Source organism: Rhipicephalus microplus, chromosome X (assembly GCF_043290135.1).
Source record: "Rhipicephalus microplus isolate Deutch F79 chromosome X, USDA_Rmic, whole genome shotgun sequence".
NCBI lineage: Eukaryota > Metazoa > Arthropoda > Arachnida > Ixodida > Ixodidae > Rhipicephalus > Rhipicephalus microplus.
The window spans coordinates 470,724,429-470,796,517 of NC_134710.1; the positions used below are offsets into that span (position 1 = coordinate 470,724,429).

The window sequence follows — 72,089 nt, forward strand, 5'->3', positions numbered from 1 at the left end:
AACGCCAACGACGTGAACTATACTACCATAGTTAATGAGTTTTGCGAGGAAATTTCCCGCGTACCGGAGGAGCTCCGCGATGGTCTGTGTAGCCCAGTGACGCTGGATGAATTACGCATCGTGCTGCAGCTCATGAACAAAACCGCCGCCGCCGGCGCTGACAGGATACCTTTGAGTTTCTACAAAACCTTCCTTGAAACAATACAAGATCACCTTTTGACAATGCTAAATGGGCTTCTTGCTAACGTAATCAGACCGAATACGTTTCGTGAGAGCAGAGTTATACTCTTGCTTAAAAGCGAGGGAGAGCCATCTGACCCAAGGGCGTGGAGGCCCATTTCCCTACTTAACTCGGATATTGACAGCCATCCTTGCAAACCGCATAACAACCATTCTACCGGAAATAGTAAGCGACATAGAAACATGCTGTGTCCCAGGACATACGGTCTATTCCTCGCTTGCGCTGATTCGCGATTTATTCACGTACACTACAAGAACACAAATATCTGGCATTTTTGTTTCCTTGGATCAGGAAAAAGCTTTTGATTGCGTAGAATGGAACTATCTCTTCGCTGTGCTTGAGTGTTATGGCTTCCCAGCACATTTAACCGACACCCTCCGCTTACTATACACAGACTTAGAAATGTCATTAGTAGTGAATGGCTATACATCTGAACCTATTGCAGTAAGTAGGGGCATTCGACATGGCTGTCCCTTCTCCGCCCTTCTCTTTGTATTACGCATAGATCGATTATTGAAACAAATCCAGAAATGCACTTCGATACGCGGTTTCCCTCTTCCAGGCTTGGGCGAAGTGGAAGTAGCGGCATACGCCGATGACATTTCGTTGTTTATTCGGAGCATAGATAGCTACAGAGCCTTTTTGCGAATATTCCACACGTATAGCAACCTGTCGAGAGCACGTCTTAATCCCGGAAAAAGCAAGGCATTGTGCTTTGGGATGCACAGTGAAGAGTTCCCTGATGGCGTCCAAATCGTCCAAGGCGTTGAAGTCTTAGGTGTAACTTTCCTTTCGACTGGTGAGGTAGCCCGCAGCACATGAAAATAAATCCAACACAAAGTGGATAGACACATTGAAGTCGCCAGAACTTTTCAACTACCTTTTACAGAAAGAGCTTACCTAATTAAATCCAGCATAACAGTGCCACTGCTTTATGTAGCCAGAATTGCCCGACCACCTCGATGGGTTTTGCTGAGAGTGGCTACTGCGTGCGGCTCCTTTTTCTCACGGCCACGCCGAAGCTGTTGCCAGAGCCTTGGTCCGCCTATTAGTAAAATGGGGAGGGCTCAGTGTACCCAACCTTGATGTAATGTGCCGCATGTTGGCTCTCGAAAACACCTGGGCACTCTTAGAGAACTCATCATATCGAGGCAGGCAACTTGTAGTGTGTCTGCTAGGAACCTCTAGAAGACTTTTTGATTTTGCAAACGACACAGGACCAGCTGCTGAACAGCCACCAGCGTATTACACACATGTTATAAATTCTTTGCAACATTGGCGAAATGATCTTCCAGTTCAAGAACTTATGGAAATGTCCCCTACCGACATGAGTGAATTAGTAGCATTTAAAAGACTATCTGAAAAACAACGCCGGAAATGCCGGGCGAAAAGACGTTGGACTTTTACAAATATGTCTCTCCCCTCCGAGGTCTGTGACCTAAACTGGCTTAGGGAATGGGGGGCTTTACCAACGGCCGACCGCCTTGCGGCGTGGGGCGTGGTGCCCTCCGCCACATGCCCGCAATGCGGTCGCGTCGAAACACTGAACCACGTCTTGCATGATTGCATGAATGTATAGTAGCGCGCACCTTTTGGCCCATGGTTACCAGGATGTTCCAAACAAGTTGCAGTGGAAGTCTAGCCACAGGGATAACTTTGTCGTACTCTTAATGGCTATCGGAGCCTTCGTCTTATGGAAACGAAGGGGACTGGCTTGCCTGAGGGGACGCCCGCAGAGAGCCATGTTTCCCCTACTACATCGGCTAAGTAACATAATGCTTATGCATCTTAACGCAGAACTAGTCATGCTGGGAGAGGAGGCTTTCCTCCGACGGTGGTCTACGCGATTTATTATCGTAAAAAAACAACAGAGTGTCCATACCTTTCCTCTCCTATTGAGGAGGTGGGCTAGTGCTTGTACCAATGTGACATTACAGTGTTTATTTTTCTTTTCTTCTTTAGAAACATGTCCTTTTGTGAAATAATGTTCTTGAGCGCGAGAGCAAATTGTCCTCACAGGTGAATGCAAAATATCACGCTACACTGTGAATGACCTCCTCTTGCTGGTTCATATAGCCTTACTGTTTATTTGTGTTTAATCATCTCAATGTCATAAATGTCCTGTCTTTGATGTACAATTTTTGCATTGTACGTCACTGCATACGCTATAAGTTCTTTCGCTGTATATAACAGCTTGCATTGTACATACGCATTGTTCACCATTGTCCATTTTTATGTGTGCACATAAGCTGTGTAAGATATATCCGGAAATAAAATTATCTTAAACGCTATCTGTGCAAGACTGCTACTGTAATCGAACTTTTTGTTTACCAGGCACAGGTTCGCCCAAATAAACAGTTAAATCGCAACATAAAGTCCCCTGTCTTCGGTTACGTCACGACCCCGTGACATCTTCCACAATCGTGCTTTTCTTGAAAGAACATTTTTGTGCTTCAAAACCAGCTTTTCCAAAAGCAAGTAGTGAGTGAAAATGCACACTAGGGCGAGCCTTTTGTATGCGCTCAGTGCTTATGGTTCATGTTTCTAAATAAATAAACTTCATGTACGAAAGACAAAGTCTTCTCAACAGCCACCTGTGTATATAAACTTGTCAGCTAAGTTCTATAAAACGATCCGAAGACACTCACTTCGTCTACGAAGCGCATCACCTCAAACACTTTCAGCTCCTAGCTTCATTAAACCTTGATTCTTTTGGGCTTGTCGATAAGTTTAGGTGCTGAGGGTAAAGAAAGTCTTCAGCAACTGAGAATTTCGCGGCAACCAATACAGTTCTCCTGTCAATGTGAATAAATTTCAGTAACGTACGGAGCCGCTGAACGCTGAAGGGGCAAGCTCTTTATCGGTGGACCTCCTAACCTTTTCAGCGACTTTCGAGGTGAATCATGTGCAGGGTGACAGTGGCTATACTATAGTAGACATTGCTATTATTTGGCGTGTAATTAGGCCGAAATACCGCGTGACAACTGCCCGGCGCAAGTGCTGAGGTAATGGAAATCACGTCACAGAGTCTTTGTTTTATTTGTTTCGGTTTGGTCTTACAATTTGCGACATTTGATATTGCTCTTGCATTTAATAAAGGTAGTATCACACGAGCCTAAATTATAAAATAGTTGGGATAAAATCCTGGCCGAACTGCAGTCAGTTTGCTGAAAGACGTTGACCACAATCGCCAATACATCCCAGATGCAGCTGCATGTGATCCCACAAAAAAAGGAAGACAAGCATTACGAGAGGCTCCAAAGTAAAAAAAAATTATTTTCGAAATGACACTCAAGCTTTTCGCTACTAAATAAAACAATGTAATGGTGTTTTTGACAAAGTGTGTTCAATTTTCATCCGCTTTCTAAATTCAAACGCTATTGTCTTAAAATCAAGTTTTTATTATATATAGGTGCCATTTTTTTCTAATGCATTCCAAGAAAACCATCTGATTTTTTTTTGCGTTCTGCATGATTGTCTGTAGCTACTGAAGCAGAACTAAACTATGCTCTGGATTGTTCTTCTCTTACAAACTTTCATTGTTGCCTGATAACTAAAAATTTAGGTCTTTTATATAGTGGTTAAATGTTTGCGAAAATTCTAATATCAGTCAGATTCTAATAACTTTTTAAGAAGCTGCGCACAGAAGGAAACACAAACACACACACACACACACATAAAGGACGCAAATGGGAGAAGCCCGTTTGGCTAATTAAGTTTCTTATTAGTCTTCTACAATTAAACAAGCGGTAAAGTTTGCCAAAATTATTGTATGGAATATGTGAAGATATAGTCACCGAGAAAATAGTACCTCAAAATGATCAAACATTCATGACACGTATAGGGCCCACTCGGTGCCGATAAGACATAAAACATTATTAAATTGAGGTAACTGAATCGAGCAGTTGTACGCACACTTGGTTTCTTTTCCGGGCGTTCTTTGTAGATTTAGTAAAACTAGATTGATGTGCTCAAGTTTACAATACACCATTTTACGATGGTGCTTGTGCACCTGTTGCACCGCTTTCTTTATTAGAATGATTCCAGTAAACCTTCCTGGTCACATTTCACGCATCATGAGTGAATTTAAATGCGTTGTATGCATACGTCGGCAAACATCGTAAAGCTCACTCACACTAAGTCATGCAATATATTTTGCACTGAGGTAATATTACTCACACTTATGGCTCGATATAAGTATGAGTGCTCATGAGTACGAGTAAGGTCACTCATTAATGAATTTACCGACCTATAGTTGTATAGGTGTGAAAATCAAAAATGAATCATTCGTTCTACACTTCACCAAATAATACGCTTAAATCAAACGTATCAAAACGTGTCGATGCCTCATGTCATTACACTTGGATGGCCAGAACCTGCAGTGCGCTGGCATTGCCTGAAAAGGGTCAGCTTCTCCGCAACGCAGAGAAACGACATATTACCATGTGAATGCGCCCGGCGAATATGGCACTGGAACTCCTGGAGGTGGAGTGAGCGATGCCCGGAAAACAGCGGCGCAACTCTGCTACCTTAAAGTAGAATGTACTCTCCATTCGCAATTCACCTCTGCGGTGGCACATCTGTTGCTCCTGATGCCCCTTGCTAGATGGTGTTGTACTGGTGGTGAACTCAAATTCTCTGCAGGACGTGTAAAATCATCATGCATACATGAGGAATCTCATGGTGCGGGAAAATTTTACGTCAGACATGTGCATTTCACCACATGTCATGAGCCATTAAGATACCTGACCTGACGACATCCGGCTTCGGAAGCCAACTCACGTGATTCGTCGAGGGGAAGCTAATATCTTGTTCCCATTCCTCTCCTCGCCACTCCCTCTACCTCCCTCTCAGGTGGGCGTGCGCACGCAGCCTTGCTGGCACCGCGTGAGTCGAAGTCTTTGTTGTCAGTCAAGCGTTTGATAATTGATAGTAGTGCAGGCTAAAATCAAGAACAAAAGTAAAGCACACTGAACACAACACACTGACGTTGTGTGGTCCCCCTTAGTTTTGTCCAAAAGAATGGTAAATTGGGCGAGTTCGTAATGATACAAAATGTAACTGCGCAAAAAAAAAGAGATACTGTGGACAATCTTTCCATAGGGAACTCTGATGGGATGCCAAGCAGCAGTGGTGCGCACGGCGTTGGCCCGATTGAAACAGGTGTCGACGCGGATGTTAGAAGAATGGTTTGAAGTGAAACTCGGTGTAGCGTCGATGTTATCCGCATGCCGTCTCTATTCTCGAACGCGATCGGCGTTCTTGACTCGCACCTCGTTGGTGTCGTTGGTCGTCCACTTCCGACGCTTGCGTTCGCCTTCCCTCGCTCGCGCCTCATAGGTGTTCCAGGCGCGACATCGCCATTCGCGAACGCGATTGTCTTCGCTAACCCGCAATGCCGGCGACGGCTAGGAAAGGTGCGCGAACACTGGCGGGAAGCATCTCCGGCAGCGTCCCACCCGTCGGCGTGATCCCGCCACCGAAGCATGCGGAGATGCTTCCATTGCCAGCACCGTGGCACCACAGTCGGGCTAGACGACGGCGGGCGAGCGAGCGCAGCAGGTGTTTTGTGGCGCAGCGCATCTACCTGCGGTTTTTTCTCGAAGACAGATGGAGAGAGGTGGCGCGGGTGAGGACTGTATGCCGACGTGAGGAGTGGGCTCGAGAATTGCGAGTGGTGGAGATGATTATGCGACAGAGATGACACGCTGCGAGCGGCGACAGGCTACGGAGAGAGTGACGTCACGCGCGCGCACTGTGAGGGAAGGCATGACCTACTTGGCACCGCCCCGGTGCGAAGGGACAACGTTACCCAGGCTAATTAAAGAGCTGCTCCGCATCTAAAAAAACGGACTGAAACACGAAAGGAGAGAAACGTACAGACAAGCGCAGACGATCGACTGAAGCTTTATTTCAAGAACGAGGCAATATAAAGAGCCCGATAAAAAGCTAGAGAGGGCAAGGTTTTTGTATATTTGGTCCCTCGTGCTTTTCTTTCTTCTCACCCTATGCTCATTCTTGCTTTCTATTCTACCCTTTATTTAGCCTCGTTCTTGCAATAAAGCTTCAGTTATTAGTCAGCACTTGTCTCTCCTTTCATCTGCTTTCGCGTTTCTGTGTGTTTTTTGCGCACTATAGATTGCTTTTGCACTATAGATTGCTTTTGTCATTGTCATAGCCTAGGCTACCATGAACTATCATGGGATAATAAAGTGCCCGAATTGCCACCCTGATGGAGGCAAGTGTCAGCTAGCGTCGACTGCAATGCTAGCTTGGCGTGTGCGTGTATGCCGGAATGTTTCACGACTTTCGTGCATCGGACGATATGGTGCATGAATACTTGCAGAGCAAGTCCCACAGGATTGTTCCGGCTTCTCAAGAACAGGTGAGTACGCAAGCAGTGGACATTCTTGAACACCAACGTCGCACGGGAGCACGCCTTGTGCCCTAATACGCCCACCCCATCTGCATCAGCATTAGAGTATATAGCAGAAGCTCTATCATACAAAATACTAATGCGCAGTTGTCTTTTTTTTCCAAAGGGCCCACCACGCAAAAAGAAGGGCCAAGGTAGGGGCCAGTTGGTTTTTCAGTTGTCAGTTCACACTTGAGTTTTTCTCTTTTGTTTTTTCTTTGTCAATGTTATTTCATTGTATCGCACGAACAATTTACCCACAAATAGCACATTACACTCCTGAGCTTATCCATGGTCGGTTGTCACAAACGAGCGCTCGGAAACAGCGCGGCGCCAAATTCTAGCGACAGTAACGATACCAAGAGCAGAGAGGCCCCTCAAGGTCAACGATAAAGAAAATAAACACCCAAAGGCTCCCCGGGCGCACCGTCCCTCCCCTCTCGGAAGCGTAGTCTCGCCGACCATCCTCCTTTCATCGGCGGTCGAGCAAGCCCTGAAAGGTTCTCGACGGAAAGGGGCGTGGTGATGCAGAGTTGCGTCACAAGTCGCGGACGCCCCTCGAAACGTCTCGCGCTTTCTCCAGCCCTGACTGTGCACCGCGCCGACGAAACGATGGGAATTTTCTGGAATCTAGCGCGAAGGGTATTTAACCGAGCAGCAGAGATGGGAGTTCAGGAGAAGAAGGAATTTTACGCCAGTGTGCGTAGGGTGTTTCCGCTGTGTCTGTCGGCGAAGGTTTTGCCCTTAGTGACAAAGCAGGAGAAGGAATGTTGTGCTAGTATGCGTAGGCTCTTTGCACTGTGTGGGCGAAGCTTTTTGTCCTCAGTGACAAAGGGGAAGAAGAAGAGGATTTCCACCTGAGGGGTGAAGACTCGTGCTACAGGCAGGAGTGTGTGTCTATCGTCAGCGAGCGAAGACGCGTGGCAACAGCTGCGCGTGGGAAGCCGTCGTGTTACCGGCGAAGAAGTTTGGTGCTTAGAGAACAGCCAATTGAAGACGCGAGGTTTCCTGGAAGAGAAACTTCGGGGGCAGCGGAACAACAGCGCTGGACTTTGAGTGAGTGATTCTTGGAACAGTATCATTCAGACTTTGTTCCAAGGACTTTGGACTGAATAATTTTCGAACTCTTTAGTCTTTGAGTGTCTTGGTTGTTCGATGCATGTGATTGCATTGTAGCACGTATTGTTGTTTGTGTCCATTGTTTCGAGTGTAGCTGATTGTACTGTGTAGTACGTTGTTTGATTGGTGACATATCGTATTCAACTATTGTCGATTGTGCGTATTTGTATATCGTTTTGATCTGCCATAATTGAGAATTAAATTTTGTTTTGTTTATCAACTCTTGGCTCTGACTTGTTCTTTGGGCCACAGCCGGCGTCCGCTGGCGCACCAAATAGGACCACTACTCAATTGTCCACGCTTTCGTGGTGCAGTTTGAGGGGCCCATACTTCGGCCCTTGGAATCAGCCCAGCGATCGCCTCCCTAATTAACGGGACCTGTGACATCGGTAGATGGATGCCACTGTAACATCTGGCCCAGGTGCATATGTACGAGATTGGAGCAGGTCAAACATCGATGATACAAATGAAAGACAGAATGACGAAAATAACAAAAAGCACATTTAGAAGATTACCGAGGTGTCCCAATGTAATCGTCAACGTAACGAAACACCGTCTTCACATTTGTGTTTTCTCATTCGGCTTTCAATTTCCTGTTTGCACGAGCCTGAAAAAAGTCACTCAGTATTGGCGCTATAGAGGAACCAATGCACGTTCCTTGTTTAAGGAGATCTCACAGATGAACAATATTTATATTGTATTTTATTCGCTGCCACTGGTGAGGTAAATAAATCGACGCCCAAGCACTCCGTACAACTGGTTAATCAGCGAATGCTGTTACCTGCAGCTCCGCGGTATATAGAACTGGGTTCGGAATGATTGATTACATGTTCATGCTTCTTAATTAGGTTAGACACACGTTTTGCTTCGGTTTACAGCAGTGTTTATTTTACATGCCACACATTATCCCTCGCATGATCATGGTCATGGAAGAGGGTATTGAGTGGTCCCACGTGTTCCGCATTGCGTCAATCACAGTGGTTGTTCTAGAACTACAGGTGGTCACATCCGTCGTGTTCGAAGCCAATTTGCCGCTGGAGAAACTCCTGCCGAAAATGGGCGCTCACCGTCGCCTCGATAAACGCGCTCCCACAATCGTCACATTGACGCCGGCACGCCGCGTCGTTTCTAGCGTTTCATATCGTGAGCTAACTCAGTGGCATGGTTAGCAAGATACGTCTGTCATCGTCGCTTGCATTCCCGTTCGGGATTGCGGCTTGGAAGGCGGCCGGATCATCGGTACGCAGTTGCTGCCGGCACTCGGCCTTCCAGGCCTGTTTTTGCTCGTGTACGGCACCATAGCCCCGACGAATGCGAGCTCTCTCACGTTTCCGCTGTCGGCGATCTTCAAGAGTTGTCCGTGGTACACCCATGTAGAAAGTTTCGGGAGAAACTCGCGCGTGGTTAGTGCCACAGCTGCGACGGGATGGACAACTTACATCGCACAAAATGCAGCCAATAGCGCGCGTGCTTGAATATGACGCTGCGAACAATGTAACGGATAACACAGCCAATGGAGACCACTCGTGACACCACTGCCGTACGGTTTTTAGTTTCTCCTAGCCATATACAGCTTTCGCTGTAAAAGAACAAAAGGGTGACGGAAAGACAGTATGTCTTTTTGGTTTGCTAACCTGGTCGTCCGTAGGAAAAGTGAGGTATTGTGCTAGTTGGTTTTGCATGATTAAAATATGGCGCTACAGTTACTAGAACAAAAGAGGCTAGAGACGACAGAAGTTAAGAAGTGGATACAAAAAGCGCAAACTATCAACTGAATTTATTGAAGAAGCATGAAATAAAAAGATCTTCAGTAAAATAAATGAATGGTTTACGGTGGGGGAGCCACCACCATATTTCGTGATCACCACATTTGTAGAATCAAAAGACAAATCAGCTCTACTAACTGTGGTCCCCTTTCTCATTCTAAACCGTTAATTCGTTTTACTGGAGTTCATTTTCCTTCATGTTTTTCCAATAAATTCAGTTGATAGTATGCGATTCCCGTGTCCACTTTTTAACGTGTGTCCTCCTTAGCTTCTTTTGTCCTAGTAATTGTTTTATGTTAATCATGCTGGTGTGGAGCATTGAATCGAATGCAGAACAAAGCAGAGGAAACACATATAAAGTGTTTCGTCCGCATTGTCCTGTTCTGGGGGTCGCTTCACACGACTCTTTATGATATAGCCACCAACTTGCCCCAATCTCGTTCTTGTGGAACACGATCCCACCCCTCCCCCGTTCACAGTGGAAACACCGTTTATGTTAGATGTAGTGCAATATAGAGGACTTTGTCTGTCGTTATTTTTCTTTTCTCCGTTCAAGACTAAAACTCAGTTTCTCAACTATATTTTTCAACATATAGTATTGTAGACATGTTTTGCTTATTCAGACTGCTCAGCAATTTAATTGTTTCAATCCGTATTCAATCATTGCGTTTCGCCAAGTAAAACTCGCGTCCCTGAATTCCACCTTGAACTGCCTCTGCTACTCGGCTCGCTTTCTCAGTCATACTAATTGCTATTCCATTACCTACAGTCCACTTTTGTTACTCTTCAAACTCTAGTCTCACATAACACGTTTTGTGCGAGAGGTAGTGGTCTCGTCAGCCAGAATAAGTCAACAGCCCTCTCTAAACACCGCAGGACCTGTCAGTGACGCAGATTCACTCAACTACAATGAGCTTGAAGTTAGCTTGACATAGACGTTTATCTCGTATCAAATGCCCCCTTTCTTATTGTTGTGTGCAGATCGCAACTTTAAATAGCCTAGGACTTCGTAGTGCTCGAGAAACAAATTTTGGTGCATTTCCCACGCCGAATTAAGACAGAATTTGTACAAGAATTAAGGCCCAAATTGGTCTTCAGCGATGACGGAAAATGTTGCACAAAGTTAGATACAGTGCGAAAGAGGCTACGTTTATGCGCAGATTTAATGCTAGCCAACAACATTCTCCTACTGCAGATGCGAAGACAAAAAGCTAGATTAAAATCCCTTGATCAACTTTTGAACAAAAAAAATTGCTCTAGACTCATCCCCGTGTTTGACACCCCTTAGTAGCTGGCCCACCTGACACCACCACCCAAAGGCTTTGATCCCATATTTTGCTCGCACGGACCTACTGAAGTATTCGTACTTTCTAAGAACCATATGTGAATGAAACTGTCTTACTAATACATGTGATGAATGAACTAACCTACCAAACAACCGTCTTCGCCCTTTATTGTTTCGTTTCGCAATTATTTTATTTGTATGTGTATTACCACCCTGCTTGGACCTCAAGTCTGCAGTATTGAATAAATAAATAAATAAATAAATAAATAAATAAATTTCGCCAGCGGCGGGAGCGTCGTGCCGGTAGATTGTCATGCACGGCGGCGGCGCACCAACTTCTCGGCGCACACCTCTATTTATTCAAATATGGTGAGGCAGGCCGCCCTCTTAACCATCTTAACATAGAATTAAAGAAGGCCGACTACACATAGCGCCATCTGCGCGAGCATTTCAAAGCGCCAACCTCACTCGCAGCCGGGCTGGACTGCACTAGAGTATATGCTCCCTACAGGAGCGCGTGCAGGTGCAGTCTAGCCCGGCCGTGCCCCACTGCGCCCTGGGGACGGTAGACTAGCCAGTATTCTAGGAACCATGGCCATATACAGCATGGCACTCCTGGCTGTGCACATCATTCTACGCTTACTGGCATAAAGTTCAGTTTATACATGAGGCCGGATTCGGGGATGACCACCAGTAGTTTTCACAAAAATGTCCATTAGAGCATGCACCGATCGCAGATTACATAATGGTGGCGAAGCAGTCGAACGAGGTGAGATGCACATGCAGGATGTGGCCAGGCAAAGCACCATTGTCACCAAAAGTGATTGTCATAAAACACACCTCACAGAATAGTAGCGCGAATAGTAACTAAATAATTATTTAGCTTTTCATGCATAGAAAACATGCAGACACTGAGGACATGGAAAAGAAATAGTAAATGCTCAGGGATTAAATCCGGACAACATGTCTTCTCGCTCTTTATTTCACTGATTTTATTTCGCTTAATTTTCCTGTGTAATTGCAGCAGAGCATCAATGTGTGTTCTCATACAAAATCTAGATATGCGTTGATTATCCGTTTACATAGAGTTTGATCTGGCCTTTGCGTTTTTTTCCTTTATTCGGTTGCGATTGTTCGTTGCCACATTTTATTTTTCTAAATTACTTTCTGCATACCTTTTTGATGTCCTGGCGTTGCGTTGTGTTACATTTATAAAAAAAATGAGCCTTGACTTACCAGATGCACATATACGCAAATACATTAGTTTTTTTCCTATTTTCAAACTTATGCAAAGTAGCTTGGCTTGTGTTCGCATGTCATGTACAGCCATCAGCACCTTTAACATAAACGCTCCGCCGCGCGTCCTGCAGTTTGATTGGGTTCTATTTCCAAGATGCTAACCATACGTGCCGACATATTATGCTTGCCCATCAAGGTACTATCTCGACAAAAACGCCCAGCACTTCGCAGCTGGCATCAATCAAACTAGCACTTGGCCACGCATCGAAGTGTTCGTGTTAAGCTTGTCGACGACTGTAGTTCTAGTCAGTGCTGCACACTTACGAGCTGTAACACAGGGGACCATGCTTAGTCAAGACGAAGACTGCTTTTTCCCGCAACCCATCCCCTTTCTCTTTGCTGAGATGAAATGAAGTTCTGGTTTCATTTTAATGAGATGTGGAACAGTTGAGAGTAGCTGTGGGCAGTAAAATAACACACGCCCAAGAGTGAGGCTTTATGTTTAACTGAAGCTTGAAAGTTAAAACTCCCCAACATCAAGCTCTTGCAGAATACGTCTCTTCTGTTTCAACACAGAAGTTAATGCATAGACGGCAACCAACAAACGAAAAGAAAGTGTACCGTGGCGCTATGTGTAAGGTCAGAATCTGTCATCTAAATCAGAAAAAAAAAAAGACTGCTGAAATGATTCGGCTCATCTCTGTTTCCTTCATTCCTACACGGGGCCTCACGTGCGTCAGCAGTTACAGAAACTAAGCGGCGTAAGCTATTCCCACCAGTCAGTCTTTAAGTGTTCTCGGTAAAGCACGCATAGAAGAGTAATGTTTCGTCTTCACTATCTATAATCCATATACGTTGCACTAACACACAAACACAAAAAAGAGGAAACGATGAAATCCCTTGCAAGAGACGTGCGTGTCTTGGTTGCAAGTGCATATTTCTGGTCCCCGCATTCATATGTTATGTCAACTCTACAAAACAAGCTCCTTCTCCTCACTGTACAAAAACACTCCTGCTCGCTGTTGTTGCCGAGTGCCCTAGCAGCGTTCCTATAGGGTAATTTGCTCAGACAAAGGTTTAGAGAGAGCCGTGTGACGTCCGTCATCCATTCTCAGTGCTCTAAGAACCCCTTTTCTTTCACACTCCTCTCAGTTGCTTCCTTGGCACCTCAGGTACAGACTGCCTCATTCTCCCGGACTCCATCGTTCACACCTGCTGGTGCAATATGTAAAGGTATAGCTGATCGAGGCAAAGTATGTCCGCTAAAAGACTCCATCTCAATCGAGTACTCCCAAGTCAAGGTTCCATGCTTCGAAGACATCTTGATAGCAGGGAAGAATCCACGAAACTAATATTTGAACGCCCATTTTTTTCTGCACTGGAGGGTAGTCCTCTGGCTGTAGGGCTGTAGGTCTGGTATGTCGCTACTGTTTCTTCTATCAAACTTCTTCAAGGTAATAGCAACCAAATGAGCACTCTGGGACAAGTTTTGTCGCCGTGTCCGTTATGTTTCGCGTATGTATCGGTACGTATATATGTAACACCTGGAACGAAAAGTAGTAAAAAAGAAAGCGTTCTTTTTTTTGTGTGTGGTGGTTTCAATCCCGGTCGTGGTGGGGGCACTTTCCCGGATGGAAAATACTAGCGACTCATGTACTCAGTATTTAGGTGCACTGAATAAAGAACCACAGGCGATCGATATTTTCAGAGCCCTCCAATACAGTGTGCTTCGTAATGATAGTGTGGTTCTGGTACGTAAAACCCCAGAATTTATTATTAATGAGGTTTTTCCGAAGCACCCCAGCCTAGTTTTGTATCACCAATACATCACCCCACGACGCGACGTGTCACCGCCCGGCTATAGCTGCATATATATACTTCTCCGTGCAAGCAGCGATGGATTTGTAAACATTGGAGATGGGGATTCGCGCGTCTCGGAGTCACTTCGCCTACCCCAGTGGGACGGATGCTTGTTCACTAGCAATCCACAAGATGGCGCAAAGAGCTCAGGTTGCGAGCGCGGCTATGAAAACCGCCGCCAGTTCTATTTCGTCTTTCTCCGTGGATTGTATCACGGGCAATGCAAACGTCTATGAAGGAAAAACGGAACATAGTCCCCGATGCCACACTCACTGTGTGATGCTCAGGTCAATCCCAAATTCGGCTGTATAAAGTGGGCTGATATTCCTCTTATGTTTACATAAGAATAGCTGTATATATATATATATATATATATATATATATATATATATATATATATATATATATATATATATATATATATATATATATATATATATATATATATATATATATATATATATATGGACCAGCCTTCGTCAGAGAGGGCTACCAGCTGAAAACGTTTAGTAAGGACGCTTCCGTGAAAGTTTCGTCGTCTCTTTCTTGCATACAATACGTCGGGTCCAGCGTGAATGACGTTCAAAAAATCTGGTATACACACACACACACACATATATATATATATATATATATATATATATATATATATATATATATATATATATATATATATATATATATATATATATATATATATATATATATATAGTGAACTAGAAGGCATTTATCGCTCGGTCCGGCTCGCTCGAAAACGACGTGCTGGGGTTGAGCGCGCGCCATGATGATTTAACAATTACGATCTGGATCTCAAAGTGCTGTGCCACGAAAACACCTTCGGTAAACTTTTACTACGGATGAAGCGTTACCGCTATCTCACATCAACCTTGACCATAAAATTTACAAAGTGAAGATCACTATAGTTAAAAGCCTACAGTCGTTTGACAATCTTGGTAAACTGTTCTAGGTACGTAGCTGTATATATGTTTATACCTGAGTGTATTGATGTGTACTTTAGATAACCCTGTCTTCGCACTTTCCTTTTTTCAGTGTGTGCCGCATGTAATTATTTATGTACAATATATCTGAGAAAAATGTCATTTTACACTTATTTGCCTTCTTTTAGAGGTTTCTGTCGTGTACGCTTTTTAATTTGTTGTTTGCATTCACTTAATTACGCACTGTTGAATTTAATAGATCCACTACTAGCCTAAATGACTATGAATCCAGATGCGTTACGAAAATATTTTTTGCGCAATTTCTGTTTAGCAGTAACATATTTCTGTTATTCTCAATTCATTTCATATTGTCCAATTATTTTGTGTCGGCACTTAAAAAAGGTGATGTTGAATATCGCAAATTCTGCGATACTCACCACTCGCTCGTCTGGGTGCCGCTCGCTGCCTCATTACATTCTAAAGTGTGTTATGCAATAAACGCCCAGCTTTGCATTTCGTGTGTAATCACCTGAGTGCGACAAAAACAGCGGTGCAACTTGTCTGTATGGTCAGCGCGATCAATTTTTACAAGAAACAAAGTTCGTGGTACGAAACTTGATGTAACAGGGAGATGGAATTGGTCTTCTTGCATAGGCGGACTATGCGCCTTGGAATTATGCTTTGCCTGAATTACGCTCACAAAAAATTCGCACGTGTCACTTGGGCGAAGGTGCAGCAGCGTGGTTCGCTTGACTAGGGTCATGTCGAAGAACATTATAGCTCTGATAGATTGATTGATTGATATGTGAGGTTTAACGTCCCAAATATACAATATGACTATGAGAGATGCCGTAGTGGAGGGTTCTGAAAATTTCGGCCACTGGAGGAGGAGGAGGAGGAGGAGGAAGAGGAGGAGAAGGGGGAAGAGGAGGGGAAGAAATGAAAGGCAGGGAGATCAACCAGACGCACGTCCGGTTCGCTACCCTGCACTGGGGGAAGGAATGATGGGATTAAAGGAGAAGAGCGAGAGAAGTGAAGGGCAACGTGTGTGTAGATGTGACCATGTTCACTGCACGCTCATAAGCGGTCGCGTAGTCCGGTCGTCTTTAGAAAACTTAGCAATGCCCGCGTTGCTTTGCTGGCCTGCGACGCGTAAAGCCATGAACCAAAAATCTTCTCTTCGGAAAACGGTCTACTGTCTAGTGTCTCTAACGTTTCACGCAGCGATTTGCGTTCGTTCGCAAAACGTTCACATGAACACAGTAGATGTTCTATTGTCTCGTCAGTGTCGCACGATTCACATCGGGAGCTATCCGCCATTCCTATGCGAAAGGAGTACGCCTTCGTAAAAGCTACTCCTAACCACTGGCGGCACAGTGAAGTTGCATCCTGGCGGGAGAGGTCCGATAGAACTTGAAGCTTTCTCGATGGGTCCAATTTTTGTAGGTGGCGGTTCCCGACACTGGGGTCACTCAGCCAAGTTTCCGGCATGGTGTTAGCGAACGGAGTGAAGGCCCCTTGCAGCATCGGTTCTCGACAATGGAATTGGGGTTGTCTGGGCGTCCACGTGGGCGGATCGGGCAGCATTATCAGCAAGGTCGTTACCGACAATACCACAATGTCCCGGTAACCACTGGAACACCACGTCATGTCCTTTCGATAGAACTTCGTGAAGCACTTCTCTTATTTCATTCACTAGTTGTTGATGCACCCTTTGTCGTAAAGCTGATAGCAAGCTCTGAAGGGATGCCTTGGAGTCGCAGAACACAGCCTATTTTTGAGGCCGGGCTTCCGCGATATAAAGTATAGCAGCACGTAAAGTGGCAAGCTCTGCTGCTGTGGATGTTGTCCTATGCGATAGTTTGAACTTTATAGTGACCTGGTACGTCGGGATGACAACAGCACCTGTGGAGCGGTCAGCCGAGACCGATCCATTGGTGTAAATGTGGGTCCTCTGGCCGTATTGTTCGTTGAGTAGTGACAATGTCACCTGTCTTAGGACGAGTGTTGAATGACGGCTCTTGTTCGTTATTCCCGGAATAGTGAGGCACACCTGTGGTTTTTGTAGACACCACGGAGGTGACGCTGGTCTTGTTGCTGGAGTGAAGCCAAAAGGAAGGCATTCTCTATGGGCAGAAATAATCTTTGAAAACATCGCTTGTGGTCTTTGAAGTGGCAACACTGCAACATGGTGACCAGGAACTCGGCAGAGGTGTCTTATGTGGGCTCTCAAATTGTCAGTGGCGATGTATGTTTGAATTGGATGTTCTCTTGCGATCATAATTGCCCCGTAGGTTGAGGTGCATCGCGGCAATCCTAGGCACACGCGTAGTGCTTGTCCTTGCAGACTTTCGAGGGTGCGGATGTTCGTCTTGCACGTACTTGCCAGTAACGGCAAGCTGTAGCGCAAAAGTCCCAGAAACAGTGCCCCGTAGAGCTGCATCATTAACCTTATCAATGTGCCCCAAGATTTTCCGCAGAAGAACCACATTATATGTACGATAAAAGTTAGCCTTCTCCTCAGGTAACTGCAGTGGGCACTCCATGAAAGGTCCCTGTCAATAATCACACCGCGGAAGCGATGGTTCTTCTGGTATAGAATATATTGTCCATTGATGGTAAAGGGGTATTGTGTCATGGCTCTGCGAGTAAACGCAACCAATGCACATTTCTCCGTTGAGACGAAAAGACCTTGCTTGCGGAGATATGAGCATGTCAGGGTGGCAGTCTGCTGGATTCTTGCACGTACCTGTATACGTGTTACAGCCGAAGTCCATAGACAAATATCGTCAGCATATATAGATATGAGGATAGTACTTGGCGAAATTTCACGAAGGCCTACCATCACGAGGTTAAATAAAGTGGGACTTAATATGGTGCCCTGAGGGAGGCCACGGGAGGTCTAGTAATTGGTGGTAGGACCATCTGAGGTTTGTACAAAAAAGGACCTTCTCGTCAAATAATCCTGGATCCATTGGAACATCCGATCACCGATTCCGACAGCTTCCAACGAGTCTAGGATGGCTTTATGTGTTCCGTTATCATAAGTCCCTTTGACGTCGAGGAAGAGTGCCAGTGGTAAGCGCTTGAGGCTCTTCTGTTGCTGGATAAATGTCGTGAGATCAATCACGTTGTCAAGAGATGACCTACGTCGCCCAAAACCCGTCATGCAGTTTGGGTACATGTTGTAGCGCTCGAAGTACCATTCTAGGCGTGTAAGTATCATCCTTTCCATGACTTTTCCTACGCAACTTGCGAGGGCAATAGGGCGAAATGATGTGAAATCAAATGGTGACTTTCTTGCTTTGCGTGGCACAAGTCGACCTATTCTCCAATCCTGGGGAACAATGCCCGCCTGCCATGAGTGGTTGTAATAGCATAACAACTGTCCCCTGGCCTCCTGTTGAAGGTTGGCTAGAGCCGCGTAGGTGATGCCATCGGGTCCTGGTGAAGATGATCGTCGGGAAGCCGCCAAAGATGCTTCAAGTTCTTCTATAGTGAAAAGATTGTCCATTTCGGAGATGCGGGGTTCAGGAATAACACTCCTAATGGCACCAGTGGACAAGGCGGACACACCAGTGATTTGCGTACAAAACTCATTTGCCACTTCAAGTTGGGTGCGGCCTAAATGTAGGGCTAAAGCCATGAAAGGATGTCTTTGTTGGGGAGTCGAGCGCAGGCCACGAATAGTGCTCCAGATGCGTGACAACGGCTTTCGGGGATCCAATGATGCGCAGAATGATTTCTAGCGTTCCTGTTCAAGTTTGTCTAAACGTCGTTGGACTTTTTTCTGTATGCGTCGTGCCAGCCTCAAGTCGGATATTGCTTTCGTCCGTCTATATCTCCTTTCCGCCCTTCGGCGAAGCGCCACAGTTTTTCCAGTTCAACGTCGAAATCTGAACGCTTGCCGGTGAACGGGAGGAGACAGGAAGTTTCCCTCATTGCCTCTTTGATGACATCCTCCAAGTTCTGGTCAGGGTCTTCATGGCATGTATTTTCCATGAGTCGCTGAAATTTGAAACAATTAATTCTTCGTGTTGTGTTCCTAGGAGAGGAGTTAGTAAGACCCTTTATTTGCATATAGGTTGGAATGTGGTCACTCCCATGCGTTTCGATGTCTGAAAACCAGTGCACTTGCGACCGGAAGTTTCTGGATACCGGAGTCAAATCGAGGCAACTGCTGTACGTAAGGCCCCGCAGGTATGTATGACTGCCATCATTTAAGAAACATAGCTCGTGCTTGGAGGCGAATGACACGAGGTCTCTTCCTTTAGCGTTGATCGTCGAACTACCCCAGATTAAGTGATGTGCGTTGAAGTCTCCAGTTATGACCCATCGGCCCGTAGTTGTTGTCAGTATGTCTCGTAGTCGGTCTTGTGCAAGCCGTCCGGATGGTGATATGTACACACCAATGAGTGTGAATGACACTTTTTCCTTTTTAACACGTAACCAGACATATTGATTGTCATCATGCGGTTGAACTGCGTGATGCACATATGTGAAATCTGTGCGAATGTAAACAACCACCTTGCTGCGTTTCTCGCACGTTGAAGAAACGAAAGATTCATACCCTGATAGTTTAGGAGGTTGTTGCACGTTTGGTTCACATATAACTATTATAGGAATACGATTCATGAATATATACTGAAGGAATGAAGAGATGCGGGATCTCAGGCTTCTCGCGTTCCACTGCAGTATCGATGCTTGTCTGACCTCGTTGCGGAAGGAGAAAATCGGTCAAGCCATGGTTGCTACTGGAGAATTGCAAATACTGGACTTAGAGCATCCAGTACTTGTAGTGCACTCTGAGCAAGTAGAGACTTCAGACTGCTGCACAGCTTTTGCATGGCATTCAGCAGCGTTCGGAACATTCTGATGACTTCTGTGTCCTCCTCAGGCAGCTTGTCAGCGGCAAGCTGGAGGGATGTGATTGTCGATGTGCGCTTGGAATTTGCAGGTGGCTGTGATTTCGGCAATGAAGGCCAAACTGATTCATCTGCAACATGGCTGTTCGTTGGTTTGTTAACCGCGCTGGCCGCCTTTGGTCTGGGAGGCAAGGGCGGTGGAAGAGAAGGGTGGTGGAGTGGCGCTGTCGATGCAGCGTCTGCGGCATTCCTTGATGAACTGCGGCGACGATATCGCCTCTTTCGGACGGTCCTGGCAGCTTCTCGATGCGACAAATTATTTCTGACCATTTGTTTCAATACCGCTATTTCTTTTTCGATTTTGGGGCATTCTTTGGACGAAGCTGCATGTGACCCATGAAAATTCGAGCATTTGAGGGTAGTTGCTTTGCAGTCATCCACAGAATGGGCTTCCGCGCAACGAGGACACACCGTCTTATTTTCGCATACGCTTTTCACGTGGCCCAGCTTCATGCACTTAAGACACTGTAAGGGCTTCGGTACGAAAGGTCACACAGAATGCCGAAAATGGCCCACCTTTACGTGTGAAGGAAGAGAGTTGCCCTTGAACATGATCTTCAAGCAGCTTGAGTTTCCCAAACGGACAACTTTTGCGATGACGCTGGCTTCATTTGCCGGTTTGACCAGAACATCAAAGTCGGTGCTGGGAATGGCAGTATCCACATCGTGGATGACTCCAGTGACGACGTTAGAGCTCACAGGATTGTAGGAGCGAACTTTCATTCCCCCCAGCTCGTTGACGTTGCGTAGTGTATTAGGTGCCGCAGCATGTAAAACGTCGATGGCCAATACGTTCTTACACGTGTTCACTCTGAAGTCTGTGATCTCGTTTGGTACGAGTCCTTCCAGCATCACCGAAACAGATTGTCTGTTGAGGCGCTTCATGTTACCGTTCGGTACCTCACGGACAAAAAGGATAGTGTTTGTCACGGGTCTCCTTGACACTCTGTCGTTCAACGTACCCGATGACGAAGATGTTCTGACGTTCCGCCTCTTCGCTTTACGGCTCAGCACCAGCTTAAAATCGTCGTCGTCGGAAAGCTCTTCGCTGCTCATTGGGTAAACAAGAGTGCCCTCGCTGTAGTAGTCGCTGTAGAGTCACGTACGCTTCCTGGATGCGGCCACCATCGACGCCGCCGTATCTGGCGGACGTCTGTGGGGGTCCACGTGCATCACCGACGGACACGGATATGATATTCGCGAAGTTCACTTATAATTAAGTGAAAAAAAGAGGGCACCTACTGGAACAGCGATCTGCTAAGCAGTCTCTTCGTCGTCGTCCCCCGTCTTTGCGAATATGCCTCGGCCTCCGGGGGTTCTTTACCGTGCACCCAAATCTGAGCACACGGGCCTACAGCATTTTCACCTCTATCAAAAATGCAGCCGCCGCAGCTGGGGTTTCATCCCGCGACCTTCGGGTCAACATTAAAGCATCACCATCAGAGTGCACAAAACGAAAACAGAATCAGAACAACTCAACATGTTCGCAAATCGCCTTCTGCGTCCATCACCATCGGTTCAATCATTTCTCTAACTCTTGACGCTCGGAGCTTCGATAAGCACGCTGGGCCAATGCTTCCCAATCGTCAATTGTGGCTGTCGTACATGGGGATGGGTCACCTCAACCCATAATATCATTAGATGTTGACAGTGTTGTTCTCCTTTTAGACTGTAGGCCTTCCACTACGTCCAATGTTCTAACAGTTGAGCATTCGACCCCTCCTGTCTACATTGTCGGATATATATACTATGGACATGTTAACCTAGCAGTGTTAGTCAGCACTGCCCGTTGCCATACCGGTAAGTAAGGAACAATCTTTTTTTGTCGGTAGGTGTCACGTATCTTGTGATATTTTTACGAGCTGGCAGCAGATCAATAACTACTAGCATACCATTTGAAAGCATCAAGCTTTGCAGAAGAGACATTCGCTGTGAATGAACGAAGGAAGGGGTGTTGAAGGGCTCATTTTTTTCTGTTACACACCATTCATGAAACAACAGAGAGACACCATTTACGCAATCCAACAGACAAGAAAAACAAGCATATGACCAGGAAGCGCAATCAGTCTAAGAAGGCTACGAAAGTATATGTCACATTATTTGTAGTAACACTGAAGTAATGTGAAGAAATTAAAGGCTCAGAATATGCAGCTTGCCCCAAGTAGAAACAGAACCCACCCCCTCCAGATGGCGCGTCCGATTCTCTGAGGAACAAACAACGGTGGCGGCCCTCCCATGTAATTATCGGGTATACCTCCGCATAAATGTGGATGCGCTAGCCAGCGCCTACTTTTCAATCTTCTTTGAGTTGCCTGGCAATGTCATGAAGGTATACCTCTTGTGTCAAACGGTGAGTTCGGGTCCCTTTTTTCGCATACGAACGCGATGCTCCAGAAAAGGCCGCACGCAGTGTTTGGAGGAGTAACATGACTGATAACTTCGAAACCCGCGTGCTGACCTTGACTGTCGCGATGTTTTTGCGCAAAAAAAAAGAAGTGACAAAACTAAAAGCCGCTCGGCACAAACACCTAAGAAGACGAATACGTGGTGTGTTTCAAGCAGACCAGTGTCGATGTGTGGTTTCGCCCGTGCCTGGTAGAAACTGGTAGAGGAGCTAGGTACACGTATATATGCCCTTTTTCTATCAAGTGGAAGCTCTCCATGATGGTGCACGTTCACCGGAAGCAGATACGCTGCACCAAAACCGACGGCTTCAAGGACTCTTCCGGAGCACGGCGGCCTTAAAGAACTGCCGAAGATGCTGACCATGACCACAAGCTAGACACAAAAGGCATACAGTACGGCGCAAGGGCCTGCGTCTCTGGTCCTGACCACACCGCTCTTGCTGCGGGCCTTCCATGGTGAGCCCTGTGAATATGTGGAGAACTGGCCCCTTGAATTTGATCGAGTACCCGACGTCGATTGATGGGATGAAGTGCAGAATTCAGGGAAGTTTATTTCACCCTTGAAGACTTCTTTCATTCTTGACGCTTGCAACTGATTTTCGTTTGGGCAATTGTGAGAATTTGTAACTGCTCTATTTATAGACTACGTAGCAATATTTTTTTCACTACCACAGATGTGCACTTCTTTTATCCGCTGCAAGTTGAAAGTCTCTGCCAATCATTTTCGACGGCATTGTGCAAAGGACCCTAGTATAGTTCATAATGTGCTGAAATGTTGCGATACAGGAACCGATTGAGAGACCTGGTTTAGGGACCACACAGTGATTCGCATGATGCAAACACTGCCCTATGAACGAAATGAAAGTTGTGATATAATACTCACCCATGCCCATATATGGCAGTGATGGCACTCTGTTTTCCAGTGTTGTAAATAATCAACCACACATGTCATACGAAGCGCAACTTTTAAATGGATGCCCGCTGCTTATTTTCGCTATGGCCCGCCTGGGTTCTCGCAAACTGGAAGGCCTTTCTACTCTTCACTTCATTTTGCCGCTGTTAGACACACCAGCGATTTTTATCACTACAACGGCTCAGTAGGATGGTGCCACGTCACTCTTTTGTCTTCCATTAAACTTCGGGAAAACTCGCGCAGTGGGAAAGAATCTCCCTGGTAGTGTAAGGCGCCTAATAGGGAAGGATGTCGTTCGCCACTTAATTGAGATTGACGCTGAGCCTACAATGACTTTCAAAGCCTCGCAAATCTTGGATTCATGTGTTACTTCAGTTGTTACAAACACAATTTACAATAGTGGGAACAACCTAAAAACTTAGAGCCCCGCCGCGGTGGTCTAGTGGCTAAGGTACTCGGCTGCTGACCCGCAGGGCGCGGGTTCGAATCCCGGCTGCGGCGGCTGCATTTCCGATGGAGGCGGAAATGTTGTAGGCCCGTGTGCTCAGATTTGGGTGCAGGTTAAAGAACCCCAGGTGGTCTAAAGTTCCGGAGCCCTCCACTACGGCGTCTCTCATAATCATATAGTAGTTTTGGGACGTTAAACCCCACATATCAATCAATCAACCTAAAAACTTAGAAAGCTACTGCGAAAACTAAACACATGTCGGAATGAAAGGCTGTACAATAGAAAATAAAATTACTCACAATACAGGTCGTTTAAATTGTTCAGTTATCATACCGTGGTTTAAGTTATGCTGTGTGAATGAAGTGCCCAGTAAGCCTACGCGTTCCTGTTCCATCGCGTAGTGAGGCACCTCACAATAAATCTTAGCTGCGAACAACACTTCATTGATCTGCCGCCTGTTGTCAGTTTTTTTATTTTGTTCATGTAATAAAGCTGTGCTATGCAGCATCTTTAAGCGCAGTTTAGTGCTGCATACAAAAAAATGTCAAATTTAAAAACTTCATCAAACAATGCACAATCTCCATATTGTCAACTGGTCGTGACGGAGTAGAAAACGCAGCCAAGCTATTAAAAAATAAACTTTTGTTTTTGGTAAACTGCGCCTGACACCCCGTAAGTCAAATTACAGGCGAAACATGGCGCACAGTGATAGCGGTAATCGCCGTCGTTGGCCAGCGGTAATCTCATCAAAGGTAGTGCGCATCGACAATCATGCATGTGACGTAGAAGATTACCGCTTCATCGTGGTGGTCACATTCTGGAATAAACAGCAGTGGTCGTGTTGCGCGCTCAAGCTGGTCAGAACAATCGAAAGTACACGCGATTGTTTGACATTGCGGCGTGACACGCGCAAGGTAGTGGTTGCACGTGTAACGCATAGGTTACATGAGGGTAGAAAAATAAGCGCACGAGGAAATATATAGCAACATGACATCAAATTGAAACTGTTGTGCGTTTGTGGACGAGGAAAACACACAATGCTTACGTTCTGCGCATGCGGATGCATTTGGTGTTAGTGTTCGTGTCTTTTTAGTGCTTTCATCTCATTTCCTGGCCACTAAACGCTAAAACAAACTTTGCCTGGAGTAACGAAGAGCTTTTCTCCCATTTTGCTGAGTTCTCAAATGCATAGCTCCTATATAAATGTCCCATAGATTGTCCATCAACTGATATGAAAAATAAGGCACAGTATGTAAACAAACCAGGCACCATGAGGCTCCCCATTCATGGGCAGAATGACGACTGTGAATGATGTAATATATATTGAATCAGGATCTCAGTATATTGACAAAAGCCAAGCGAAATAACAACGCGCCAGCGCCACACATGTACACGTCCTTTTACTTTTATTCTGCACTATATAAAGCCACATAAAATGCAGATTTTCTTAACATTCAGTATTCACCTCAACGAAACATCGTCATAGCGGAGCGATGCGGTTTCAAAGCGAGGCCGTGGACTTTTTGCGCCATCTCATGGAGGTTGTGTCAAGCCGCTGAAGGGCCTCATAGATGTGCGAACCAACAAATAAGCGGTATATATAAAAAGCTCACCGTGGGTAAGCTCGAGGATGTAGGCATTGTGGCCGAGTGGCTGAAGGCATCTCGCCACGGTGAGAGGGGTCACAAGTTCTAATCGCCGTTCCCACCCGAGCCGAGCGTTTTACATTATTTTTTGTACTCGGGCCTACCTCGAAAATTTGTTCACGAAGCCCGCTCATTTTTCACTCACACCCATAGAGGTCGTCTGCACAGGCACAGGCATTTCTGCGGAATGAGTTTCGTAACGATATCGCGCTTAGTAACATATGTCTGCACACTGCGCTGGACATATTTGTATAACCAGAAAGGTCCAATGACCATCTGAAGTTATAATCAAACCGACCAAAGGCACCACACATCCAAAAAGCATTCTTTTAATAAATCCCCTCTAATCGAACGTTAGAGTGACGGAGTTTCCCTCGGTGTGTATAGCGAAAACCTTAAAGGAGCACTGACACCGAATTTCAAGATCGAGGTGTGCCCATATTTCGATCGCTTTGTAAGCACATGTCGTCTTGGCCGAATTTGAATGGCATCCGTCGCGTGGAAGTTATATTAGTTCAATATCAAACAACGTAGAAAACCTAAAGAGAAAAAAAAGGAAAATAGACTGCCCTGCGACATCGACTCTAGTGCTACGTTTTCGATGTGATACATTCCACAAATACCATCCTGAGTGGTGATACGCGAGTACTAATGACGTCAACGATTTGGGTGTATTTCACTACTGGCTCTGCTTGCTGTGTTGAAGCATGCGTGCGTTTCATCATGTCCCATCAACTGATCTTATATGTGCTCCACAATATGAGTACGATCATTCAGAGTGAAAACACGTGTCATAATGTCAGGGAACCGCTGCGCAGTGAGAACCAGACGTCGAGGCGCGGAAAAAGCGGAAATTGTGTAGCGTTTCATGCCTTTCCAAGCCATGAACCTCAACGCAGCCAGTGGATTGTCTTCGTACGCACCGATGGACAGAGGGACTAGACGCCTAAGAAGAACAGCCGCATTGGCTCGCTTCACTTTGCGCCGAGCTGCTACAGGATAAATCTTGTGTTGGCGAACGAGTTGGGTTTCACTGACAGCACGAGGCCCCTTCTCGAGGCTGGGGCTAAAGGGACAGGGAAAGACGGAGTTGGCGCTACTTAACCTAGCCGCCGGAAGGCGCATGCATGGGCTTTAGTCTACATCATCAGAGACACAGCTCGAGTCCCTGCACGTGCGCTCCAACGAGGTTCCATAGACGGTTTAAAAGTCACAAGTGTTGTACCCTAAAAAGCTTCCGGTCACCTCACTTACCAGCTCCTAACATTAAAAATTGAAGCACGTTTTCAAGATCCCTTTAGGTGTAAGAAACGTCTTTCTCTAGTTTTTCAGATAAAAGAAACTTGCGTGAAGTTCGAAGAAATCTCTTCCAGATTTTATGTAGCTCAAAAGAACATTTATTTGAAAATATTTTGCCAAATATGGGAAAGAAAGTGTAGAGAATAAGCAGGTTATTTTCCAAAACTCTTCTTGCCCACTCATGCAACTTTTTCACATCAGTGGACGAAACTGGATGTCATCAAGGGGCTGTGTTTGTAAACAGTGAAAGGGTCAACAGAACCTCTGGAGTAGCAGTTCCGGCCGCCGCCAACGGGAGCAAGTGAAGTCGCCGGCGGCCATATTGCTAGAGGAAAAACAGGGCGGAACGGCCATAAACGGCAATGGAATACGCGCGTCGCACGCGTTGGTTTACAAGTCCACGATAAAAAAAAATGAGATGGAAACCACTTTTAGGTTATGCCAATGAACAAATGCCTCTTCTCGTTTATGAAACAAATTATTTTATGCACCCATTGTCAGCTGCACGCTTTCAGAATAATCTGCTGTCGAGCGGTGCTTCGCATATCGAGTTTGCTGGCGCACTCATATAACTACATATGTGTTACTGGGAGCTAGGTTTTTTGCAATGTAATAGTTGCAGACAGTGTTCAAAAAGAAACCACAAGCTAATGTGTAAAGCACTTATTCATTTTATTAGGCACACATCCATCACGCCAACATTTGATCAGCAAAAGGATGTATGTTTTGGCTAGTTGTCATTTCTGTCAAGCGTAGCGCGGATTTTTTAAAAACACAAGACCATGCTCATATTGTTCTTTTGCTCTGTTTTGCCCTTGTTAAAAGCTCGCGAGATGCGTGACAAAGTAACATTACACTATAGTGCTGCGCGTATTGTTGACAGGATTGAGAGGTTAAGCTACGCCCACCTATATATATATATATATATATATATATATATATATATATATATATATATATATATATATATATATATATATATATATATATATATATATATATATATATATATATATATATATATATATATATATTATATATAGGTTAGTCTGACGAAGGCTGGTCGAAACGTAAAAAACCTTTCTGTTTTTCGACGTGTGTCTTCTTTTTATTCATACTATTTACCAGCGTCCAGAAAGTTATTCCCTGCAACAATATATATATATATATATAAGCGTAATTCACACAACGAACGTTTCAGCACACTTTCGACCAACGTTTCGGCCGTGGGACCGGCCTTCGTCTGGGATTCCCAGACAAAGGCTGGTCCCACGGCCGTAACGTTGGTCTAAAGTGTGCTAAAACGTTCGTTGTGTGAATTACGCTTCTTTTGACGCTATCAAAGTCAGCGTGATACTTCTTATAGCTCCCCATATATATATATATATATATATATATATATATATATATATATATATATATATATATATATATATATATATATATATATATATATATATATATATATAGGCAGGCATGGTGGTTGAGTGGCTGTATCGTTGCATATAGTAGTCCAGTAGATCCTCCGTGAGCGGTCACAACGTGGTTTATTTCACCGTTTTGATCTAGAGTCTGGCCTTCATCCTGATGAAGGCCAGACTCTAGGCCGAAACGTCGAAATAAACCACGTTGTGACCGCTCAAGGAAAATCTACTGGACTATCTATCTATCTATCTATCTATCTATATATATATATATACATATATATATATATATATATATATATATATATATATATATATATATATATATATATATATATATATATATATATATATATATATATATATATATATATATATATATATATATATATATATATATATATATATATGCGTGTGTGTGTGTCAGCAAATTACTAGAACATATAGGAGGTACTTAAGTAAATTGTAATTTTCCCAGAGTTACAGAACTCGAACCAATTTACAGGCAAAGCCAAAACCGAAGCACCGATCTGACAAACTCCAGGAGACGTAATCCCAAGTGAACCGTTTAAAAATCGATTGCAATATTGTTAGTTCTGCATACTATTTATCAACTTCGGTTGGCGACATTTGTTGTCATGGCAAGCGCAACCATGTTCCACTTCATGCAATGGCACTATCATAGATCACATTTTGTCTAACCTCATTAGTCCTCCTGAAGCAGCTGTCATCGAGGTGCCTGTCACAGATCATTATCCTATTTATGCAAGTATAGGCATCTCCAATAATAATAAAATAAGTCGATGCTTCAAGAATATCTTAAATACTGCATCATTCATTAACATCATCGAGCAGTGTGATTGATTGATTGATATCTGGGGTTTAACGTCCCAAAACCACCATATGATTATGAGAGACGCCGTAGTGGAGGGCTCCGGAAATTTAGACCACCTGGGGTTCTTTAACGTGCACCCAAATCTGAGCACACGGTTCGAGCAGTGTGATTGGTCGGCAGTTAAGAAATGCAATAGTGCTGAAACAGCCTACCAACAATTTTCCTCCATCATTTCAAATGCAGTCACGGCCGCTTCAACATTAGTAGTAAGCAGAAAAAAGTACCTTGTCCCAATTAATCCGTGGTTGACACCTAACCTGTTAAAATGTCTTCGGAAAAAGGATAACTTATAAAAAAAGACGAAAAAGTGCCCTTTCAATGTTCACTTTCGAAAGCGCTATAAAGAATATTCAAACACATTAGGAAAGTTACTTAAAGCTCCTAAATTAATGTATTTCGAAGATAAAATAAAGCGAGCCGGAAATGACGTTAAGCAGCAGGGGAAAACTGTAAACAGTTTTCTTGGCAGGACTACGGTACATTCAGAGATAACCTTGTTTCACTCAGAAAAATGTGTGATCGATAACCCATCTGATATCGCGGACTCTTTTAATGACTCATTCGGCATTGATATTCCTCAAACACACTTGTTCACGATTACCACATTCATTCTTCCTTTATCCCACGTCACCCGAGGAAGTGTTCACCGTTATCAATAGTATTAGGAATACAAGCGCTGGTCTCGATAAGTTCCTTGCTGCCGACATGAAACTGATAGCTCATTTAATCTGTGATGCATTATGTCATATTATAAATCTTGGATTTGGAACTGGGTTCTTCCCTACATCTCTGAAAAAAGCAAAAATTATTCCCGTTTTTAAAAAAGGCGACAAGCGTTTAATCTCCAAATACCGGCCTATAGCAATTATTTCATTCTTCAGTAAGGTCGTAGAAAAGCTTTTTGCGGGACGTTTACGGTGTTATGTAGACGATTTCACATTCTTTCTAACAAACAGTTCGGTTTCAGGCCCGGATACTCAACTGAACTCGCCATGATATCGCTAACAGAGGAAATTAAATATTCTATTGACCGCGGTAGTGTTGTTGGAGGCGTTTTTCTTGACCTTTCAAAAGCATTTGATTCTATTTCGCACGACATTTTATTTCAGAAACTAGAATCAATTGGTGTATCTGGCGTCCCACTAGAACTGATTCGTAACTATCTGCGTGATCGAGAACAAATGGTATATGTGTCCGGTACCTTTTCCAACCCTAAAACCATAAACATCGGTGTTCCGCAGGGTTCAATTTTGGGCCCGCTTTTCTTTTTAATTTATATAAACGATCTTCTTCAATGTCTAGCACATTCGTCCTGTATACTCTATGCGGACGATACCACTATATTAACTACAGATAAAGACGTTGACTCGATGTTCAAACTAAATACCGACCTGATAAATATCGTTAAGTGGTTGAATAAGAATAAATAAACATAAATGCTAAAAAGTCAAACTTCGTTGTATTTTCGTCACCTAATCAAATTATACCTAGGAACCCCTCTGTCTTCGTACCTCTAGTACAATGTTTCTCGGGGTCAAATTAGATGAACATTTAAAGTTTAATTCACATGTTTTAGAGCTTACGCGGAAAAGCCGCATATGCCATTCGAATATTTCTAAAAGTTCGCCCGTTCTTTCGTTTTGAAATATTGTTGTCACTTTACTACGCTTTCTTTCACAGCAACATAATCTATTGCATTTCATCATGGGGAAATACGTATGCCACTCATTTATCAGCCATCCAACATCTTCAAAACCAAGCATTGAGAATAATAACGTTCAGTGCCTTCATGTCCAATGCATCATCCTTACTCTGTTCGCATGGAATTTTATCAGTTCAGAAGCTGGCTAAATATTTTCTCGGCATTACTATTTACAAATATGTGAATGGAAAACTTCCGATTCCTTTACTACATTCAAGTCAGGTTCCTCAGGCGTCATCGATTCGTTTTGCAAAGGCTAATAACTCCCTTTTACCCAAACCTATAGGACTAATTATGGCAAGTTTACCACAAAATCTTCATCTGTTTCCCTGTGGAATTCTTTTCCTTTGGAGATCAAAAATAGATCCCTCGAAATGTTTAAAAAAGGCTTGCGTTCGCACTTATTAAATTCTTAATGCATGATATTATATGAATTGAATGTTATTGCATTTTCCTGTTAGTTTTTTTGTGCTCATCGGTACACCTTGTATAAGTTATGTTCGCTATTTCGTGTTTATCTGTACATTTTGTATATCTTAATTTTTCTATCCTTACCGTGATAATGCTTGATATTATACAGAGTGAATGTTATTGCATTTTGGTGTTAGTTTTTGCATGCTTTGCTGTACATTTTTTATAACTTATGTTCGCTATTCCGTGCTTATCTGTACATTTTGTATACTTTAAATTTTCTTTCCTTACCACTCTTTACTATTGCGTTGTATCTCTCATGTATGATTTTATAGCAGGTCTCACTCACAGTCTCACGACTTTGAGACCTCCTTCTGTATTTGTACATAACACATGCACTTGTATCACTTGTATTTCAATTCTGAATAAACTATCGAAAACAACCTTCAGAGCCTATAAACGACGTAGCTCTATGTTTGATATAACGCCTCTAACTCACTCTGGCAACCTCGTCTATCAGCATTTTGGTTTTACTTTTGTCGGCAAGATATAGAATGGATTTCAAAGGTGTTTCATTTTGTTTTAGACGCGATCCCTTATTTTCGTGACTACATTCTATTGAATCTACGTTAAGGAGGTAGTAACTAGTAGGTTTTTGCAGATGTGCTGGAAAAGCAGGAAAAATTCAAGGTACACTGCCAGGCCACAGTCTGGTTGTTTGCCCCGTTATGTCGCAGCAGCCTCCTTCAAAGTGAATGGGACAGAGGTGGTCACCGTCGTTAGCCCTCTAACTATTTCTCCGAACAGCAGGTTCCCAGACCGAACGCAGCGCACTGACTTTCAGAAACCTGTAACACGAATAATCACTGCATGAAATATTCTGTACGGTTGCGAATTGCTCGATAAACATGCACCGAATTCGATATTACTTCGCCAAAAAATATTCGTGCACGCCGGCAGTCTTGTCTTGTAAGACAACCCCAGACAACTTGGAACTAAAAGGTCAGTGAGACGTGCTACTCGTTCCAATACTTGATACGTGCAGACCACAAGTACTTTGTGCTTCGTCCCTAAACTTAAAACTCCCAGACAACGTCGTGTTAGTGAGCCTTTATGGGCTTAAAATTACTATCCATGCAGCTATACGCATGTATTACACGCATGCGCACCTTTCATATAGTTCATAATTTAACAGCATACGCCGAAAAACAGGTGATTCTCAGCGAACGAAGTGAGAATACTTGCACGGGAAAATTGATCGCTGGCGTATTCTTGATGGGATTTTTGCAGCCATAAGCGACGCACGAAGTCACCATGGCCTTGTAAAATCTTTCTCTGCTTTACAAAAGCACGTCACAGTCTCCAAAAGCCATTGCGAGGGCGAATCTACGAAGCGCACTTTGTCGTCTGCTTCCGAGTTTTTCCTTTACCAATATGGCGGCGACCAGCGTCACTTACGAGGGTGCACCTCCGCTCCAGAAGCCATGAGGTGCGTTCGATTCGCCTGCACCACGTGAACCAGTTCACGGGGTGCTGAACTTTGCCATTCGTTTCAACGATGCAGCATTGACGACCTCTGAACCCTGCCATTTGTTTCAAAAGGTGCAGAAGAGATGCAGCATTAGTTCACGATTTTCGTGCGCCTCCTATACGATGATGGTGCTGGCTTGGTGCAGCCGCGTGCAGCTGAGCAGACGACGCAGCACTTAGGCGTAGGCGGCGTACCCGCCTCCCCTAACGTGGTGTGTTTTGCCAAGGAGTTTGCGCTTCATAAACTGTCCACATGTGCGGTTTGCCATCGTTGAGTGTTAGCTGAACGGTGTAAATTAAGCGAACAGAAATAAGGCCTGCACCTTGTTGGCACATGTCATTCGTTTCGGGGGTCGCGCTATGCCTGCACCGCTGAACTCGCGCTGCACAATTTCTGAACTTCGCGTGCACAGCCGCCCCACCACGGTGGTCTAGTGGCTAAGGTACTCGGCTGCTGACCCGCAGGTCGCGGGTTCGACTCCCGGCTGCGGTGGCTGCATTTCCGATGGAGGCGGGAATGTTGTAGGCCCGTGTAATCAGATTTGGGTGCACGTTAAAGAACCCCAGGTGGTCGAAATTTCTGGAGCCCTGCACTACGGCGTCTCCCATAATCATATGGTGGTTTTGGGATGTTAAACCACGCATATCAATGAATCAATCACGTGCACAGCCGTGAACCGGTTCTAATTGGTGCAGGTGAATCAAACAGACCCATAGTATCGAACCTCTTTGGTGTGCTCCTAGCAGACGAAATGCCAGTGTGCGTGACGTCACCATTTTTTGTGAAAGCAGCATCAGCTGTGCAGCGGCCTCGACGTGGCCGCGAGGTAGCACTGACAGCACTACAATTTGGTAGGCTTTTCACCCATTTTGAACAACGTTTGATAGCGTATATAATAATCAATATTACAGATATTCATTCGCAATTCAGATGCGTTTTAGGTCGTCAATCGCTACTAGAGGGTCGATAGCTACTCGTTGGTGCAAAAATCTTGACATGTGTGAATTTGATGTCAGTGCTCCTTTAAGCCTGCCTTCCTGATAGGTATGGCAGGAGTATACTGTTTTCGAACAAAGACGCCCATATATACCAAGACTCCCAATTTTAGAAGCACCCTAAATGCAAATCAGAATGTGAATATTTACTCGAAGATAAGTTTTGGTGCTGTGAACACCTGAGAGACATGACAGGATAATCCGTGTTGCCTTGGTAGTGAACCAAATTGGTGTCGCAGGAGACGAGAACGATGGCCCTGTCGGAGCGACGATGACACCTGAAACATTACGATATATGTAGAGATCTCATTTAAATGCTGCATGCACAGTCGTTAGGATGTGCTCAAATCACAGTAGCAGAATGAGTAGGAATGAACAGTAAACAGTAAACAGGAAACTGTAATACATATTTCACAATAACTATTGTTCTTCCTATAACTACATAATGGAAAGAAGTCATTTTATGTGAATTTCACGCAGTGCACATGTGACTCACAATTTCGTACATAGAAGAGAGCCTCAAACGTTGTGCGAGTAATGCGAAAAAAAGCTTGTTACCGTGAATCACATTTTCGTAACCTCGACTACATTCGAGAACCATCTGACCTATACAAAACACTTGGGTTGGATCCTCTAAATACCTTCGTACTATGGGTACGAAGTAATATTTTGACTAACAACACAAATGAGCCCTTAAATTTACATTTGTTTCCTTCGTACTTGGGTTATGCGATTATGAAATTTTCAACTTCGTAGCGAATCTGAATAACTAACAACAAGGGCGAGTTAAATGAAATATTAACAAAAACAGTACAAAGGTTCTTTGAAAACCAAAACAAATTCGCCGATAAGAAATGTGTTCTTTGAAAGGAAAGGTTATTTTTACTTTTCAAAGCTGACGAATAACATGCGACGAGCAGCACATTCTTTCTTAGTATTTTTATGGCAGTCTATAAAATGACTTCGAGCCATTCGCCGCTTATCGTTGAAGCACACTGGACCTGAAGTGAGGCTGAATTATGATTTTCTGCGTCATATTAGAGCGCGGCTCTTATTGAGCCGAAGGTTACGCGAAATCCTTTGTGTGCACAAGGTATCAACGGCTCCCGCGGAGGGGCTCCGTTAGCTGCTTTGAAGTTCACGCAGCGTCCGCAGTTTCTTTTTGACCGGTACGCTTGCAATGCTTCTTTTCTCCGTATTTTCCCGGCGTTCTCGGGATACTTTTGTTTTGCAAAAAGGTAGGCAGCTTAGAGTTCAGAAAAACAATGAGGCTTTGTGCCGGGTTATATATAAAACATGGTAAGGTGCAAACTTTTCTATTTCCGAAGGCAGACCTGGAAGGTAGCCCCGAAAATAAAGCCCGACGTAGCAAAGCTATTCTTCGCGTCATGTATTTGCGTTTTTTATGCTTCCTTCATATTTATTTCTCTTTTATCGCTCTATAGGTGCTTTCGGCGTGCTTTGGAGAATCACGTCACAATTTTCCGAGCAGTGAGGCATATTTATTTTTATTTATTTTGTTACCCTCAATCGCCGAAGCTTTACAGAGGGGAGTGGGTTACAACATGAAAAATATACGTGCTATTTTATACATGAACAAAACTAAAAAAAAAAAAAAAAAAAAAAAAAAAACCTCTACTCAATGAGGCGCAACAAAAGTGAAACGTAAAAATAAGGAAATCACAATGAGCAAATAGTGAATGTAGTAAAATTATACAGTACTAGCAAAAAAGTGTAAAAGTAAGGGAAATGACACGCACACACAAAAAATCAAGAATCCACTGGAAAACGCTGGCATCTTGACACGTGGAGACAGAACTTCGTAAGGAGGGGAATAGATCGGATGACTAAGGAGAGCTATCGCGAAATAGGTGAGCTGATAAAGAATGACGAAAGAGGGAGTGATCAGAGATGGAAACGATGTCACCTGGTAGCCGATTCCAATCGTTTGATGTGACCGGTATGAAGGAGCAAGAAAATGTGTTTGTGTAGCAAAAAGTACCTTTAACCTTGTGTTCATGGTCGATCCGAGAGGAGTGATATGTGGGAGGCGTAATGAGCTCATTACGCAGTGATGGATGATGGTAGGTCTTATGGAAAAGGCAAAGGCGGAAGTACTTGCGACGCAGTGATAGAGGTGGCAGTGACAAGTGGTGCTTCATTGCTGTTACGCTTGATGTACGGTGATAATCCGATAGAATAAAACGTGCAGCGTTATTTTGAATTAGCTCAAGGTGCCTAATCAAGTTTTCGTGGTGAGGGTTCCAGATTGCAGCAGCGTACTCCAATTTCGAGCGCACGAGGGTTTTATAAAGAAGCATCTTCAAGGAAAGTGGGGCGTTGCTGAAATTTCGACGTATGTATCCCAATGTACGGTTAGCATTGTTCGTGATGACGTTAATATGGGCATTCCATGTTAGATTGAAAGAAATGGTGACGCCTAAGTACCGGTATGACGACACTTGGTCAAGATAAACATCACCCAGTTTGTATGTTGAGGAGTTATTAGGCTGGCGGGAGACTGTCATTAGCTTGCATTTTTTGGGATTTAATTTCATAAGCCATTTATCGCACCAATTCCTAATGTTATTTAAGTCTGTCTGCAAGATGTTCCTATCATCATCGGTACGTATTTCCCTGTAAAGCACACAGTCATCGGCATATAAATGAACGGATGAAGAAACGCAGTCAGGGAGATCATTAATATATATTAAAAACAGCAGAGGTCCCAGAACTGAGCCTTGCGGGACACCCGATGTTACACTTATTTCCGGCGAGTCATGACCGTTAACAGTGACGTACTGAAGACGGTTTGTTAGAAAGTAGTTGAGCCATGCCAGTACATTCGAGTCAAGGTTGAGAGAGGAGAGCTTATGCATTAGTAAAGCGTGATTGACTTTTTGTTTCAGAGAAAAATATTGCAACATAGTCATCTATAGCAGCATATTAAACAGCACAAGCCTTCTCTTGTGATAAAATAACCGTCACAACAATGTACTCTCAAAGACTCTTGCTGTCTCAGAAATATCCCTTTTCCCTCTGCCACTGCCCCGTCCACTCAGGAAAAGAGTATACGAAGTGCTCGTTAGGAGCAAACATGAATTTGCTTCCCCTTACTCGTTAAAAGGGTTTCCAAATTAGCCCTATAGATTGAGTAGAACACTTTGGCCCACGGTTCATTTTATATGAATATGATAAACATCTCTGCTTTACTCGCACGAATCCATCTCTTGAAGTAGCACTACTTTAAGGGACGAAGAAATTCATAAAGCCAATCGCACGATTGCGGCTATTATACTAAATATATTTTAGGTATACTCATCTGTATAGCGTGATACTATTTTGGTCCATCAGAATCTGTCTTCCCTAATTCATTAATGAAAACTGTTCAGCATCTATAGTCAAGAATCCGATAAAATCACGTCTGGTCGAAGACAATCATAGTGGAATAAAATAAAAACGGCGACCAAGGCAAAACGCAAAAAATAAAAAAAACATTTTGATTTCTAGACGGGAGTCTTATTGACAAAGAGAACCATTATCAGCTCTAATTGTGAGCAGGGCTTCCGTGTAGGTAGCCCAAACGTCTTCTTCAAATGCTTGTGTATATTCTACCTTGGTCAGAGTTTTTGTTTTATTCCATTCAATGGCCTATATGGTTAACTGCCTGCATTTATTATATTGTTTGTCCCATCTGCTCTATCACCTAGTGAATATACAAAGCCTTCCTGAAGCTGTGCTTTCGAGCACAAGACAGCGAAATGCAGAGTATTTCACATCGATTTTTTGTTTATTATACTAAAAAGCTTTTCAGGAAATACTCCGTGTTTTTTCTGACCTGTATACATTAGTTGGTTTAAACAGCGATGGTTTTTTGGCTCCGTCTTGAACGCTCTATGGTCTAGATTGCTGTCGATGTTTATTACCGCGTTGATTACTGGGCATACCTGGATATACAAACAGCGCAAACAAAAAATATGGTCAGAGCTTTACTACGGAAGCAATACAAAAGGAATGAAAAAAGCGCTGTACCAGCTTGCCCAACTTTCCACGCTTCATATTTAAACCAAAGCACCAGTTTCCTTTCATCGTTTTGTGACTCTTCTCTGCAGAGTGTAGTCGGTTTCTGCTTCCTTGAAGTTTAGAGGCTGAAAAAGGGGCATCGGGAACTCCCAGGACAAATAATGAACAACTTTGTTCATCTGTCCGCTGTGGATCTACCAGATATTACTGGGGGCGACCATGTTATCTTGTTTAGCATTAATTTCTTTGAAAAAATGTTCTACTAATTTCACATTTATTTTATGACATGTCTTTCTTCCCCCTTCCCCTCCCTTTTACCATTATTTGATGTAATGGATTGTAAGCCGTTTATGGTAAGAGATGAGAATACGATGGTGATAATTACTGTCGCTGGAACTTCCTCTCAAACAGAATGATGAGTCACGCTGTTTGCATGAAAGAGTACTACTTTCAAGAGTCTTTGGCAATCGTTCCTCTTGCCTTTTCCCCTCATCAGCGTTTTTTCAGCTGTTGTGGAGACCTGGGGCCCCTAAACAGAGATAGAGATAACATATACAGCCGCGGCCGCGTCCAGCCACCAGCAAGGTATATACAGACTGGTAGCGAATGCTCCATAGAAGCCCATGCGTTCACAAAATGGCGGCTGATCAGCTGCTCATGGAGCTTAGCGCCATCTTTGTGAGGAGGGAACACTTCCGGCGGAACAAAATGTAAAGCGGATGCGATGAAATAGCTGGTAAACAAGTGACGTAGGCACTATAGCATTAAATTTGATCTCAATCTACTTTTAACAGGCCCTTCATCGCTAAGGACTCGTGCTAAGGCCACCACCGGCGAGTCATCCATGAGTTCACTTCCAAGTCCACGCCAGGTAATCTAGTACGACTCATGACTAAATAGTGATGTTCAAGAGTACTACGCCTTGGTTTTACATGGAAACCTATTCTTCTAACTTTTATTCGCCCTTCGTGGCATGTTCCGCCTTTGAATTAAGGCAACCAACAGCGTAGCAGCGTATGCATGTGATATCTGCAGCATGGCTAATTTGTTTCACACATACGCTGGTTCTTTAGCATGCACAATGCTTGTGAGTTTCTGTTTAACAGGAAGAAATTACTCCTAGTCACGCCAAAATGACGACATTTTAGTTTCATTCAATGGTCACAATAGCTCAAACATATTACAGTGCGCAAAATGGTAATAAGGACAGAAAATCTGTGGACACTCCCTGCATTATGTTTTTCCTATTTTTTTGCGTTAGCCCTACCACGCAGGTCTAGTAGCTAAGGTACTCGGCAGCCGGTATTCGAACCCGTAGGTCGCGGGATCGAATCCAGGCTACGGCGGCAGCAATTCTGATGAAGGCCGAAATGCTGTAGGCCCATGTGCTCAGACTTGGGTGCATGTTAAAGAACACTATGGAGGTGGTCAAAACTTCTGGAGTCCTCCACTACGGTGTCTCTCATAATCATATAGCGGTTTGCGGACGTTGAACCCCACCTATCCATCTGATCAATTATTACGCACCGTTCCGCTGCCCGTTGAGCACTCCACTGATGACGTTCACCAACGATAAAACACAACTAACAATTTCGCGCACAACAGAGAACGCAAGCAAGCGCAGAATACTAACACGTGATGGAGTGTGTCTTCGCAGACAAATTTCACGAACGGGCCTTGCCATGTATACTACGTAGTGCAAAGGCTGCACTGAGTAATGATAGCCTGGGCAGAGGGCGGTAGAAAAAAAGAGTTTTCGTAATAATAAAAACCGCCATGAATGTTTTGTTTATTACACCAAAATAGTATTGTTCGGGAAAAGAAATCTGATTTCTAAAGCCTACCGATTGCTTCTACTTTGAATTAAACTTGGTTTTTCACTATTACTATTTGTTCCTTCCACACACAGTCGCACTTCGATTACAGCCTCCCATAACTTCCCATGCTGATGTCACTGGCCATAGCTTCTGAACCACTTTTCGGCCGCAGCTTTCCGACCTACTTTAATAGACCTTGCGGCCGGCATTGCTCTGCTGCACGAGATCTTGCGGCCATTGCAGGTTGTGACGGCACGCGCATAGGAACATGTGTGGTCAAACAGACATGCTGACATAATGTGCACGGGTGACTATGTTGGAAGGTGTGCTTTTTTAGCAGTAGATCTACGATTCCTCAGGGTGCTTGTGTCACATGCATTACGAAGAGCATTTTGACTGATCAAACGCGCCCGCATTAACGATGCAAGCTTCGTGGCTGTTTTGAGGCATGTGATTACATAAAGATACGATGATGCCTACAGCTGCGCAAAAAAAGAAAATTCTAGATGGGCACAAAATCAAAACGTGTCAAAAGAAGTGCATTGTTTTGAAGCGTGTGTTATCAATCTAAACGCACTTTGTCTTATGAAATATATATGACGAAAGCGCCCAGACGGAGCGCAGATTTTTGGTTTAACAAGCACACCTTCGAAGGCTGTCACCTGTGCAGAGCACGCCTGCATGTCTGTAAGGCCGCGCATGCTCCTGTGCATGCGACGTCACAACCCACAATGGCCGCAAGGTGTCGTGCCGCAGAGCAAGGCCGGCTGCCCGCGCGCTATACGCAGACATGGCCACGGCGGTACCCAACAAAAAGGCTTGCTAGAAAACCGCCGGAATTAGCAATTTTCTTGTTATTTTGTTACAAAGCAGTGTTTAGCGATAGGTTTTGTTTGTATGAAGAGCAACCATTTCACCTCGTTGGATCAGTGGAGGGTGCTTGGCTGCTTACCCGAAGGCCCCGGGTTCGATACTAGCCGCCGTGATCACAGTTCTGTGGAGGCGAAATGGTTGATGCCTATGTAGTGTGCGATGTCAGGGCACGTCTAAGAACGTGCTACGTGGTCCAAATTGGAGCCCTCCCCTACGGCGTCTCTCATAATCATATCGTTGTTTTGAGACGTAAAAACCCAACATATTAATATTGTGAGCTAAAGCGGTTTTAGTCAGCTCTCGGGTTTGTTGAAACACACATTCTACGAACAGCAAACACATCTGTGTTAAATCAAATTGGGTAGTCATGTGCCGCATGTCGGTCTGCCGCCACCTGACTATCAGGACAGGCGCGCTAGAGTGAAATTTGAGGCCTTCCTACACAGCGATAAAGGGGAGATGCTTGAAGCTTGAAGTTTCTGGCCACGTATGTACAAAACATCCATAAAACTCAAGGATGGTGGGATTAAAGCAGCTTATAAGAAGCTTCACTGTTACCACCTCCCCGAACAACAACAGCAGCAGTATGACAAGAAATTCCTCTTGCTACAATGCTAAAAAAGAAATGAACAGAGAAATCGTGTGAAAATCTTCAAGAAACACACATTTTAAGAACACAAAGGCAAGGTTAACATTCATAATATCAGTTGAAGTATTTCGTTTTTATAACATAACGTAGGTTTGCATCGCGTGTGTTTTCTCAGACCGTTCGCATCAGTAGGCGATGTTTTAGTTTATTCGCACATCTTTTATTTGTTTAGTGTTTTGAGAAGTCAGTAGGAGGGAGCCCGAGGACCTTGGTTTGTGCTTGGTCGTGTAACTGACCAATTCTCGGTGTGTTGGTTTAGGCGAGATGATTGGTTGGTTGTCGAGTTTGCGACGTTCCTTATATGAGAAGTACCATTAGTCCTTTCGCGTTTAAAACACACAAGGACTGATACTCATATTGGTGGTCAACTCGCATAATTTTTAACTTCGGAAATAGATCCCGTGTATGTTCATTGTAGGGTACATCAGCAACAGCCAATATTTCTTACTTCTGCAGTGTGGCTAGATGAACTAAAGGGTTTTTGTACTGATTCACAGAACGAGGGAGCAACAGCGCAGAGGCAAAGTATGTAGTGCATGATACATGCCGCGACAAGTTGGCCACGTTCAAGTAGCCCACCACAATCAGCATGGCACAAGCTCCAGACAAGACCCGGCTGGCATGCGCCACGCACTCGTGCGCTTGGGCTACGAGGAATAGGAATATAGTTGGATCTGTGCAACTCGACTACTGAGACTTCGACGATTATAGCCATTAGACTCTTACAAGTTCACCCTAAAAAATACGCTTGTTTTCCAAGCCTGTCTGCCTCAGCATTGCTACATTTCTGGTGGAAGTGTTGAGTATGAATTGAAGCCCCGCGAGCTCAAGACAGCGTATCCCCGACGACCAGCGGGTCAACCCCGTGGAAGTGACTCCTCTACACCAGAGGGCAAGTCGCCGTTTTCGAGGTGACTCACCTGGGTTCAGTCTTCTTCACTTCACATTAAGGGGAATTCAAACGATGGACGCCACCCCTATGACTAGCCAGGTAACACCGGCACAAGTGTTCATCAGCCAACCACACCTATCACCAGTATTCCACGGCGACTCGTACGAGGACGTGGAAGATTGTTTGAACCTGTTTCAGAAAGTGGCGAGCTTGAATAGATGGGGCGAAAGAGAGAAGCTCCGTCGCATATCTTTCGCCCTGAAAGACTTCGCAAAGACATGGTTTGAGAACCATGAAACCTCGTTGTCTACCTGGGAAGTATTTCGATGACAAGCGGTGGCTACGTACGCGAACACAGACCGGAAAGAAAAGGCAATGGCTGCTCTTAAATCGAGGAACCAGCTCACAAACGAGAGTGCTACTATGTACATCGAGGACTTGGTTTGTCTGTTCAAGCGTGCGGATTCCAACATGGCTGAGGATAAGAAGGTGCGGCATCTAATGCATGGGATGAAGCAAAAGCTGTTTGCCGTTCTCGTTCGCGACTCCCTAAGCACAATTGCTGAGTTTTATTCAGAAGCGACGTCCATCGAAAGAAAACACTGGAACAGCGGGCTCGGCAGTACAACCGGAATCTTAACTGTGCATCTGCACAGGTATTCCCTGGAGGCGTGCGGAACGACGCTGAAGCCCTGCGAGAGCTCATTAGATCAGTTACTAGAAAAGAACTGAGCATACTGCAAATGCCCCAGACTCTAACTGCACTATCTCTTACCGACGTTGTTCGAGACGACCTGAGGCAGGTCATACGAGAGCCAGAGCGTGAGCTGAAACCGGTTCGACCTATCTGAACATACTCTGAAGTTTGCAGACAACCCACAATACACAGCAATGCAGCAGTTGCGACGGCGGCGACTCCTCTCCCACCTGCAGCACGCAGTGCACCTCGTCCACGGGAACCAACGGCCACCTATCAGCCTACAGGAGAACGTAGCATACATCGCCATGCGGAGCATAGGCCCAGGAAAAGTGACGCCTAATGGGATCACGAGTGCAGGCCTCTGTGTTTTCATTGTGGCGAAGCGGGTCATCTGTACAGATTCTGCCCTTAATGAAAGGCTGAATTAAGAGGCTTCCCGTCGTATGCACCATGCCCCCGAAACGGTGAACGACCAGCGGAGATTTAAGAGTACTTGTTCACGCGCCAAAACTCACCACCTCTACGCCAACATTGGTCACGGTCACCATCGCCTATGCGCTACTGGTCATACATCGTTCTCTGAGTTTACTCCCGGAAAACTGAAGCAAGCAACTTGTGGAGGCAAGGCCGCTGATAAAGTCAGTTACGAAGATCCTCCAGTACTGTTTGAGGGTGACAACAGTGTATTTCCGGGAAATAGGTGCAGCAAGGAAAACATTACTTCAGATTTGCGGTTGAGAATGGAAGGATGGGAGCTGAAGGCCTTAGTCGACACTGGTCTTGCTTATTCAGTGATAAGTCACAAGATGGTGAAGAAGCTAAAAAAAGTGACAGTGGAGTGGATGACAGATATGAACGACAGGTGGTCACATTTTTACGCCCTTTGGCAGATGCATTGCAAGACTTGAAATACGGGGCTTTATTTACGTTGCCGATTTAATTGTGCTACCAGAATGTTCAAGAGAACTCATTAGACGAATGGATTTTTGCAAGCTAATGGCGCCGTAATTAACCTGCGTACGTCCAACGTGTCGTTTACGGCTGAACGAGCTATGCCTGTGGTGGAATCTGAGGAACGACGCCTAACTGCTCTACACGTTGTTCATGATGACGTAACTGTGCCGCCACGCTGCAGTATAATGATGCTCGTAGAGAATGCCGCATCGTACAACCGCGAAGGCATAGCGTAAACAAATGTAGGGCAGTTTTTGAACAAAGGTGTCTGCGTGGCTCGGGGTCTTGTTCACTTGACAAATGGCCATGCAGATATTCTACTCACAAATTTCTCCAATCAACATCAACACATCGCTCAAGGCACGGCTATTGCATATTTACACGACTTCTGTATGGCGACCGAACTATGCAGCTTAACGACGCCAACCACTCGACCAGTGGCCTGCAACATCGTCACATCCGTGACCGTTAACCAGAGCCTTACGGAAAGTCAAAAGAAACAGATTTACGCCTTGGTAAAAGAATTCTCTGATTGCTTCTCAACTGCGTCGAAGGGCTAGCCCACGTCAATTACGAAACACAGAATTACAATGCCAGAGGCCAAGAGGCCTACATGCCAGCATCCATATCGAGTGTCATGAAAGGAACAAGAAATTATCAAGAAGCAAGTGGACGACATGCTTTCGGATGATGTCATCCAGCCTTCGAATAGTCCATGGGCGTCCCTCGTAGTGTTCGTTACTAAGAAAGAGAACACGCTTAGACTCTATGTCGACTACCGAAAACTGAACAGTGTAACTAAACGAGATGTCTACCTCTTGCCACGTATCGACGATACACTAGATCGGCTACGATCCACAAAGTTTTACTCCTCCTTGGTTCTGAAAAGCGGATATTGGCAAATAAAGGTCGACAAGCGGGACCGTGAAAAAACGGCATTCGTAACACCAGATGGCCTGTACGAATTCAAAGCGCTTCCATTCAGCCTCTGTTCCGCGCCAGCGACATTCCAAAGAATGATGGACACTGTCCTCGCGGGATTGAAACGGCAGTCATGCCTAGTGTGTTTAGATGACGTGGTGGTATCCTCTCCAACGTTTGACCAGCATCTAGAGCGACTACGCACGGTATTGGAAGCCATCCGTTCAGCAAACTTGACAGTTAAACCCGAAAATTGCCACTTCGGCTTCGAAAAGCTGCAATTTCTTGGACATGACATTAGTTCTCATGGCGTTCGTCCGGATCCTGAAGAAAAAGCCACTGTTCAGAGGTTCCCCACACCCAGAGACAAAAAGTTAGTGCGTCAAGTTCATCAAGTTTTGGGCTTATGTGCCTACTATAGGTGATTTGTAGAAAACTTGTCAAAGGTTGTGGAACCTCTTACAAAACTAACAAAAGAAGACATGACATTCACATGGGAAAGCGAAAAAGAGGAAGCTTTTGACGAATCAAGAAAATGGCTACAGGGTTCAGCAATAATTGCCCATTTTAATGAGACAGCCGACACTGAAGTATATACCGATGCCAGCAATGTCGGCCTCGGCGCCATCCTGGTTCAGTGGCAAAATGGTCAAGAGAAAGTGTTAGCCTATGCTAGCCGCAAACTCTCAAAAGCTGGGGCAAACTGCTCTGCAACTGAAAAAGAGTGCCTCGCAGTCATCTGGGCAATAAACAAGTTGCGACCCCACCTTTATGGTAGACTGTTTAGAGCTGTCAGAGACCACCATGCTCTATGCTAGCTGGCAAATCTCAAGAATCCGTCAGGTCGACTATCAAGATGGAGCCTCAGGCTACAGGAGTATGACATGACTAGTGTAAACAAATCTGAAAGGAAACACAGTGATGCCGACTGCCTGTCACGCTCCCCATCGATCCAAGTGTATCTGAAGAGGAAGACTTCCCGTTTCTAAACGTTGTCGAGGCATCCGAAATCTCTCAACAACAACGAGATGACCCAGATTTTCTGGAGCTTATACAACACCTGCAGGGTCTCGACATTCAAATCTCTCGCATATTCTCCAGAGGGCTCTCCACGTTCACCCTTCGAGAAAGTGTCCTTTACAGGAGAAACTTCGAAGCTAATGGCGAAACGTTTTTACTAGTCGTACCCACAGCCATGGGAGAGGAAATTCTGCATGCATGCCACGACGAGCCACCATCTGGACACATGGTTATGAGCCGAGCATTCGCCAGGATTTGGCTGAAGTACTAATTGCCTAAGTTGCTCACATCAGTGCAGCACTACGTGAAAACTTGTCGTCAATGTTAACGGCGCAAAACTGCACCCGTAAAACCAGCCGGCCTTCTCCAGCCAATAGACACTCCTGATGTGTCATTCGAACAAGTCGGCATGGACTTCCTAGAACCTTTCCCGACGTCGTATGCAGGCAAGAAATGGATAGTCGTAGCCGCAGACTATCTGACCCGTTATGCTGGGACTGACTCTCTGTACAGTGCAACAGCTGCCGAAGTGGCCAAGTTTTTTGTGAACAACATAGTGTTCAGACACGGTGCGCCCACCGTTGTTATTACACATCGGGGCACCGCATTTACTGCACACCTAATGCAATGCCTGATGGGCATGCGTAAAAAATACCGATCACAGAAGAACAAAGGCGTATCAGCCTCAGACAAATGACTTAACCGAACGCCTCAACAGAACTTTGATCGACATGCTATCAATGTATGTCGATGTTGAATATAAACAGTGGGATGAAATATTACCCTACATAACATTCGCATATAATACAGTCGTTCAAGAAACAACCCACGTTGCCACTTTCGAACTAACATTCGGCCGAAAAGTAACCACCCCACTGGATGCCATGTTGCCACTACGGTACGATAGCAGCTATACACCTGACTTAAATGAATTCTTTCAAAGAGCTGAGGAAGCACGACAAATGGCAAGGTACCGATACGCCGCCAACAGCGCGTCGATTCTAGCCGGTACAAAAAGTGACACAATGACGCACTTTATCAGCCCGGTGATAAAGTGTGGATATGAATCCAAGTGCGCCGCCGCGGATTCTCTGAAAAGCTTCTTTACCAAAACTTCAGCCCTTATGAAGTGCTCCACCATATCAGCGACGTCACTTATGAAGCCAGATCCGCTGGAGAAGAGAGCTCAAGACGCCGCAATTCCACGGAAGTGGTACACGTAGTCTGCATGAAGCACTATCCTGACAGATCGTCGGAAAACGAGTAAGAGTGCGCATGCATCTTTTCACTACCTCAAGTATCGGGACAATGCATCTGAAGAGGGGTATAATGGCGCGACAGGTTGGTTCCGTTCAAGTAGCCCGCTGAAATCATCGTGGCACGAGCACGAGGCAAGAACCGGCTGGCATGTGCCACGCGCTCGTGCGCTCGGGCTACGAGAAAGAAGAAGACAGTCGGATCTGTGCAACTCGACTACTCGGACTTCGACGACGATAGTCATTAGACTCGTGGGCACAGGTTCGCCCTAATAAAGACGCTTGTTTTCTTAGCCTGTCTGCCTCAGCATAGCTACATTATCATGAGTTTCTGTCGTATTGATAGCAGGCTCTGGTATCTGCGCATTACGCCTTATGTTTTGTAAAGCTTGAACTTTCAGTGATCGGTATGGTGGTTAGAAGTAATGATTTAATGAAAAATACCACCCAGCGTTTTAGCAGACGCGGAAAGTTCTACTTTCGTGTCATTTAATGTAAGAGACTTTATAAGACTGCCAGTAGTGGATTTCACTATGAAGAACACTGCCTATGTCTTAGAGTAATTTATCTGAAGAGAGCTCTTTATCGAAGAAATATATATTTTCTTTAGCGATTCACTCGTGAAACGAATCAGTTCATCATCCTTGGTTTCTTAAACAACGAAACTGCCATCATCCGCGTAACCAATGTTGTTCATTGAGTCATCATTCTTCACAATGATATTTACATACATAACAAATAAAAGTGGACTCAGTCTGCTGTCCTAAGGCCTACCCTGCCTAACAGGGTAAACGAAGAGTGATGTATATTTATTCATACACATTGACTCTTATCTGGTATGCAACTTCTAATTAAATCTAAAACTGTTCTTGGTATGCTATAATACCCTAATTTATCTACTAGGGTGGCATGACTCATTCCACCGAAAGCTTTTGAGAAGTCTAAAAATACTCCCAACGTTAGTTTCTTAGCTTCAATACTATCTAATTTTCTTTCTTTCTTCCTTCCCTTCCTCCTTTCTTTCCTTCCTTCCTTCTTTCTTTCTCTTTTTGTTGAGAATAGCAGTTTCCGTCGAACAGCCTGATCTGAGCCCATGTACTGACGATGCTATTACAGAATGCTTGTCGAAGAAAGAACTCATTCTAGAAATAACACTCTTTTTCAAACCTTTTAAAATAAATGCATTTTCAAAATCGATCCATAGTTGCCTACATTAAATATTTCATCATCTTTGTTCACCACAGTGACTCCTAGCTGCACCTTTCATCTGTTGAGGAAAATGTCAGGCATAAATGCCACGTTGTAGTGGTTGATGCATAGTGCGATCAGGCCCCTGACATAATAGGTTGATTTTACATTCAGCCCATTTACATACTCACTTTCGCTTCACCTGAATTTCCGAACACGTTTAGAATTTCAATAACCTCCGGTTCAACAAAGAGTGCATGACGGGAGTGAACAAATAAATCAACGCATCTTGATCACGAGAGCTTTCTGTCAGTGCTATAAAGTATTTATTGAATTTACTTACTAAGGTTTCTCTTTAAAGCTCTCGTTTTTGATGTTAAGCTCATCAGCTATAGAGACGGGCCGCGTTCGTGATAGAACAACGTACAGCTTCTTTTACCTATGCTTTACATCAACAGTGCTGTCAAGCATAGAACAGTAACGACCCCGCTTAGTTTCTTTTACCGACTTAGTCAAGATATTACAGAATTTTTCACTCTTTGAATGCACCAGAGTCACGATTACCTACGAATAAGTGGTACAAGTCTATTTAACGCAACAGCGTTAGAGAGCTCGTGCCGCAGAAATCCTGCCGCCGGCGTCGGCCCCGTTGGTTGTGAGCGAAAAGTCGTCTCTGCGTCTGTGACCGAAAAATCAAGTTACCGAGATAGCCGCGGGAGGACGCTACATGTCCACGCGTGCCGGAGCGATCACACTGACCAAGCCATGCGGTGAAAAAACAAAAAGTGCTCAAGGTCAGGAGGTGCGGTAGTTTCTTTGCCCTGCCGCCCCTCCCTGATTAGTTTCCAGCACTTTCGTCGGGACGAGAGAAGAAATAATGCAATTGCAGCATGCGAAAAACCTTTGTAACTCCACTCATACTGGACGGACTCCTAAAACTTTTGCGGCGTTGAATTTGTGAAGCAATAAGCTCTTCTAGTGAATTCACTCCGTGGTTACTTGAAAAAGTGTTTCAGAGCCTCTTTAACGCATTTGGTTCGACAAGTATCACAACGGAAACGAGCACAAAATTGTCAGTAGAAAAAATCTCACAAGGCAGTGAATTGCATTCATCAACTGCTCTGGGAAAATAACTGTATTTGTAAGCATTATTTTGTGCAAATATGTGTGCCAAGAATCAATCAAGTTTACGGCAGGTATTTCTAGCAGTGGCTGGATGAAGGCAACAAGGTACATTTAAGGCACCTGTCCTTGACATAATTTTGTATAAAACGTTAAGCGATTCAACTTTGTTTTTGTTTCTAACAAAGGGATAAAGTATATTGATAACAACTACGCTTTGAAGCAACGCATGAATAGCCAAGAAAAATATCACAGCATATTCACGAGGTGAATGATGACGAGTGGGTCGAAGCATTCGAACGGACGGACGCACAGACGGACGGACGAATGGAAGCAAACACCGACGCATGGAAGCATGGACGGACTGATGAACGCTTTGTCCAAGTCACCATCATTCACTCTGTGGATATGTTGTTACACTGTTTTTATTGACATCTAACGCAATGCAACTGGCTACTATGATGACTACGACGACACGAGACATATGACCCATGGCGTAACGTGCTTCACCCCTAAATGGCCGTATGTTGATGAGCAGGCCGAAACAACATTTCAAATGCAGCATTCTGTGATGCTTTGATACGAGCAATAAGAAAGGTGCATTACCTCGCAAAGTGCCCTGTGCTATGTCGGAATAAAGTTTTTTCAGCCAATGTTGTGCAGCCACTGCTGCTTGTGCAAGCCATTGCGCCTATCCTGGGGTACCATAAAAAACTCCCAAGCATTTCCCCGAGGGTGAACATGGTTAAGTTTGAATGCACGGGGTGATGCTATGAGGGGTATTTATTAATTCGTACTAATGTATTTATTAATCACACTATGGTGCCTTTATGGTGTAATGGTTCCTGGGAATCGCAATTTGATCACACGGGGGAGTTTACGTTAACTCACTGGCGAATGCCAACGGATTTTAACTTTACTCCCCCTCATAGCATCACCCCGTGCATTCGCACTTAACCATGTTCACCCTCGGGAAAATTCTTGGGAGTTTTATTACTAATGATGATCATTAAAGTGTAATAATGAATTTAAGTGTTGTTTGTCATGAAGCATTTGTACACAGATACATTATATACGAAGTATTATTTATTTACACTTCACGATTTTCGTACGATGCATTAAATGTACACTTCGCGAGCGCGTCACACACACACACACAAACTACACTACAGATTAGCACCTATTCGTGTTATCGTTGTAGATCACGGTTAGTACCAGCGCTTTGTGATCCGAGAAATGTACGGTGAGCGGATCCGGCAAGACGGAGCGGACCGTACAGTTCCTACTGAACGCCAAGTCTATGAAGCCACCGTTGATCGTGGTCGGAAACTCGAGAGACAGACATGTCATCGAGTAATTGTTCAGCATGTGGTCAACCAACCAGCCATTGTCCTTTCTAACGTCCACGTTAAAGTCACCCACCACCACAATCGGAACCGAGGGACGCGCGCGCACAGACTCACTCTCCGTCGCCGCATCCATCTGCTCCAAGACGTCATCTCTCGAGAGGTTCGGGGCCAGGTAGACGGTCACAACCAGGACGGCATCGCCGGAGTAGGCACTGGTGTAGACTGACCGTTGCCCCGCGTGAGCCACCTGATGCTCATGAAGGCGAGTCGAGGCGAGATGAGGCGCTCTTCCACCGGGTTCACATCGGGGAGGTCCGCGGAATGAGGCGGGTACGCGTAGCCGTGGCTCTTGCTCAACGGCGGAACCTGCCCGGCCAGCAGGGACTCTCGGCAAGACGCACACACCCGGAACGCACCGAAGGGAGTCAGTCGCGGGTCTTGCGCATCCATGTCGTCGCAAAGGTGTTCGCCCGACCGTCTTCCAAACTCGTTCCAAAGAACCCGCAACGCGTTCAACCTGTTGGTCTCGTTCCTCACGCCGGAAATGCAGCTCAGGTTGTTATCGAACCACAGCCCGTCACACACGGCGCAGCTGTGACCGAAGCTGCGATCCACAAAGTCGCGTTTGAAACGCGCGTCCGGACGAGCAAAGTCCAAGGCTCGCACCCTCTCCCGCGTGGCACGTTCACTGGTTCGAACGGCTTTGGGAAAGTCCACTAGCCGTTGACGATTGCGAGCGTTGTCTTGACGCCGGCCTTCATCGCCCTTCTCCGCCTGACGCTTGCATTGTCGTTCCGCTTCTTGGGCCGCGTTCGCGGCTCGATGCTGACGCCTCATCTCGGTCTCGCGAGCGCGCAGCTCACCATCCGCTGCATGCTTCGCCCGCTTGTCCTCGGCCTCGCGAGCGCGCAGTTCGGCATCCGCTGCACGCTTCGCCCGCTTGCACTCGGCCTCGCGAGCACGCAGTTCGGCATTCGCTGCACGCTTCGCCCGCTTACGTTTGGTCTCACCAGCTCTTCGCAGCGCCGCCTTGTCTTCCAACGTCGGCGAAACCACCGCGGTACCGTCACCTCCAACGACGGGTGCAGTGCTGGCATTCGGTTGTACTGCATTCGTTGTTGATGGTAGCGTTGCCTCTGGGACACCCATCGCACGACCCGCTCTTGACGGGAGACTGAGAGAGAAGGCGGGCGCGCGAGAGAGAGGGGTGTGCGCGCAGCTGCAGCGAGCGAGGAGAGCGGAGGACCGAGCGAAGGGGGAGGGGGACGCGCGCAGCGGCGTTAAAGATATAAGGCGCGTTACGGACACCGATATCAGCGTCGCGTCCGTGGCTTATTCGGTAGAGCGTCGCGCTGCGGCCCGCCAAGTCCTCTTTCTTTTAAAGATAGAGAGAAGACTGCGGACGCCGCCGACGGCGGTGGATGGTTTGGGGTCGCTTATAAAGTGTATTCACACTTAAAAGTGCCTAACCATTTTCATTTCGGTTATTGCAGTCATAGGCGCAACAGCAGGGCTTAGCGCCCGCATAAAGCACAAAAAGCAAAGCCCGCGCTACGTTTGTTACGTAGAGCGTTGGGGAAAAATGGCGCGAGCGCAAAAGAAAAACACAAGCAAAACACCAGATCCACGCGCCTCCAAGAACAACCGCGAAGGAGACCAATCATCATGCAGATAGTGTTGGAGACCGGGAGGACGCGAAGGGGGAAGAGGAGGGAGAGAGGAGGTCGAGCGCGTGGCGGTGGGTACTGTGGATGGCGGTATTTTGCCAAGATCAAGGGGCTTTACACAATGCGAGCTCATTGCGCCATCTTCCTACTGACGACGAAAACGTGGGGAAGTTGAGGAGCTCTGAGGACCGCCAACCGTATATGGTGTATATAAATGGCTTGCCGTTAGCAAGCGTTGCACACGTATGCTCCGTGGCTTCACGCAGGCTGTTGAAATTGTGGCTCAGTTTAGCTACGCTACTGGGAGCGGTGCACACTGGGCCAAGTGCCTGGGGCTATGGCATAAATCGTGGGCAGCAAAGCCAGGCCATTTCTCCAACATGCCTTGGGCGATGACCCCGGGCAAATACTTGGGCGGTCCGTTGGATTGTTATCGGGACAGTTCCGATTACTGGAAGGGGCAGGAAAAAAACATTTACGGGAAAACGCGGCGAAGTGGAAAGGTGCTGCCTTATCGATATTCGCCAGAGCCACCATTTGCAATGTCTTCTTCTTCAGCAAGCTATGGTATGTGCTGCAGGTGCTGGAAGGCTCAAAGACAAACGCGTAGAAATTTCGCAGAATATTCGCCGCACTTGTCTGGGCATATGATTGGGAGCGGTGCAGCTGTACCAACTTGTTTCGGCGTGTAAAGGACGTGGGGGTTCGGTTTGAAGCACCTGTTTTTACGTGAGTTGGTTAATCGATTTTTATTCTTTAGATACGCCTAAGATTCATTCTAACGAACCCTCATACAATACGACTGCGGTGACTGCTCCTGGAATTGGTCGTGTCGAGCAAAGATTTGGTAAAAAGGATTGGGGGCTTTTCAAGGAATTAGTGTCCAGTGTAAGATTTTTATGTGTACGCCTCACCTCGAGAATATCCATCTAGTGTCAGATGTAAAGAACTTTACTTTGCTTTAAGTGAAATTGTTTTTCCTGTGCCGCTTTGCCAATTTTTGTACAATGCACGCCCAGGTAGCAACGTTTTAAAAAAAGTTAAGAAAATGCATCTGCGGCCTGGTTCCAAAACTTTCTTCTTTAAATTGCATTCGGACACTCTGCCAGTAAAATCATTTTTGAGAGAAAGGGACTTTTTTTGCCATGGGAAACACGTTGTTAAAATTGCAAATTACCAGAATATATTGATCATGTATTTTTGCATGGTTGGGAGGAGGTATATTTTTTGGGAAGTGCTTCAGCGAGCCATGAAAAAAGAGTTACCTCTAGACCCATACGGAATTCGGTTTCTAAATGTTGTCAATGAATATGAGGTACCTTTTAACGTCATTATGCTGATGGGCCTCCACTCTCTGGAGATAGAGAATGGCAGGCTACCATTTTGACAAAGATGCACGGCCTGCGACAGCGTACTTTCGCGAAAGTGTTGATTGGCTTCTAGACATCCACCAAGCTGCACCAGAACCACCAGACTGGCTCTCAAGGGTAAAGCCGCTTGCAAATTTACCCGAGTTTTAACCGTACGATACCAGCACAGCTCTGGTTGACTTACCAGTCACCATGTGTACATTGTACTTTGTGTGATTTTGTTGTGTCGGTGGCGTAATATGTTGATTACCAAAGCCACGAAAAAGTGTGCTCCGTCGCTTAGTGGCTTGTGTCACGCGTCGTGAAGCGAATGGTCGCTGGCTCGACGCCCCGCTGCGGAACATTTCCTTATCGTTTTTTTCTTTGCAATCTTACAGTATATATTTCACTACGTCATATCTGGGATGGAAATACGTCAGCGGGGCCATGGTGGACTCTGTCATAAAACACTTTCATTTAAAAAAAAAGCTGGGGTACTCTTAAGCTTCACCTTTAATAGTTGAACGCGATCACAATATCCTGTCTCTATAGTGCGTACTTCCACAACTGCGCATGCGTTTTCTTGTATGATGTTACCCGACAAGAAATAATTGGGGATTACTACAATGTAATGAATAAAGTTGAAAATGGCTTGTGTCAGGGAAACTTTGCCATATGCCTGCATTCAGTACAATGGGTATAGCATGCTATAAACCGCGAGAAATTATCTACGTGAAATGTTTTCGAACTTGCTATGCAATGACTAAATGTTCCCAAGGGAATACGCGCAGTAACGCCTGTGCCTTTTGTAGTGTCTCTGCTCCCGGTCCTAGAGTGACATCTATTCAGGAGACAGGAACACTCGGTAGCAAAGAAAGTGAACGTACTCTATTTTCTAGCTGCTGGCCGCCATGCTTTTCGCGGTCCTCTCTCTCATCCGCGTCGACTCGTTGCGCCGGGTTCAATCTCTGATGCGTAGGGGGCGCTGCTTGTTGGCTAACTATGCTACACCTTTATTGATGGGTGGCTGGCATTAAATCAGGAAATCGTTATGGTAATCACATGTTCTAACGCCTAATGTGAATGCGTGCTTGTACCACGCAATAATATTACTAAAGTATTACATCTTTTATTGAAAAACCTGCATATAAAACGCGTGTGCTTGTAAAGCATAAAACTTATTTTAACCGAATTTCTAAGCAGACGCGTATTTGCGTGGTAGAACACGTGCTTGCCATGCAAGCTGCCTGAGTTCGATCATCAATTGGACCCGGAAATTATTATTTTTAATTGACTTCATTTGCATCTTATAGATTTCTTGGTCACGAACACGATGACGATTTTGCGCTCAAAACCAACCACATTGACGCCAACACCGATGGCGTAGTTTCTGTGGAACGAGCTCTTTAACGCTGTTGCTTTAAAACGTGCATAGGCAAAAGCTGTATATCCTCACGACTACTCTGAGAAGGAGGAGGACTGTACGAGGAAACACACGGGACATCGTGAAGCGCAAACGAGAGTAAATATTGCACAAATTTTGTTGAGCTAGTTCTTCAAACAATGGAAGTAGACATGGACCCGTCTCATCTAGCAAGTACAGCGGGAAACCGAGAAGTCATAGCAACCAGTAGCGGTAAACTGGGGTAAAAACAAGGCGTAGATACCAAGGTCAATATTTTTATTGCGACACAAGTTGTTGGAGAATTTATCAGCAACTTCAGTGGCTAAAAATACACAAAAAGCCTGGCACCTTTTCAACACACGACTACTTGAAAAACAAATAAAGTTGTGATGGCGCGACTTCAGCTTAGGGGTAAATCAAGCAAATTTTGGGGTCGAAATGGAGGTGTGCAACATATGGGCCAGCTTCCCACGTCATTGGACGGCCAGCAGGCGCGGGTGAACGTCTCAGCGGGCACTTTTTGCTACTCACCGAAGATCGCAGACCAAGACCGAAACATAAATCTTGCTTGCGGAGGTGCTGACTGCACGTGCGTTTTGTAGACGGTGGCTGTTTACGAGTTCTAAGGCTTGCAACCCAAAAAGCTACGCGCAGTTTCTACTAGTTCTTGTCGAAGTGAATGAAGACTGACACCGGTCTCCGCTGCGTACGTCTGGCACTAGGCACTGAGAGCTGGCCTATCGTACAAGGCACCGTAAAATCTAAAATCAAGATGTGAGCTGACAGATGGAAACACGTAGTGGGATAATCAGGGTGAACAGTGGAAGTGCCTCAGACAGGCTGGCTGACGTTTCGATAGGAGGACTTATCTTTCTCAAAGGCGCCGTGTCATCCTTGGCATGTTAGTTTTAAAGGGGTTAACTGTTCACCCTGATTATCCCACAAGCCACCTTGAAAGGTAGTTCCAATAAATTTTGAGTGCACAAGGGTATGAGGAACAAAAAAGCAAGCAAGGCACAAGAGCGCCTTGTGTCTTGCGCCCGTGTGATTGGGTGTCTTGCCCGGAATGTCGTGTTCCTTGTGTCCTCGTTTGGCTGCACGCTCGAAATGTATTGGTCGTGTCTTACCAACATGCCTGCGCTGTCGCGATTATGAACTTGAAACACAGCGACGGCTTATTGAAGTGCTTTCCAGTGTTTTGTTAAACACACAGACAAATAGAGACACCTTCCCCACCTAATCAAAGTTGCATATATGGTGGCATTCTAATACTTCTTCGGAAGCACAGTTTGGTGCTCCCGAAGCACACAGCACTGCCGTTCAACCTAGCTGCCAATCACGTGAAGCCAGTGGAGGCACCAGATTTTCTAGTGGTGGGCCCCTCGCCAACTAGCTTCGTCGTACCGCGCAACTTCGTAACAATTTCAAGCAATTGCGAAGCTTCGCACACAGTGCTGCGCGGCTTGCCAGCACTGTGTGCTTGTGGGTAAAACGGGGATCACATAAGTTAGATAGATAGATAGATATGTAGATAGAAAGATAGATAGATAGATAGATAGATAGATAGATAGATAGATAGATAGATAGATAGATAGATAGATAGATAGATAGATAGAAGTCAATTGCTTAGGTCGGTGACTTATGTATTCCCTCCATCACGCATATGCCACAGCTTTGGGCATACCGTTCGACCGGCCCATGCACGTTTGATTACGAGGACAACACCAGCACAACTTCTAGTACTACAGAGCGGCTACTGCGTAGATTGGCCTTTCTCGGAATATTTTTACTTGTATGGGTGGTGCACTCTCACCTGCGTTGTTGAACATTACTTTTACTGCTGTCTGCACACTTGGAATCTGTTAACAACCCCCCCCCCCATATATATATATATATATATATATATATATATATATATATATATATATATATATATATATTCGAAAAACAAAGGAGCACCCTTACGAAAATTGGATACTTTGTTACTTACACAAACCACCGTGATTTGTTGGAATGGTCCAAGGAGAGGGACCATATTAAGAACACCAAACTAACGGGGGGGTAGAGGGAGAGACTTGCGAACAGAGTCGCTATTTGCTGGAACTTAACAAGGCGCGAGCCTTGCCTCTATATATGTTTCAACAATTTGCGACTCAAGTAAGGTGTGCATAATAGTGATATTGTAGTTTCCGGCTTGCAAAAAGCGGGAAAGTTTACTGGCGCGAGCACCTAGCAATATTCTTCTTTTTATGCAGCACTCACTATTCACTACCGAGTGGGGTTTTCTATAAATTCCATTAACGCCTCCCCCCCCCCCCAAAAACAACATAAATGAGGAGATCATAAACATTGTATATATTAGATAAAATAAAGGAGCACAAGTGTATCAGAAAATAGGGTCAACTGACTACTTTATTATATATAAAAAAATGGATTGTTATATGTGCGCACGAAAACGCACAAACGAAAGGTTGGTTCGCTCAATGTCAGTATGCCAAATGGAAGCTTAGTCAGAATGCACTGTATTAGCGTAGAGCCACGTGACAGACGTTGAATAGTTATTTAACAAAAATGAAATGCCCTGTAGCGCAGCGCTAGTGGCGAACAGCCGGCTAGAGAAAAAAGATGACAAGGGCCGGTGGCGCGATGCGCTTAGAATGTTCGGATGCTTCTCGCAGGCTGGACGCCACGGCCGCCGCTATACTTCAGCAGCTCGCTGCCTCCCAGAGTCGTTTCTTTTATTAAACCAGCGACGACGGCACGTCTACGTCAGACGCCATAACGTCACTACAGCCCCATTAGGCTCCAAAAAGTCCAAAACTGTATCTACAATGGAGTTCGGAGGACGGCGCATGAAGATGTTGGCCCATCTCCAACAGTGGAGGCAACAACTGACTCGCGGATGACTCACAATGTGGACTTTAGTTACGACGGAGGGAAAGACTGACGTCACTCTGTTTCTTTCATAGAGCCGCGATAGGGAATGTACTGGGCGACAACTTGTCTTTGCCGTGGAGTGACGTACGGAGGCGTGGGTTCCACCCATAGTTATTGGTGTGCGAGTAGTATGGCAGCTTGCGGCTGATTTCAGTTTCGCTTGCTTCCATCATTAGCGTTTAGATATATATATATATACATACCTAAAAGTGTGAAAGGAAGAGGCATTACGATTATTCAGTGCGTATTTTAATATCATAGTACGAGTATAATTTTCTCGGAGAACTAAACAGTGCGTTTGCGGCGGCGCCCTAGTCTACTTGTCACGGTCGCCACCTTAGAATACGGGTGTGCTAAGAAGGTGGAGCTATCTCAGAAACGGCAAGAAAAGGGAGGCATTCTTGCGAAGTGAACAATAACTGTATTTCTCTTAAAACTTCCTCCAACTGTTGGAGTCTCATAAATAGTGTTTCGGCAATGGAAATGAAGGAAAACATATAATTAAATTTAGGTTCCATTTTGGTGTGGTAGCAGGCATGCGCTTCGATTCTGTAGCTTCTACAACACCACCGAGAAAGCTTGTCGCCTAGTTTAGTACGAACGACTTTATTCGTGCATCACATTGTGGGTGTTCTTCATCTGCTTGGTATTTGTCTGTTTCTTGTAGCGCGTAACAAGACGTAGACATCGTAGTGTATGCATCGCCACCCCTCAGCCTGCACGTCCCCACTACACTGGCTGCATGGTAACGTCACAGCCAGGTACGGGTAGCAAGCGCTTCAAGAGGTATTCGCTTGCTGTCACTTCGGCCACTTCCACGTGGTGGCGCCTTCCCCGCGCAGCTTGGGGCACCAAACGCTAATGGTCTCCACCATTCAAGGTACTTGAGCGAACTGAAGAGAAAGGGTGAAGGTTCTTATCGTTTTATGTGAAACTATGTTGCCATGAATGATAGAATACAATGGCGCATTCTGTGTGCAAAATAACTGGAAGCACTGAAATACGCTGAGAATCACTCAAGACAACATAGGTGATAGGATCATTGAAGTGCTCACCAGTGATTACGAGATATTTCAGGGCTCCTAGTGTCTTTTCTATGTAGACACAGGCAGCTTCCCCCACCACTTCTTATACGGCGGAATTTTTCTCCAAGCGAGAGTGAATAGAAGCCATCACTGCTCAGTGAAGGCCACTGTCATACACAAGGCATTGGCTTGCACGCACGGCGACGCAGACAACACAATCGCACTATAGTCGCGCCAGTCCCTCCTGCATACCTCCGAGCAAGAAGAAGAATGCCGGCTCATCCAGAGCGTGTTCTAAGCAGCGGAATCCCAAGAGATCCCCACCGACTTCCTATAGGCCAACATAACCGTTCATCAGACAAGTCCCCCTTTTTGGGCGAAGAGTTCACCCTGACCACGGAAATCAAATGTTCTTTTGAAACTTCCCGCGAAGTAAGCGGGGACATAAATAATTGAAAACATTTTCGCCTAACCAAGGAGCTCGAATGGGCGCTGGTGTTCTTTCTGGCCAGACGCAGTTTCCGGCATTCGCGTGGCTTAGGTGGGCATGGGAGGCTCAGCGTCAATCCCAATTAGGCGGCGGATGCCGTCTCTCCACCGTAGAAGCTTCATTAAACTTAGGCGATCTTTGCCCACAATGCAAGCCCTCCGGAATTCAACGGAAGCCAAATACAGGCGTTGGCTTCTTTTCCCTCAGTCTTTGCAATTGTAATGTTCGCTGGAGTGTCTAGCGGCAATGTAGAACACACCCAGAAAAAGTAAAAAGAAATACCACCCAGTTAGCGAGAAACAATGCATATATAGTAGCGAATGTAAGCTGTGAAGAATTGTTGAAAACTTCTTAACAGCGAAGTCCTTTAAGCTCGTCCTAATTTGTCTGTCTGAAAGTGAAGTCGTCATTGTCATGAACCGGCACGCACAGTGTACATCCTCGTCTTCGTCCTCGTGTGCTTGGCTCTCAGAACACTTATACATACTTCACCGCCGTGGTCCGTAATAACCCTGATGCGTGGGAGAACGAGTACAGAGGAAATAAGAGAGCAACAAAGAAAGAGAGAGAGAGAGAGATGAAATAAGAGAAAGGTAGAACACCACTCCACAAAGAAGTTCAGCATGCCGCGGGATTCGAACACGAGCACCGTCGATCCGAAGGCTAGTGTCCTAACCACTTGGTCACTCCAATGCCTCGGCTGTTCAGGCTAGCGTAGCATATCTTTGCGAGGGCAGCAAGAGAGTGAGAAATAGAAGTGAGAAGGAGAGGCGTGGTGGTGAGGAGAAAAAAGAGGGTAGAGACTCAAGCATCACTCAGAAAAATATAAAAAAAGGTAGAAAGAGACAGAATCAAAGAAAGTTGAAGAAAAAGAGTAATAGGGCGAGAAAAGAATAGAAAAAAAAGAGGAAGCAAGCCGGAAATAGAGAGAGAGAAGGGAAAAAAGAGACGAAAGAGTGGCTAAGATTAAAAAGAGGGAGAGAAAAAATAAGCGAAATAAACAGTAAAAATTCTAAAACAAAAGAGAAGAGAGAAGAAAAAATACCAGAAGAAAGGAAAAGCAAATTAGATAAACTTAGCCAAACAGGAAAAGTCAAGACTACAAAGCTGCCCATCCACTCCAATGTCTCTAGCATTGCGCGTCGAGAGCTGACTACGCTAATTTCGTCCCTTACGTTATATCTTTTTGATGATGATATGTAAAGTTTAACATCCCGAAACCACTATATGGTTGTGAGAGACGCCGTAGTGGATGGTTCCGGAAATTTCGACAACCCATGCAGGGTTCATTATTGTGCACCCAATTCTGAGCACAAGGGCGTACAACATTTTCGCGTCCATCGAAAATGCAGCCGCTGAAGCTGGTATTCGATCCCGCAACCTGCGGGTTACCTGAGTATTCCTCGTAGGTTAGAAACAATTGATTATGACTTCCTGAGTAATGAGAATGCACGTGTTATGTATATACGAAGCCAGTGCTGTAACCACAGATGGTGTCACCCCGACATGACGCCTGCCTATAGGGTATTTTCCCAAGACAGTTATTGGATATGGCATGGGAGTATAGTGTAGAACCTGAGTGGCTCGCAGAAAGCCTGGTTTTGATTCGGACTACAATCCTGCTTTGTAATACTTGCAAGCATCCGGATTTCTTAAATGCGAAGCATTTCTTTGTGTACTGCGATCTTTTCATGAAGCAGTGCACTAAAGAAACACACACACACACAAACGCGCGCGACGTGCGCACGCACACAGTGTTGTAACAACAAGGCATCACTCACTATTTTGCGGTAGTTTGGTGGGTATCTTCCTAAGGTTTTTTATTCGCATAGGTGTTGTTTAGTGGTGTGAGATGTCAGGAAAGCTGAAGTAGCCCACGCAATGATGAGATAATCACTTCGGTGACTGGAAACTGTTTTCGCCGGCGCACGGCCAGGGCGTGCACTCGCTTTTCGTGAGTACGAATTCTCCAAGCAAAGCGAAGAAATGTTGTACTCTATGTATAGTTCCCGAAATGGTATTCGAAGTTTAGCATCTCCCTCCAGTGCTTTTTCAAGATCGGACCACGTGAGTTGTTCAACTATCGCGCGAGTCTGTTTATGAACCATTGTTCCATAATTATTCAATATGCAAAGAATGTGTTGTCCTTTGAAATTGCACTGTTTGGATAACAAAACAACCTCACTCTACGATCTTCCTTGTTCATCTTTCCTTTCTCTCGCAAACGCAGTGGGTGAGCCATAAATGCACAATCATACCGCCTAAATAATAAAAGACGTAGAAGGTCAGCAAATGAGAAAAATCTTCATATCGCGACATTTCGTGCCAATGCACGACATCACTACCGCTTCTGGTTCTGACGTCCTAATATTTACTTTTTTCTTGCTGTCATTTGCCGTCCTGGGGACATAGTTGGTGACAGTGACAATAAGTCATGTGCTACTAGCCACATGGGCTTCTATGGAAGTTACGCTACCAGGGACCCCAGACGGCTTATCTGAGGGAACCTTCCATCATTCTTGAACATGTCAGACGTAATTCGTGAATTCAGTGATGTAAGCTACTTGCTGGCTTTCATAGTGTGAAAATTTCCCGTTATTAGATCTGATGGTAAACGTAACGGCTTGTAATTTGTGATGATAAAAAAGAACCGAGCATTGAGCGCATGCCCAATATAACGAACACCCACGTAAGAAGCTAGGATTCAAGGCTGAAAGTAGTGTATAGCGCTTTCTGGCTAAGAGTTCACGTGAAAAAATAAAACTGCTAGTGGCTCCTAAGCTTCATTATCACACTGTTGAAAAACCCGCCACGCTAGCCTAGTGGCTAAGGTTCTTGGCTGCTGGCCCGCAGGTCGCGGGATCGAATACCTGCCGGAGCAGCCGCAATTTCGATGGAGGCGATAATGCTTGAGGCCCTGTACTTAGATTTAGGTTCACTCTGAAGAATCCCAGGTAGTCGAATTCTTCAGAGCCCTCCACTACGGAGTCCTTCATAACCATATGATGGTTTTCAGACGTTAATCACTATTAGTTATATCAACACAGCGTTTAAAGGTGCATCGTCCTGCCAAGTTTGATGCATCTGTCATAAGGCAGAGTGGAGTGTCACGTGTTGGGCTCACAAAAAGGGTGGTGTTGGTGAGCTTTAACCGTCTCCTGCATTATTAAATAGTAAGTGGTATGACTTTTGTATCAGCGAAACAGCTCTAGCTCAACGTAAAATGTCTATCGTGGCCCCAAAACTATCGCCTAAACAGCCAGCGCTCTCTTTTCGTATGCCTCTTTTCTGTTCCGCTGCCAGAACACCTATGCCGATGTCTCCGGCGTGGCCTGCAATAATACTGATGGGTGAGAGAAGAAGTAGAGAGAGAGAAATAAGGAAATGGACAAAGAAACAGAAAGGCAAAAGGATAAAAAACAGAGTTAATTATAGTGAAACAAACTCCTACGTGACGGGACTTGAACACGCGTGCCCTTGTTCCGAGTACGAGTGTCTTAACCACTCGGCTATCCGGTTGAAAACACAGCATAGCCTAAAGTTCGTGAAAATGTAAAATGCGTTGAATAGGTATTTCTGCGCGCGTGCTTCGAGCGCATTCTCGCGCGCTTGATGAGTGTATTTATGTATGAATGTTCACATATATGTTGCTTTTGCTGTGTCAAGCTTGCTCGCTCCTCGATTGTATAGCATATCTTGTATCGAGATTGCGAGCAAGCGAAGCAAGCGTGAGGAGGAGAGTTCTGATGGTCAGGAAGAGGGAGAGTAAAGCACAGCACAGGAAGAATGAGAGAGAGGGAGGTAGATAGGAAGAAATGCGGAAAGAGAAATAAGGAGAGATCAACGAATGACACAGAAAGAAATAGGGGCGATAGAGAAAAAGAAAGGGTTGAAAAAAAAAGAAAATACAAAGAACGACAAAATGGAAGAAATAAAAAAAACATAAAAAACAAAGTGAAGAGTCAACAAAAGAGAGAAAAAAAGACTTGGCAATACTCAGCAAAACAGCAAAAGTGAGGTCCACATAGTTACTCGTTATTTGCATAGCGCATTCTGTACAATCTACGCCAATTTACCATATATGGTCAATACTCAAGGTAAGCCTACTTACAACATACGAATATTTGTTAGAACATATAAAAACTTACAAGAAAAATTGCGGGAAGTTGGCATTAGCTCTCACAAAACTTTGCACGGTGAGAATGATTCATTATGATGTAAAAGCGACTTGCAACATAATGATACCAACGTACAATGAAGTAAAAAATGTTACGGCCTAGCAAAGCCTAACTATATCAAAGCAAACCATGTTACAACATAGCAAAACCTACTTACCAAGATACCAAGACCTGGCAGTTACCAGTTACAGCGTAGCATAAACCATCGTCCGCCTAAGGACTTAAGGATCGACCAGCTTCACTGTGTCAAGCTTTGCGTTACTTACTGCAAATGTCCCGCTTATATAAGTGCATACTATTTAACAAAAACGTGAAATGGTATGTAAATATGCACGGAGAAAGGGAGGGCGATAACTATTTATTGAAGAGACCTTCCTCAGGGTTTCTCGACAACAACAACCCGCCACATGAAAATTCGCCGGCGTACAAATTTCACTGCCGAAGCATTTTTTAAAGGGACCTTAAAACAGTTTTGGCAATTTTGTACAATAAATTGGGCCAGTAGACCAAGTCATAACGAGCATGTAGATTTGAACTCTCTGAGTAGACTGTGTAATTTATTACAACGCTCTAAACTACGAATTGCTCCAGATCAGTGCATACAGTGGCGACTCAACCAAACGTGGTTGCAACCGTGCAATAACATAGCGACATGCTTTGGCCACTTGCACGTCACTGTGGCTGCTGGTCTGGTTGGCTGCCATAGGTTGTGCAATGCACGGCAGTAAGGTCAGCTGGTATGGTGACGGCACTTTCGGATCACATATCAAGCACTCCATAATCTTCGTCTTTGTTGCCAGATGGCGTGCGTGCTGCTGGGTGCAGTGTGTGATGGCCTCCAAGACTGCGCGCCGCCTGTTGGCATGCGATCTCGGAGGTCGAGACTGATAAAAGCACAAAACGTCGAGCAGCGTTCATGAGAGCTTTGCAATCGCCAGTGATGCCAGCGTGTCTCATACGTTGATGAGGCGAAGCATAGGTGAGAAGGAGAGTATGATATAATTTTGCGTAGCGGCCTTGGTACAAGGTGTGTCACAAGTTCATGGTGGGAATTGTTTGATGATGGTCTAGCCTGAACACTGACCAAACTTAAAAAAAAAACGATTTCAGGGCCCTTTCAAAGAGGTACTCACACAAAACCTTTGGCCTCACGTTTTTTTCTGCTGCAATGTGTTGCTGGAGGCCTGTAATTCATAACACGGGGCAGCGATTGCTGCAGAACAAAGTAGATAATTAACTACAGGTTACTTGTTATCGAAAGCTTTCAGTTTTGGTTTGTGGGAAGTCAAAAACGACAAGCCACCGGGTGAATCTATCGCCACCTAGCGTGTTCTGCTCTCGACAACGTCAGCACGCAGAAATGCGATGCCCTTCCACAAGGTTTGCATCAAGAATTTTTTTCGAATAGTAAACGTTACTATAGTGCCACCAAACACCAAACTTTGAACGCGTGCACCGAAGCCACGCACTCGCGTTCATATAGACTCCTGGAACAAAACGTGGCAAAAGAAAAGGACCGCTATGGCGTCATCGTAACTTGTTTTATTCACTGCAGCAAAGTGACGTGGTGGAAGTAAGGGGCTCCCCAAGCGGTCCCTTCAAATGGTGACGATATCTTCAAAATTCAAACTTCAAAATTGGTGCGAAATACCTTCAAAGCTAATAGCGCTGTTGATAGTTTGCACATGATATACGCGTGTTCACGGGAATCAGTCTTGCCGGCTATCTCGGCAACGAAATTTTGTGCTACTACTCCTTTAAGTGACAATCCTTAATAAACAGCCTCAGTCGCGACAAGGCTTAGGAGTAAACAGTGATACTTTACATGGGCTGACAAAGAAAAGAAAACGACAGATCGTAGTGCCATTCTTCTCCGAAGAACGTTCCCTAAGCACCCTACAGTCCTTGTTGGAGGTTGAATCGCTTTGCCCTTTGTGGAAGAAACTTTTGCCAAGTTTTCTTCTGGGAGTGTACACATCATGGATACCCAATTAGCTCCAATAATACCACTAACTTCCCAGCGAATAGTGGTCTGGGGAATACGAATCATGAAGGTGATTTCCGCGTGAGCAGCTTATTACACCATGTAATGATATAAAAGAAATACCCAAGTACTATTTGAGACTGCTTCTCCCTGATAACTTCCATCCACGCAAATAAGGTGGACGGCGGCGTGGGTCTTCCACCTATATTGTTACATGCCGGGTGCCACAGTGTGCATTCCCCGCCCCACCGATCTGACCGTGAGTCCAATGCTTCAACGGCAGTTCTTCCTTTTTGTCACCACTTCCCCGCCTAATAAATAAACAAATACATCATTTTTAAAATTATACCGATAGGCGTTGCATCATCGGGTTAAACATAAACGAATATATTTCTAAAAGGAAACTTCACATGCACTATTCATTCGCACCCATCATTTAAGCCTCCTAAAACTTCCAACTACTGCAAATAGAACGTTTTGTTTAGTGTCTTTTTACAGTATTCAGGGACAAACGACACTGTGATTAACACTACAATACACGACAGCACTGTAGCTGCATAATATTTCGGGTATCTACGTCATTGCGACCTGGCCCGCATAGACAGAGCTACAATAGCGTATGCAGGAAAGAAAGGAATTGATAGCCCGTTTATTTCCTCCCCTTACTCAAACATCATTCTAGTAAATATAGGCGCCCATGTTCTCAAAGCATGTAAGTCGCAAGTACACTTTGCGACTGACTGTCAATACGTGCAGCAATACAACTTAATAATTCGCCCTTGTACGGCAGCTCGCACTTGCGATTTTTCGTGAACCTCATGCTGGAGCGAGAGAGGGGTGCGTCGTTTACGCAAAACAACAGAGAGAAAGACGCATTCGAATGAGAAAGGCTCAACCGCAGGTGACCACCAGATTTTTCCGCGTGGCTCACGGAAAGATGGGTCAATGTGCGCAGCACTCACAACTCACCTCTTTCATTGACTGATTGATATGTGGGGTTTAGCGTCCCAAAACCCCCATATGATTATGAGAGACGCCGTAGTGGAGGGCTCCGGAAATTTCGACCACCTGGTGTTCCTTAACGTGCACCCAAATCTGAGCACACGGGCCTACAGCATTTCCGCCTCCATCGTAAATGCAGCCGCCGCAGCCAACCCTTTCATACAAATGGACAGAACAATCCGACAAAATGTAAGGTTCGTAGCAGGAGACGTTCGATTCTTGATTTTGTTAGGATGTCCACAATTCAAACCAGAGATCAGCACTGGAGGGATAGGCGCAGAGCTTGTGTATACTGTTACTGGCATAAACATTTTCCTAAATATTCAACAGATTCCATGCAGGCACTTTCATGTAAACCTGAGTAGAAGCTTTTTGATGTTTCCAGGCCACGCGTAGCTAAGAGCGTAATCGCGCTATGCTTATTTATCGTGTGTTTAAAAAGGTCACTGACGAACCGCATGGCTGGTGCAAGGCGTGCGTGTGGTGAGGGCGACAAAATAGATCGTTTTTTCCTCTTTCCCGGTGTCACTGTAGACGGCCGTCATGCAGAGCAAAATTTACCAGCTATACGAGACAGGCGCTATCGATTCGCTGCTATTTTCATCACACTGCGACCGCATGGGTCGCCCCCGCTTTGTTTTGTGACCGGGGCACCCGCCAAGGTTGCCAGTTCGATTACAGCCATGTGGGTCAGCCGAAAGCGTGCCGCACAGACAACTGTCGCGAGCTCCGACTGATTTGGCTCCGCGGGCAGGTACACTGAATATAGGTCCTCTAAAATGTGAGGAGAATTTAACGCCAGTAACAATTTCATAAAAGAAGCGTGATGAGGCGGCAACTGTATCACTGTCTTTGAAATGGCTATGTACGCATGCATGTGTTAATCTATTTGCTTACACTCCTAATTTTTGCATAATATATTCTGTGCATATTCATGTTTACTCATGTCTGTTGACATCATTATTTCGCTTGGTATAGATTTCTTGCTTATGCGGCCATCGTCGGGGTTGCGGCACTCTCATTAGGATCACAAGTCAGGCAACCTTCTCATCCACAGCTTCAGGAAAAGGAAAGAAAAAGTCGGCGCAAGCTAACATTGACTATTTGCAGATGAAGGATGACGAAGTCTACCAAAGTGGTAAATCACCGCTGATGAGTCAAGAGACGCCATGAGAATAAGGAACTTCGCAATATGATGATCATAATGTGTGTTTTTTAATGATGCAAGGGTCATTGTAGCCAAAGAGAGCCAGCATATTATGAGGCCTATCAGTGGCGAGACCAGTAGGAATATGTAAAGTGTATCAAGGCCTGAAACTGTAGCAGTAAAGTGCTTTCAATACAAACGGCTTACAAGCAAGACTGAGGCGTACTATGACAGTAAAGGATTCGAGACCCCGGAAAATTCTGTTTGTGCTAGTAACACTGATGACATAAACGAAGATGGCAACACGATAACCAGGCTTATGGTGGCAATCTCGCTCAGCACTTTTCAGAACTTTGTGGCTTGTGGCGTAGAATCGTGCCATCTGGACTAGAGCTGGCAATCACTCTATATTCGCAGGTCTGAAGGCTTTCAGTGATGAAACAGCACAAGTAGCTCCACGATGGTTGCGAATGTCTAGTCCTTGCATCGAGATGAATCAGGTGTCTTCTTTCTTCTTGGTATAAAAAAAGCTTTCGAATAAGCTTGTCGATAAAAAAGAGGCAAGTGTTTGTGCTTAAGGCAGGTATATCAGATTGGTTGAAGGGCTTATGCGTGGTGTCAGTTTCAGTACCAGTTGGCAGAACATGGTAGGTTCCAACGCGCTCCATTAGAACGAGACTGTTGCAAGAAAATTTATTTGCCTATACAGCACAGTTGAGCAGCCTAGCGGTGCGGCGTCCTGAGCAGGCAGAATGCTCCAAAGCTGGAACAAGCGCTGTTTACATTTCCTTCCGAGTTTATTGCTAGCACATGCATTGCCAAAGCACCGCGGTTAGAAGAACACAACATAGTCTATATATACAGTGCAGAACGACAGCACGCATGACGCTATCAAACGCGTCATAAATGTACTTCAGGCACCACGACTACATTGCCTACACAAAAAACGTCAGCAAGAACGTTCCTGGCACCTAAATTGAATTTCAGGAATACAAAGGGTGGTGCAGAAAATGAGCATGGCCACACTTCACGTAGTCTACATGCTAAAACTATTAAAGCACTTCTTATACCAATGTACACTGCTCTCTTCTAGAAGCCCTCTCGACATTAAACAATTACACACATGGAAATCGTCTACTCATATCCGAGGAAGTCGTCAAGTTTAAAGTGTTTGGAACAAACCAGCACACTGTCTGTCAGTCTATTTTTCTGATTGCGCTTTTTCTTAACGCCAGTGCTATAAGGAACGGTGCTTCAAAAAAAAAAAAACAACGTTCCAGGCACTAGTTCTTCTTCAGAGGAATAGAGGAACACCACCGTTCCATTAAGGATCGAAGGAACTGTTGTGGTAACTCCTTACGCCGACGAGGGAACGGTAGAGAGCACGACGTTGATTTTGTGTATGTTCCACGGCACTAAAGAAGCGCACACACGCCGCACATCATGCGGTACAGGAAATATAGGTGACCTATAGCCGGGTGGCGCGGGGCAACCTCGGTGTCTGCAGGACACTATAATAACGTTTGAACCTCTCTCTCTCTCCCTCTCTCTCTCTCGCTCTCACGTGAACATATGATACATATTGGTTTTCATTTCATGGCACATGCTGGTGGCACAGGGTAGTGGGTGACGATGAGTTCAACTACGTGCTAAAGGAATGTAATAGAACGTATAACTTCAATTATGAACAGCAGTTTTTTTTACAGAAGATGTGTTATGCTCCATTTTGGGCGTGTGTAGCATTAAAACGTTATCGTCGTCAGGAATCAGATTGCGCTCTTCTTGTCCTGCTTTTCATCTTGTGCTTCGCTCGCAAAACACGTCTGCTAGTTTGTCCTGCTTGAGATGAAATTGACCTGAAGGGCGAGATAATGAATAAAAAGAAAGAAGCAGAAAGAAGGATAGAGATAGAGAGAAAGGAACTTTGAAAGTCCTGTCGAAAAAAATCTTGTCGGGGCAACACTAGTATCCACGATCCGAATGCGACCGTCGTAGCCACGCAGCTATCCAGTTTTTTTTTTCGTTCGTGGTATTTTTTTCAGCAAAAACTTGGCACTTTGAAGCAATTAAATTTCAGGCAGATAATTCATGTGTCCGTTCTTTTCGAATCTCGACTCAGTAATGAAGACTTAACACTAAAGCATTGCATTCTCCGTGGAGCGAGCACATCAAGTAATACATTTTCCAATTATACATGGCAACAGCGGTAAGGATAAACGGCTTACTAATGCAATATACCATTCTCGTTGATTTTCTATTTATTGGCAAAGATCTCTTTGGTGAGTCATCATCCTAATGAAGTGGGTTTTTAAAAAAATTTTCGCTTGGAGTTTTTCTTTTTTGCAACATGCGAGCTCATAGCACAACATAGCCTTGTACAGTAAACTTTGCAAGTAGTTGGGAAAACAACGTGAGGGTTGTTTTCCCAACCCTCACAACATGAGAGAGCATGAGAGAGCGAGAGAGAGGCAGACAGCGATTTAGAAAAAAAAAGTAGGAGGTGAGAGAATGATGAGAGGGCGAGAGAGATAAAAAAAATTTAAAATGAGGAGACAGAGAGAACAATATAAAGACACAGAAATGCACAGAAATATATTCGCCTACTGCGACAACTGCAGTCCACAAGTGTTGCAGATGAAGCAATTCAGTTTGTCAGACATTATCTCACTCTTGTCAGTGATATGCTGATATTGAAGCAGCCTTAATTAAACCGCCAGGTAAGGTTACTTTCCGTGTGTCTTCTTGTGGAAGAAAAATTGTGTTTTCTTGTGCAAGAAAATACTCTCGCCGAAATGTGACAACTCATTTCTTAAAGATCGAAACTTGATATTCTGCTTCCCGGTGGACCCACTGCGTGCCGAACGCGTTATTGAAATCGCAAACATACAAACATATTGTATAAAGGCTTTCTTGAAGGTATCACTCTCTCCTTTCAAAAACTCTTGAAGGGCGTTTACACCTTGTAGGCCCCTTGAACATCTAATAAACGCCTTTGAATGCCTAGAGGCAAGTGCGCTGAAAAAATCGTACTACGAGAGTAAGAGGCTCTGGTAGTAGGACATGATACGAATCATTTGGGAATATTGCAAGCAGTACGGGTCCTTACTAACCCCATCCTCCCTCTTCCCCCAAATAAAGGGATCGATTAATTGGTGGGCAGCGCTTTACTAGCCAGGAACATTGCTGAATACAATGGCAGCACGCGTCGTGCCCGTATAACAATGACACATGCTTCTGCTTTTATGATTTCAGATGATAACACTTGCGTAATATGTAGGATGCGCTAGGGATTTCATTAAATTTACTATGGATATGTGCGTCAGCAGTGTAATAAAAATAACCATTGGGGTTTCAAATCTACGAATGACGACATGATTATTAGGGACTCCCTGGACAAGGACTTCAGAAATTCAAACCGTCCGGACTTTTTTAGCGTGAACTTAACTCAATGTACGTTGGTCGCTGGGTTCGATCCCATGAACTTCGTGTCATCAGTTGAGGACCATCCCCACAGTGCTGTTTGGTGCTTCAACAGCAGCGAGCGTAGGAGAATGTAGGCTGTGACTTACTCCGAGTCTAAAGAATATAACGGCAGGTCTGGCTTTTTTCCCGATTAATTTATTATATTTGGTTCTTATGTCAGAAAGTCATGAACTCTACTGCCATAAATATTGTTCAAATAGGCCCTGTATGTGTAACAGAGACTCAGAGTATTATAGAAGAGACAGCTATAGATGTCAGCTGCGGTGGTGTAGCGGCTGTTGATCCGAGGAACACGCGTTACATCCCTATACCGCAGCAGTGGTCACGTGTAGGCGGAGATGAAATGGTTGAAGTGCGTGTACTGTGCGATGTCTGTGCATATCAGGGAACACTGAACGGTAGAAGTTTCCGGACCCCTGCACAATTACGGCGTCCCTCATAATTGTGATATGTTTAAGACGAAAAACACCAGATGATAATAATAATAATAATAATAATAATAATAATAATAATAATAATAATAATAATAATAATAATAATAATAATAATAATAATAATAATAATAATAATAATAATATATTATTATTATTATTATTATTATTATTATTATTATTATTATTATTGCAGCATTAGAAATAATAAATTTGAAAATTCTCTGCGAACGAAATGCACTCTGACAGCTTCGACGTGTCTGTCTGTCTGACTAGCCAGCGTTATTGTTGGCTCTCTCGTGGTCACCTCCTCAACTTGTTACCAAAGCAGATATAGGAGCAAGTGATTGTATGACGAACATGATTCGCAGGTCATCACATCAATAACGTAACTGCCCTGTCGCTTAGGTCACTGAATCCTTCACATCAGTCACGGGCGGCATATGCCCGCAGACCACAGCTTGTTGTATTTCGGTATGCGCAGCAGCCGATTAACGGTGGGCATGAGGGTAGACTTTAAAATTGCAACTCCACCAAGTGAAGGAGCCCGTGTCGCTAAAAATGCGTTGTCGTCATAGGCGGCATTATTAATAGTTGCAATACTCTGACAAAAACATAGAATAAAACATTGCTTCAGCATGAATCAATCTTCTGCATGGCAGTCAGGTATGGTGCTACAGCAAGCAACGCCAGAGCTTGAAACTGCTGCTGAGAAAAAAAACATATACAAGATATGCAAGTGTCGTGTCAGGATAACGTCAGTTTCACTG

At 44.8% G+C, this 72,089-nt stretch overlaps 1 long non-coding RNA gene across 1 annotated transcript; it reads right to left on the reverse strand.

Moving 5' to 3' along the window:
- Window positions 1-837: 837 nt before the first annotated feature.
- LOC142775001 (uncharacterized) lies at window positions 838-33,735 on the reverse strand. The gene is made up of 3 exons (XR_012886623.1): window positions 33,608-33,735; window positions 1,142-1,286; window positions 838-1,037 (listed from the first exon to the last, which is right to left on the reverse strand). It is a non-coding gene; the product is annotated as an uncharacterized LOC142775001 (long non-coding RNA).
- Between the last annotated feature and the right edge of the window lie 38,354 nt (window positions 33,736-72,089).